The sequence below is a fragment of the Molothrus aeneus genome, chromosome 1, assembly GCF_037042795.1.
Source record: "Molothrus aeneus isolate 106 chromosome 1, BPBGC_Maene_1.0, whole genome shotgun sequence".
Classification (NCBI taxonomy): Eukaryota; Metazoa; Chordata; class Aves; order Passeriformes; family Icteridae; genus Molothrus; species Molothrus aeneus.
Window position 1 is genome coordinate 89,917,010 of NC_089646.1, and position 72,089 is coordinate 89,989,098.

Here is a 72,089-nt window from a genome sequence, read left to right on the forward strand (position 1 = left end):
GAAAACTGTCATTGTATTGAACAAGGGTGATTTTTGTTCAGTAAATATTGAGTCTTAGAAGAAATGTTTCACTGTTTGTTGCTGGATTAGTGTTGATACCTTTTCATGGGAGAGGAGTTTTGTCATGAACCACTTTTATACTATGCAGTAAACTTTTTCTGGGAGTGGTTTCACAGGATTTGAGCAGAAAAGACTGCTGAGGTGACCACCTTTCTTTAAAGACCAGTGAGCTGCCATGTAAGTAACACCCTGCTGTTGGGAAGAAGGTCGCAGAGATGTGTGAGGCAGAGATTAAGTCAAGGTAATATGTCTGTGTAAATGACTGCCCCGACCCATCTGCCTTCCACTTCAAAATTTGTAATGTTTCTGTACACATTTGTTGCTGCTGTCAACACATCTTGCTTTGTTTGCCATCCTGACAAAGCAAACACCATTTTTATTCACCGAGAACTATGTCTATTCTCTCTTTGGCATCTCCACCTGTTTGAAACAAAAAAATCTAAGGAGGGAGCCAATGGATTGAACTCAGTCAGGAATTTTCTTTTGGGTGGCCACAGCAGGTTTACCTGAGTAAGTGTAAAAGCAATGGAAAAACTGTTCCTCTGCTCACAACCCCATTTATCCTAGAGCTACTTGAGGATTTATCCAGTCTTTTCTGAGCTGAGTGTGGCCCAACAAAGATGATTTTAATTACAAGAGTCACTCTATGTTATCATTACTCCAAATTGTGCAACATCCTTGTATATTTTCAGGTTGTCATAGTGCTTCCCTTGAAATTCTGTATGAAGAAGTTTCTGGTGGGATTTTCCATTGATCATGCATATGCCCACTGTAGTAATTTCCAACATCATGTGGATAAAGCCTTTGCATGGGCTAAATTTTGCAAATAATATCATCCCATGATGGATTCACACTTGCTCCTTAAGCTCATAAATTCCATGCTCTTCTCCTGCTTTCCCATCGGTGCAAAATTTGATCAGTAAAAACAATGACACAGTAAAAATGTCTGAAATACTGGAAGGGTATTTTTTTGGTTAGGATATCTAATGGATGTACATGTTTATGTATTATTGTATATAAACCAAATTATACTAAGAAAATACCCTCACCTTTAATTCTTCTATTGAAAAATTGGATCCACAGAGCCCTTTATTTCTGAAATAAAGCCCTTCTGATGCTATATATTTAGCACAATTTAATTAGGGTTTATTTGAAGAGCTAAACCTTCCTGATCTTTTTTTTTTTTTCAAATTTATGTTGCAGCATTGAAGTTTTTTAGTAAAGACACTTACAAGTAATAATTCTTTAGACTGTGTACTACTGGCATTCAGTAATAATAATGTTTAATCTTAAAGATCAAATGCTGTCTGAAGATACTATTATTCAAGTGTTTTCAGAATTTTTATTCCTAGTGCTAAGTGTTTGTAAATTTAACAACTTTTGCTTTATTTGTTAGATTGCTTAATGCCAAATTGTGATAACTATTGTGAAGCAGCAGCAAAGCAATAGTTAACCAAACAACAGCAAATCCATTGGCATGGACTAGGGAGCACTGCTTGTTTTATTATACTTATATCCCGTGAAAGCTTTCCTTCACACAGTCAGAATCTTCTTCTTGGCTTATTCTATTGTCTTCTCTAGCATTTATAATGCTTAATGGAACTCGTGTTTTATCTCCCTAGCAGTGACTCACCTGTGGAACATGGATGCTCTTACTCATATGTGTGTATCTGGGGAGGTACCAATACCCAGCTATATCTGGGTTGCCAAAACCACCTCATGATACTGTGCCAGATAAACTACCATAAGCCAAGAAAATTGGTTAAGGACCTGTTTAAATCTTATTCTTTGCCATTTTTTGGTGTCTCTAGCCATTTTTTTTTTAATTTTATTTTCTCATCTCTGCGGGTACTTATTTTTGCATTCTTTTGCCTAACTAACCCTTGCTGTAACTATGTGTTATATTTTTCCTGGCATGATTTTCTTCTGTAATCCTCTCGCTTGCAGTTTTTTACCACTGCAAATATTTCTTGCTTCCATCACTTGCAAATATAATCCCGAATATTTTTGAACTGTACTTAAACATTTTATTTATTTATTTATTTATTTATCACTGGTTGGAAGAAATGAGAAAATACACCAAGAAAAGAGCATAGATGCAGAACAGTCATCTTTTTGCCAAGACATATTATTGTGTGCTCTAACCAACCACAGATTTACAATTAATAGTAAAATATACTGTAATTTCCCTTGACCATCCCTAGCAGGATAACAGTAGGGAGTTATTTAAATTAAATCAGAATAATTATTTTAAAATAGGCTTCATTAGATATATAAATATAAATCACACCACCACAGATTGTTTTAAAGTGGCTGTCCCAGGGGCTTCTGAAAGACTGGATGATGAAAAAGGGAAAAGAAAAAGGGCTTGGAATGAGTCCCAAGAGAGCACTTTTGAGTCATTTCAGTTTTACATTATCACATTATATTAAACATATTGAAAAAAGTTTAAAGACTCGTGAACTGGTGACAACAGTGAGGTGACATCTTCTCACATTATTTCTCAATTTTTTTCAGTATTTGACTTTGACTTTGTGCAGTTTTTAATGTTTTTACAACATTTTACATTGTAAATTTTATACAATAAGGCATACTGACTATAAGTTATAGAATCTTAGATACTTATCTACAGGTACTAATTACAGAAAATAGCAAGAATTGCTTACTTCCATTATGAATTCAAATGAAGGCAATATTTAATAAAATGTTGTTTATCCTCATTTAAAGGAATTGCAACTTTTGCTACTGTCATCCTTATTTCTTTGTTTACTGATTTTCCTATAAAATTTTCTATGGCATATTTTGGAAGAATGTGCTAGTTAGCACAGCATATGCAGAGTTTGCTCTCATAAAGTAGAGGACTGAAACCTAATGTACAGATTTTGGCTGGCTCAAATGAAAATATAAAGATTGTGGCTATAAGGAGGGATAAATAAAAATATATAAAGAAATTTTAATATAGTGAAAGGTTAATATTTTTTACTTACAAAAACAAATAATAAAATATAACTCCTTCACTAAGTTCCCATTTTTAGACTTAGATAGTATTAACCAAAAATGATCATTCTGTCCTTACAAAAACATCGTCGAAACAAGAATAACGTGAACTTGATAGCAATAAGAGGTCATTTTTTCAGAATTAAAACCTAAATGAATGGCATAGTCATATCTGCCTTACAATGATCTTTTAAAAGCTCAAAGAAATATTTTTTTTTTTCTTTTGTATGCAGGGCTGATTTTTCATGCTAGGAATTTAGAAAGAATAGCTCATAGTAGTTTCTTGGTATGTAATATTTAAGAACTTCATTATTATTGTACTATAAATCTCTACTAAGAATGTATAACAGTATCATAGGCAGGAATGAACAGGAAATATGAATGAAGCTTCCAGATCAGAAGCTGTGGTGTGTTCCAGCACTGCCCTCTTTGCAAAGGACGTAGTTACAGCTGTCACCAAATCAGGCCAGTCTTGCACAAAACTTTGTTAATCTGCCTGGAAAGCTAACCAAATGAGTTGTGATATACATGTGACATACAGCATTTATAAAAGAGGAGGAAAGGGATTTCCTTCTTGCTTTCTGAAATTGACGTTCTGGTAGTGGAATAGTTCATCAGCATATTTTCCTGAAGTATTGCTGAAGCAAAAATGTGAAAACGTCAAAAAAATATGACCTCTTCAAAAAAAATTCTTACTGAGCAACAGGGAGCAAGAAAAGTTAGTGATACAGGTGCTGAGCTAGAAAGCAAGGAAAAATGAAAAAGATTTTAATCTTTCAAATAAATCTAACTCCCAAAATTGTCCACATTTCAAACTACTCCTGTATCCCTCCTAAATCTGACAGCCTGGGCTATCTTTCATAAAATGTCATGCCATGTGTCATGGTTTGACACTGGCACAATGCCAGTGCCCCCATGAAGATACCTTCTCCCTGGTTTCTGCTGTGAGATGTGACCAGGAATAAGCAAAGCAGGCTCCTACTTAGGAAAGAAAAGAACCAGAACTTTATTTACTACTCTACAACTACAGATAAAAAGGAACACACACACAGGGAAAATGAAAACTTCACAAGTGCATTTCCTCCTCCCCCCCACCAAATTTCCAACACAATACATCTATTCCTCAAATCACCAACTCTCGGTCCAGCAGCACCTTTTAGACAATCAATCCTCAGTTCATCAAGAGGAGAGGAGTCCTTCTTGTGCCATGGGCTTCCCCTGGAAACACAGTCGAAGCCTCGTGTGTTTCTGTGTCACTCGTGGCACTGCCCGGAGTACATCTGCCGTCGTGACCTCTTCCTTTCATGTCCAGTGCTCTCACCACTGAACACGGACCAGAACTGCTTCTAGGGTTGTCTTTTAAGGATGCTCTGTCCCGATCCAAAAAAGGCACAGTCTCTCCTTTGGGACACCTGTCCCCACAATCTCTCCTTTGGGACACCTGTCCCCCCCATATTTTTTCACCCCCTGGGGCCGAGGGGCATCAACACTGAACCCTCTTGGTTCTGAGGCCATTGCCTCCCTCTAGAATGCAGTCTCTGTATCACAAGGAACATGGTTCTGTCCATGGCTATACAAAAAGAGTCCAGCAAAAGCTACTCCATCATCTCTTCCCACTAGGATTCTTCTCTATTCTTCTACTATCTCTCACTCGCCCAGACCTCTCTCACACTTGCACATTCCTTCCTCATCTTCCACTCTATCTTCTAGGAAAGGTCAATGTTCTGTAAAGTTCTCATTCTCCAAAAAGGGGTTAAAAGCTCCTACAAGCGGCCGGCTGAACCCCCCCCCTCTTCTCCGTCCCAGCCGTGCTGCCGGCGCAGGCCCATGTTTATCCAGTTTCAAGGTTACAGTCTCAGGCAGCGGCTCTTTCTCTCTCTCTCTCTGTGTCTCTCAGGGGGGGCTGCCCAATGGCTCCCGGTGTCTCTCTCTCTCTTCCACCCTTCCACCCCCGGGCTCAGGCCTACCTCTCCCGGCCACATGGCTTTCCCCTCCCCCTGCCCAGCCAGCAGCTGGGCCGGGGGAGAGACCCGAACTCTTTCCCGCCGGAAACCCAAGAGGGCCCTCCCAGGGGAGAGCTCTGCTTTTAACCCCGTGTTCTCAGAGGCGTGTCCATGTCCCAATGGCCAGGTTAAATGCCAATATTAAAGTCTGAATATCCATTGGCCCAAAACACAGCATCCCAAAAAACACATTTCCTGTCAAACCACCACACCATGATAGTAGAACAAAATTATAGAAATCAGTACACAAAAAGCATCTTGCACTTAACAGTCAGGAAATTTTTAAGTACTCTGTTATTCTTTCTATATTAATTTATTTTTCAAAGACGTTCCATAAAAACATTGACATAGCATTTAATATTCTGCATTTTGTTTATTTTCATTTCAAGGATATCTGAAAGAAATAAGTATTTAAACTTCATGTAACTATGAACCTGGTAAGGCAATACTGACACAGTGCCTCTATTGTTTTTTCATAATAAGAAACAAGCATAAAATATGTTTTATTCAACTGAAACAATTTTATCCCACGTGTCAACTAGTGATGATATGCCATTATCATATAATAAAACTTTTTTTGCCTTCTGTCTGGAGCTAATTTCATCACTCCACTATTAAGGAGCATCATTTACAGCATTTCCTGATTATAATTATTTGCTTTTGCAACAATATTTTTTTCATATCATTTTGGTCTGAATTTTATCCTTTTTAATGTTTGTCAGCAAGAAATATTTGGTCATGATACCTTTCTGTATAGAGATGTAAGCAGCATCATTTAGCATTATATAGATATAATTGGAAATGTTTGGAAAGAAAAAAAATCAACCAAGTTCTTTAATGATACAACATAGGGGTCTGTGGGAGCAAAGAAATATCCATACTATTCAACACTACAGTATTATTCTCTATTGTCTATGATGTATTTTTCACAAGGGTATTTGTGAAACTGACCATGAGAATGCATAACTTTTATGTAGCCCTCTCATTTCCTACTTAGATGAGAGCAAAGATGATCACTCTAAAATTGTACATAGCCTGATTCTTGCTCCTAGGAGATGTAATATTGGTGAAGACCAAGTGCTCGTCCTCACAAACAGCCCTGCCTTGAGCAAGCCCAGACTACTGATGACATAGTCATGTAGTTTTCAGAGGTAGAAGTGTGATTCCCCAAGCAAGAAGGCAGCCCAAACATTTCTGAATTTCAGGAATAAGTAAAAGAGGCTTCAGAAAAATCATTCTAAATATCTGTATGGCCTATGTTCCTCACGGTATGACTTTTCCTGCAAAACAACACACATTGGAAAGAGAAAGATAGAGGAAAGGAGGGAACTTGTTCTGTTATTGTTGGAGTTGCTCACTGTTCCATGAATTTCCCCTCTATTTTCCATCTTCCTTTATCTTCCCACAAGATTTCTAGCCACCTGTGAGTGTGGAAAGGATCTCACCAAGCCTTGATGCCTTGAACTCCAGAGACAGTGTTAGAATTCGGAAACATATAACCACGAAAATGATCATATGTCAGTGCTTTTATTAAGAGCTCTGGGTGTCAGGAGTATTCAGCTCAAATCTGACTCCGACCGTACATCCGAGATGAACATGCTTTTATATTCTATCATTATATAACTTTCATGTTAATTATTAAACTTATCTTGTTCTATTGTATACATAGATTTCAGTCAAGCATGGCTTCTCATGGCTCCCCCTTAAATTTCTAACATAGTTTCTCATGATTCTTCTTATGATTATACAATAATTATGTTTAGTTTCTAAACAATCATCACATCTAACAATCATATCATTTATCATACTGCTTATGCAGGTGCAACAGAAAGCCTAACATTTCAGAGTCTATTTTAACATTTTCCCAGGTCCCCACTATCAACAGGATTGTTCTTACAAGGGGTGCTGTGAGCTTGGGACACACAGGGTTGTTTTCCCCCGTTGGCCAAGAAGGTGATTGTACTGCTCTCAGCATCATTTGGTTTTCTCACAGAAGAACTGAGAGGCAAAGAACAAGCAGAAAGCCAGCCTTTGCATGGAAACATTTAATCAGTTATCACCATCACTATGTAGGATTTAGACCTATTTTTATTAGGACCATTTTTGCTACTAGAGACTACTAAGGAAATAATTTAGGGAGAATCTTCTCATAAAAATCTGCAAAAAAACTGGGCACAAAAAGACTTGCTCAGTGTGTGCAAAGGGGAGAAAGCAAAGAGAAACAATCAAACCAAGGAGAAAAGGTTGTTGCTTTGGTTGTTTACATTTTTTTCCTTATACAGGAAATTTCAAAATCCTCTCCTCTATAATTCAGCTGTTATGTAAACTATCCAGACTATTATTTTCAGCTCTTGAGTAGGGTAGGCATAGATAGACAAATTGCAGAAATATTCTCACAGTATTTCCACCTCAAAATCTGTTCTAGGCAATGTCCCTTAAAATTTCTATTCTTGCCAGAATAACAGCTCAGATAACAGGCTGAGATCAAAGCCTCCTAAATCAAATCCAGTGCTTTCCTAAAATACAAACAACAAACAAAACTCTCCTGATCTGTTTGCTCTGATTTCTGATTTAAAAAGCCTGTGAGTGTCTATACTCCTCATTCATTTGCAACTGGTTTATAGTCAGAATCAATTGTCAGTTAGGAAATGTCCTCTTCACATTAAGATGTACAGGCCCTTAAAAAACCTCCAAAAATCCCTTACTAGATTAGATGTAATCTAGATTTTTGGCAACAGAATATGAAAAGAATATACCCAAAAGATAGCAAATGTATCCTAAAAAAATCAAAGTTTTATTAAAGATGCTATTCCCTCAAGGCTGCCCCAACTTTTTCCTTTATCAATCTCGCAGTTCCTTATTAATTTATTAAACCTTATTCGCAAGAAGCTAAGAACTCCTAAGATTGTTTTCTGAAGACTGAAGAAGGTACCTTGAGCATCCTTTAGTTTGAACAAGGTTTGTCCAACAGTATTCTTCATTCTGAAGGCCCATGTTCAGCTTCCTTTTAAATGACCTAAGCTGATCTAAAGGTCTATTTTAGGCTTTACGTGTAATACACTGTCAACAATCAGAACTGTAAGTTTCCCAGGAAGCTGAAATGGGAGCTCGCATCTAGTAACAGTTCTTGTATCTATATATTTTTTTAAAATTAAATACATAGTTTTATGCAAAAATTCTGGCTTAATAAGATTTGCATTTGTGTATAGTTACATTTTAAAAGGAAATGGGACAAGCATTTTTCTCTTTCAATTTTCCCTACTTTTATTTGCCTTTTACTCCATCCCTGAAACCTTAAGAAGGAGCTGAAACCAAATAATGGGCAACTTTTTTCCTCATGTATGATATACATATATACATATTGTATATGCCATGTGTGTTATGTGAATTTCTATCTACCCATCTGTATATACCCATATACCTCTACCTGTATATATGATGTATATTTACCCAATCCAAAACCTCACAGCTGTCTTTCATATAGCCACATCTTAGGGGCATGGAGGGGGCTGAAAACCTCACACATTGTGAAGCTGCTCTAACATCTAAACAGGAGAATCTAACTGGAGAATGTAAACCAAAAATATACTTGAACACCTAGAGTAAAACTGCTCTGCCCCTCTTTTGGGAACAAGGCTAATGTATGAAAATATGAGATTTATAGGGATTTTCTTTGTGTAGCTTCATTTCACAAGTGAATGTGTGGAGGAAAGGTATCAAGCAACAAGATTAAGCTGGATGGGGTGGAGGGTAAGTAAAGGAAGTAATTTCTGTCTGCTCATGTAGCAGGGTACAGCAAGCCTCTATTAGTATCTCATTAGTCATGACTAATCAGCACCCAGAAATGAGTGCTGGCTTTTGTTTGTTTTGTTGTGGGTTTGGTTTATTTTTCTATTTCCACTGGCTGAAATCTCATAGATGAGAGCAACTGTATGATCTTTACCACAGACAAAAGCCTGTCAGCCCCCAGTGTTTTAATCAAAGCAGTAGGGACCTTTAGCAATGAGTCCCATTTTGCTACATTTTCTACCCTAACTGCTGAGTTTCTCCTGGGGGAAAGAGCAGCTCTGTTGCTTCCCAGAACTGCCTATCACAGAGGAAGTGCTAAAGCACGACAGTCTCTGTGATTTAGAGATGTAGAGTTGTATCTGATCATTTCTCTGGGCTTTTCTTCTTCTTCTGACAAAGAGACATTTTGTGCCCTTCTAAATGCTTCAATATTTGTTTTCTTTTGAGACAGTGGAGAGCAAGGATATTGAAAGTGTCAGAACTGTTCAGTCTAGAAAAAGGAAACCAAGGTGAGATGTGATAGGTGTTCAGCTATGTTGAAGTATAGAGATGAAACGAATAAACTGTTCTTCTTGTGCCTCATAGATAAGACACGCAGCAATGAAAATACTTAATGGCAAGGCAGGTTTAGGTTAGGCACCAGGAAAACACTCAGTATTACTAAGGCACCGGAATATATCTCTGAAGGTTCTCATTATTGGTATGCAAACACCTGCAAGGAGTAACGCAGATATAATTTCCTCTGCTTTCATATAAAGGTGTGAACACTCAGAGTCTCCCCAGTCCTGTTTTCATATATCTATGGCAATGAATACTGTGCCTTGTGACCTAGAACAGAGGCAAGACAGAGTTAAAGAATAAAGTAGGTATTTATTAAAAGGCCTCAATGGATACACCTTGGGTCTTGGGATACACCTAGAGTCTGGCCAGGGCTACACCTAAGATGAACCCAAAATGGAGGACCAGTCACGGGCTCTCACACTTTTATAAGTTCTGGTCCATTTGCATATTGGAATTAATTGTCCAGTTATAGCTTCAGGTTATGGAGTCCCATCCTTGTTTTTCTGTCTTCATTCTGCCATTGATTATGCTCTTGGGCCTGAGATTTGGATCATTTGTCCTTGGTCCCCAGCTAGAGAAGGAACTGTTTTGTCTACCTATTCTGTGAGGAAAGTTTACTATCCCCTAATATTAAGATCAGAACTACACACTAAAGCAGTAGAGAATCTGAAAAATAAAAAATCTAAAACCTGAAGCATCAATAGGAACCTGCCCTCAAATTCATACACAGCATATTATATTCTGTAGTTGATGCATTATGTTCTATATTCTGGATTTATAGTCTATATTCTGTTCTACAGTTTTGATTTTATTGTGAAAAAAAGGATCTATTTCCTATGCTAACTTAAAATGTGATATTTAGTTGGATAAGTCACTCAGTACCTTGGCATAATAGTCTTATTATTTAACTTCCTGCTTACATACAACAGAAATTTAAATTCTAAAGTATTAGGCTCATACAAATATAAATACTTTTACGAACCTAGTAAACAAATTTGAAGTTCATAGTTTTGATGCAGTTGTCCTTGCTGCTCTAATTAAGTCATTCTGCAGTAATTTGTGATATGTTTTATTCTATGCCATGACCATGGATGTTTTTTTTCATGTTTTCCTTAAAGAGTGTACAGTGGCACATACTTAAAGATCAGAAGGTATAAGACAAATAGATTCAATTTGCCTGGCATGCCTTCCAAGCTAGAAAAATTGCTCAAGTGTTAGTTTTTTAGAGTGGGGTTCTCTATGTAGACTGTAAGGCTTTGCATTTGAGATGACCCTGTCCCTTAGCAGTGTGCTGAGCCTTTCAGAAATCGTTTATACATTTGGCCTTCTGTGGCAAGACATTACACTGCATCATTTCATGTGGTTCAAAAAATCTTCCTTCACTTAGTTGTCTGCTAATTTTACTGGCAACTCTACCATGGCCAATTCTCGTACTTATCAGAGCTAGGGAATGACTGACTCATTATCGTCACATCTTTCAGGATTATAACATTCTTACACCTCAACTTAGCCATCTGAACCCTACTTTATTCTATTTTGTTTCTCATGTTATAGGAATTTTGGTACTTCTGCCTGCTCTTTAACTTCTCTAGTTTTCTTATGGCTGTTTTGAAACCGGATGACCGGAGCCGTGTAAAGTACTCAAGACACGGTTTCAGAATGCATTTGCTTGGTGCTGTGTTTATGTCTTTACTTTCACTTTCCTAAAATTTAGATTTATCTTCTTAACTGCCGCTGAATGTTTAGACTGAAGTTCTAGAGATTGATATGTATGTCCCTTTCTAGAGTGGCAATACTTGTTTTAGAGACTGGAAGAATGCAGGTATAAATGAAATAAAATTTTCATTTAGCCACATCACTTAACATTTATTGACCAATTTATTTATTTATAAACTGATACTTTACATTTATTTATTTATTACTCAATATTGTAAGAGCCTACTGCTCTGAGTAATTATGTAGCACAAGAAGAATGGGTACAGAAATCCAAATGTTGCAGTCCTTGTCTAGTGGACTGGACACTAGGAAGTCAGACCTACCTAGGTACAGTCAAACACTTGTTTGTGAGACTTGATTCATATTTCAGTCAACTCTGCCCTATGAACAGAAGAAAAATGGTTTAGATATACCTCTTTATCCATTTCCATGTTCAATGGCATGGCTTGGACAGAGACTTTAGACACATAACATAAGCTCATTTTTTAGGGATAAATATTTAAGATTTTATGGATTTATTCCTGCTGCTTGAGTATTATTGCCCTTGTAATGGAACAATAAGATGATCACATATTATGAAGCTATTAACCATTACGTAGCTATATTATATTAATTTAAAAAATAGAAGACTGCATGGAATACTCATTCCATGTGTCTTTGCAATTAGTTTGACTACAGTAAAGACTGTTATTCTCAGACTTATGCCAGACTGTTAATATTTTATTTATATTATGGAAATGTAAGTATTTTAACTACAGAGCAGAAATAACAAAAATATCATAGTTGAAGTGGCAGAGATAATGTTTCGCTTTATTTGCATTTTACCATTTCCTGATATCTGACCTTATCTTGGCTGCTTTGATATTCCTTCAGTAAAAGTAGTGGTGTTCGTTTCTCTGACCATGGATTTACAAACACATATAACATATTTAAAGTAATATTTTTATAGCCAAGCAGACACAAACATCACTATTGGTTTTCTATGAAACTCTTTTTAGAGTCCAGGAGGACATAGACATGAATACAATAACTATCAGTAAAGCAGAAAACAAGAAAAAATCTGTATATGTTGATGAGAATATACTTACTCCTGAGGAGTACTTGCAGGGGAATTTGAATCACACTTAATGGGGAGTTGGGAAGGTCGTTTAAACAGGTTGTAGGAAAAGTAAACTGGTAAAAACTGGAGTGTGACACATCTGTTCTGAGGGTGTCAGTTCAGACAGCAATTTCAAATTAAAAAAAAAAGGAAGAAAAAGTTCCACCAGTGGTTCCAAAATTTCCAGCAGCCAAAGAAAGACCAGGTCTGTGTGCCATGTTGAGACAGTGCATTCACACTGTATACCATGAAAGAACCTTAATGGCATCCAGTAGTTCCCTGGGGCATTCTAAAAACAAAGTACAAGGGGCAAATAACTTCATGAAGACTAAGCCTTATTTACACTTTTACGCTAAATCTTTCTAAGGAAGTGTTGAGGCATATCCCATAAGCAATCCAGCTATTAACTAAGCTGTACTTGGTCCAGTGACAGCAGTAGTAAAGAGGAAAGAAAGACAGCACCTCAGATTAAGGAAACATTTTTAGGACTTGCTCTGCTTTGCTTGTTTGCTTTAAAGTTGCACAAGCGAGTATAAGTCTAATTTCTGTCTGAGGGAGTTAGGGGATAGAGGTTGCTTGGGAAGCACTGAAATGCATTGGTACCCAATGTGTTGCAGATTTACCAGCTGAGATAGGAGGACAAGGAAGGCATGGGTTATTATTTTCTGGTATTTTCATTTTCATTTCATGCAGTTATCAAAAAGAACCAAAGTATGGACTTCTCAATGTCACAACTTTGAATCTTTCAAAGGCGTGTTTTTCCCTTTTCCCTGGAAAGCAAACTGAATTCCTCAAACATCTGTCAAATGTTCATGTTGAATTGTTCACTTTTATACTCAAGAATGTGTGTCATGAATGGAAGCTCAAGATACTGCTCAGCCTTTCTGAGGGTTTTAGTTTCAGTCGTATTGTAAACATAGTAAGAGGCATTTTAACAATCTTTCTGAAAATATTTTATTTGATATCTATTTATCAGTTTGGATAAATATCAGTTGACCTTGAGCATTATATTGATTCTGTAACTGAGTATATTTAGCAGATATTAAAATAACTAGTGTTCATCCACACAAAATCTGCAGCCAAAATAGTGTTACTTTATAATTGAATAAAGATTTAAACCTACAATAATTCTTTATTGATGTGTAAATACACATGACTAACTTTTCCATATACTATTTTGAATTTGAAAAGTACTCCCTTGTTCCAAGATTAGCCTGAAAGCTAAATATCATGTATTTACATGGTACCCATTAAGCAACTCTTTTTTAGCTCTTGCAAAGTGCTTATTCTGAATCTCTTCACCTTTAAAGGATGTTACAAATTTTTCTTAGCTAACAATTTTAATGTCTACATACTGCTTTGAGAGGCAGATAAAGGTATAAATACAGAATTATACTTGTCTTAATTTGTTAAGTCTTAGGTCAGCAAAGAAACATTTTGTGTCGGTAAAAGTTTTGTTCTTGTTTCTACTGCCTTTTGCAGCTAGTAGCCTTATTCAACATACACAAGAGCAAACTCAGATTACTGAATCATTCAGACAGAGCTTACACAGATGGATAATTCTAGCATGTTGTCTGGGTCTGCCTTCAGGAAATTGCTTTGTCCCATGTGTTGCGGGTCTCAAAGCCACAGTGGAATGGCTGGGTGTGGAACAGATAATGATTATCATAGAATAGGAAAGAAAATTATGAAGAGTTACATGGCATTCAAAAACGAGTTTTCTCTAATCTTTCTTAACCTTCGCTCTTTCTGTAAGTAGTGTCCTCAGAGGAGTGTTCCTCAATTCAGAAGCAAAAAAGGATACTGCAGTATAATGGTTCTCATTTTTCAGTAAAATCTGGGTTATTACAATTCATTTGGAGTTTGATCCTATGATATTTAATCTCAACATTATATGACATCATTAAAGACATCTTATATTGTTTTTGCCTATGGTTAGAAATGATGTCTGCTTAATCAATTCCATTATGCATTCAACCATCCATGACACATCAAAGGCTAATAAGATTTTTTTAAAACTTTGCTTGCTTAAAATGATTTCCCTCCAGATCAAGATGCAGAGCACAAAATATTAATCAGTTTAAATAAATATCAAGACTACCCAAATAATATGAATAATTGGCACAGTGCAGTGCCTACTGCCCAGTTCCCAACAGCTGGTCACACTGGCACATGGCACCATCTCAACAGTCTTTGAGATAATGACTTTGGCATCTGCCGATGAGCGTTTGCTACTGCCCACAGAATTTACAACTCACAAGTGGGAAACAGAGGCTCCAACAGAACTTTTTTATGCAAGGTCTTTGAAATTTATTAATGTAATGCAAACACAAGCCTTCCAACCCATTAAATTGTTGATGTTATGCGAATCCACTCTGGAATTGCAGATCCTCATTAACATTATTTGCATGTTAATCTGCATCTTTTTAATTAGTGATATTATTTATGCACATAATTTTCGCCTACTGGTGCCAAGGCTGAAGCGCATTAATTAATCTACTGAGATGCCAAACTGTTTATTTTCTCCCGTACTTTTATTTGTTTACATGGTGTTTTGGATTCAGGGAAAATAAAAAAGAGCCTCAAGAATAAAAGCAGAAAGACAAGATTAACTAAAAGCTCTTTTTGTTTTCATAATTTAAATTGTAATATTAGCCAAATGTTGTGTTTCTTCCCTCAGAGATCGGTTATTCAGTTACATTACCTTGATGTATTATTAAAATTTATAATGGACTCTGGAGGCTTCTTTTAGTTCTCTCCTTCATTTACAGAATATACTCAATGTTATTTTAATCTTCCTACAACGCTTCCATGCATAGGCAATGATCAGTTCTCCCTTGCGAATCTCCATTGCTGCTCCACTTTGCACAACTGATAAACATTTAAATAAGCCTTTTCAAAAAAGAATAGCATACTAAAATTATTAACCCGTTAATGGAGTTAGGAATTGCCTGACAATTTGTCTTTCCTCTAACTAGGTCAATTGTAACATTTATCTGATCAACAGCAGTGAACTAGTCTCTGAATACTGCATGCCTTACATAGACAAGCTTAGAAAACATTGACTTCAGCATAACCTTTACATTTCTTACATGGTTGTCTATTATATTTACTGGTATTTCTTTTTCTTTCTTTCTTTCTTTCTTTCTTTCTTTCTTTCTTTCTTTCTTTCTTTCTTTCTTTCTTTCTTTCTTTCTTTCTTTCTTTCTTTCTTTCTTTCTTTCTTTCTTTCTTTCTTTCTTTCTTTCTTTCTTTCTTTCTCTCTCTCTCTCTCTCTCTCTCTCACAGACATCCAAAGATGCACTTCCAAAACCAGTTTTCTCTACTGGAAAGCAGCATTACAATATTATCTCTTTCACTCTCCCCTCTCAGGGGAAGAAGTGAGTTCCAGTTGCATGTAGGATGGTAGAAGTATTCCCTCCTCACCTGTAAAAAGCTCTTGTTTGTAACCCCAGAAGAGCAGTGTGGCATTCAGATTTTAAAACTGTGCTGTGTACATGCACAGGAAAACTTTTACTGGGTCATGGCTGAAATCTTTCCCAGGATGGACTTCAGACCAGTATGATACTGGAAGAAAATGTCAGACTTAAAGACATGGAAGAGTTATTCATGCAACAGGTTGAAAGTGAAAGATGTTAGCTGTTAGAATCTCCATGTAGGCTTCAAATGTAGAAATAAATCCTTAGAGATGGTGATTAGCAGAGGAAGACAAAAGCACTCAGATATGGAGAAGGTTTCAATGCATGAATGCTGCATGTAACTTCATGTATGCATGCAGCATTTCTCTGACTAAAATGTATCTTCTGCATATTTTTTTCTGTCTTTTTTATTTTCAACTGATTTTTTTCTTTTTTGTGATGGTTCATGCACGTTTCTCTTCTAGGAAGGCAGACCTGGATGTCACCATGTGACTGGCTGAATATGGTTTGTTAGTTGAACTTCCATCATAATTCAAACATCCTCAACCTTTCCCCCATGCCATGGCTGTGAAGAGTAAGTTAGTTCAATACACAACTGGGTATGCTGATTCTACTTGCTCATGGATGTCACAGAGCAGTTTTTAAATTTTACAATCTCAGTAGTGTACAAAACACCTAAGGTAGAATCAGAACAGCCAAAATTTATTAACTCTATTTTCTCAACATGTCCGCTAATACTTTAGACTAATGCTACATAACTTTTGATAACAACCAATATTGAGTTCCTTAGACTAAGGTGGGGAGAAGACTTGTATCTAATTGCAGAAATCAATAAATTAGACCAGCAAAAATATTTCTGCAACTTTGTATTTAATCTGTGGCATATTTTGAAACTACAATTTAAATATGTGCTTGTATTAAGTACTACATGGTTCTCAATATTTGCCTTGGCAGAAAAAACAGATATGATTTTATATTTTATTCTTGAGAAAGGCAAGATGACCTTGAAATTTAAGTCCCTCATAATTCACAGAGAAAATGGGGCAAAATTAAGACTGCATAGGCAACTTTTTCTTTTCCCAGTATCAGTTAAATATTTATGTTTCCTCAACATATTTTTCTTAACGAAATCTCAATATATTTATTAACATATCTTTGTATGGATATGGATATGCATATGTATTGCATAGAGCAAAAGACAAGATGGTGAAAGAGGGGATAAAGAAATACACAACTTGCAGAGGGAGCATTGTTTATGATGTCTTCTCAAGCAAGATGTGATGAACTGCAAGTGAAATGTGCAACATATCCCACTAACATAACAAGAAAACATTTACTTTATTTTTTTGGCATAAGTTACAGAAGCCTGTTTTATTAATATTTTAGATCTGCTGTAATACTTTAATGTTATACAGTTTGGGTTTTGTTGCATGTTTTTAATTTTCAAATTCATGTTTTTAAAAAAAATCAACTGCAAAAGTCAAAATCATTTACAAACACTCTTTAAGGAAACTAAATAGTAACCCTGTGAAAATACAAAAGAGTATTATCACTAATAAATTAAAGAAATGATACAACAGAGATATTTGTACTCAATCCTTACAAATCTAAACTCACCCAGGTCACACAAAAAACCTATGTAGAGCTGAAAATAGAATTCACATCTCTAGACTTGCACTTTTGTCCCTTAATGACGTTTATGTCTGTTTGGCATTAGGTATGGCCATAAAGTGATCAAATTCATTGGCTATTTAACATTATCCAAATGAGAAAAATTAACTGGATTGTAGTGTTTTTCAAATAAAAGGAACATAATATTGAAACTTGTCATTATTCATTATTGGTTAAAGAACTATAAATACTTCATAGAGCTTATTATTCACCATGTATTCATGGTGGCCAAATTTTCAGCCCATGGGATTTGCCAATGTATTCAAGGCCAAATTTTCAGCCCATGGGATTTGCCTATTTGTCTGCACACCAGGATTGGCACAAAGAAGTGGGGTGATTGTGTATTGTAAACTGGTAACTGGACATACAGTAATCTGACCCACACATATTCAGGAACATCGTTTTGCATTTTCTACAGAAGAATATTAGTGAAATACACGTATATTCAGACAACTTACTAGATGCCTATTGGAAATAAAATACAGCACAAAGGAAAAAGTCTAGTAGGTTCCTGGAGTGTCCAGAAGATAACTTCCTCACAGAGCTGGTGAGAGAGTCAACTAGGAAAGAGCCCAGCTGGAACTGTTTGTGAGCAGAGAAGGACTTGTGGGGGACAAAATAGTTGGAGCCTGTCTTGGGCACAGTGATCATGAAATGATCGAAGTTTTGATTCTTGCAAAAGTAAGGAGGAGTCCAAGCAGGACTGCCACTTTGGGCTTCCAGACTGCAGACATTGGTCTATTTGGAGCACTGGTTTGGAAAGTCGCTTGGGAAGCAGTCCTGAAGAGCAAGAGTCCTGGAAGTTTGTGCATTCCTCTAAAAGGAACTCTTAAAGGTACAGGAGCAAGCTGTCCCCGCATGCTGAAAGATGAGCCATGGGGAAAGAAGAAGAGCCTAGCTGAACAGAGAGCTATGACTAGAACTGAGGGAGGAAAAAAAAGTGTTTATCACATTTGGAAGAAGGGGCAAGCAGCTCTGGAGGATTACAGGGATGTTTTGATGTTACACAGGAAGAAAATTAGAAGGGCCAAATCCCACCTAGAGCTTATCCTGCACACTGCTGTAAAAGACGAAAAAGATATTTCTATGAATAAATCAGCATGAAAAGAAAAGCTAAGGAGAATCTCCCTCCTTATTGAATGTGTTGAGCCAGGGAAGGGTGGGTTAGATTGCATATTAGGAAAAATTTCTTCACCAAAGGTGTTGTCAAGGACTGGAAGAGGTTACCCAGGAAAATGGTTGAGTCACCATCCCTGGAGGTATTTAAAAGACGTGTAGAGTTGGCACCAAAGGGCATGGTTTAGTGGTGGACTTAATGTTTGAACTGATGATCCAAAAGGTCTTTTCCAACCTAAATGATTCTATGAAAAATTCTGAAATTTTAATCCAGCTTTTCTTGGTGATACAATGGAAATTAAGCTTTTAGAATGAATATAAATATTTATTGAAATCACCTGTAAGTGCAGAGGGACAAGTGTAGATTCTGAATAAACTTCTTGTCATCTCATCTGTAAGTGCATTCTACGATTATTAAGTGTTGCCTATGTAATGAGACAAACCAAGATTTTAACAATATCATTAATATTATTTTAACAATAATTTTACTTTTCAAAGTATTAGATAGTCCGCATTTTTTAATTGCAACACTTTTTGTTGTAATAAACTCTTCCTCTAACAAACAACTGCATTATTTGTCATCACCTAAGTGAGCGTTTTATATTTCATGTATGGACCTAAGCCTTTATTTTCTCTTGTAGACAAGTATCACAGAATTTTTGGTTTTTTTCAACTGGTTGAACCTGTTAACCATCTTCAGATATTCATAGTTACAGCTGTGGAAGATAATTTTCTTAACATTTCTACCAATTTGTAGAATATTTTGTGTCCAGGCTTTGCTAGTATAGTGTGAGAGCACAACATGCTGAATCTGATTTCTTTTTCTTACCATAATACAGAAGAACAAAAGAACCTTGATTTTAATTCAGTTGTGAAAATGTAAATTTATGATATTTTATGATAAAATACATTTTTAAGAGAGATAATGAATGAGCTCTTTTTGAAGAAAATACATCCAAAATTTAATAGAAAAAAAAAATAAACTGGAATATACCTTGAACCAACTTTTTTTCTCACAATAATTATTTTGGTTTTCCTGGGAAATACACTAGAATTTATGTGTTTTGTTAGTATTAAAATAAATTGTTAAAACAGTAAGTACTTTCAATTAGACATGCAGTTTTAATGATACCAGGAGACTTCAGCAGAAAAGAGTTAAGCCTTCTCTTTCTGATTTACCTACATATCAAACAGAAAAGCAGGTATTTGCCTTTGATGTAACCCAGTGATAAACATCCTCATAGTTTAGTTCAAGTAGCCTTTCCCTGAAAATTTGTGCAAATTAACTCCGAAATTTAAATTTTATACTTTGTTTTTCTGCTAGGATCCCCCATCCTTAACTCTGTCCCTCCTGGCAATCTGCTTTCTCCACTGGCTATCCCATCTCCTCTTAGGAACAGATTCATATCTCAGCTGTACAAGATGCTGGATAAAGCAGCAATGATGTATGACTATCATTCCTTTTCTTTTTAAACACATTCTTACTCATTAGGGCACATAAAAAAGTCAGGCCCGAGAGCTTTAAAGAAAGAGGTTAAAATTTGCTTTCTCATCTTTCTCAGCCTCATCACCTTTAATCTATTGAACTTGTTTATTCTCATCCAATGAGCAATGTTAAGCGCATTTTGGGAAGCATTTCATGCACAGTTATTTTGTGAGAAATGTCATAGACATCACTTTCTATTACTTAAAACTGCAAAGATGTTTATTAGAGGTTTTGGGTGTATTCTGTATCAAGCTGTCATATTTTACTGAGTCATTCTTGTTAAATTTCTTCCAATTATGTAAGTAAGGAAGATTGAGTATGCAGTGACATTTGCACTCTGTGTGTTGGTTTACAACCTCTTTAATTATAACCAGTCTCTAAAGCACTTTCACATGCCCTTAAATACAGCTGATCCTTTCTATATAATTTCATTTGGCTGTTAGAGTTTGGAGAATATCCAGTAAAGCACTTCAGCAAATTCAATAAAGTACATACTATAATTAATATAAAATCCAATAATGATGGTAAACTGGTCTTCCTAGAGAACAGCCAGTAAGACATCATAATTTGGCTATTGGCATAAATATTTTTAGAGAATTGTTTAACAACTATGGCTTAGAATTCACCCTGACTGAAAATATGAGGTTTAAATACTGGCTTATGTATGCAAATAATATCAAGGATACTATACCTTAAATGTATGAGTAAGCATATTGCAAATTTATATTACTGCTTGTCCTCTGCTGCAGCTGGAGAGGATGAATTAACATGTAGTTTCACTTCAAGATTTAGCTTTACATTTACTTCAATAGCAAAAATGCCAGAGAGATGCACTGAGCTGCATTGTTATTCAAATATTTGTTCCAGTATTTATATTCATATGTGACAGTGCACAGAGGAAAAAGAAATGGTATCTTTCATCAACAGCCATTAAGTAAAATCAAGCAGTTAAGGCAATTTCACTTTCTGACATATATACCCACTTAAAATATCTATTCTATATGTCAAACCAGATATTGTAAAAGTGGATTTTAATGGGAATAATGTATCTGACTTTATTTTAAGTGTACCTATCATTCTATATTTGACAGGCAGCATCACAAGGCTTCCTAACATGCAATAATTTTGGCATTCTTCTCTGTAATGACCTGTCCACCCAGAAGTATCTCTAAACTAGAAGAATGAATTTCAGTCTGAAGAGAAAAATAAACTCCTCAAAATCAGCTTCTTTTCAAGATGCTTCCAATGTTATTATTCCATTAATAATGCATTTTTAGTTGTCAAAACTGATCAACATCATAGTTTTTTCCTAGATACTGTTTATTATAAATCCCTTCGTAACAATACATTATTTTGAGGTGAATAAGAAACAAAACCATTCACTGTCAAAGGGAATTAACAGTCAGGAAGCTATAGCCTTTCAGATGGGGAAATAAGAAAATTAGCATACAGAGATCTGTTTTAAAATATCAGTATGTATTTGTTGGCATAAAAAATCAACAATGTGTAGCCAGGCAGAGAGATTAAAGTTACCTGAAGCATTTCCTAATTGTTCTTGTTGACTAATTAGAAAGTAATATTTGAGCAATAACAACTTTTTTCTACAGTCTCTGTCAGGGTTTGTATCACACAAGATTATTATATCAAGAGCCCTCTCAGGAAATCAGAATTGTTTAAATCAAACTTTGCTATTATAACAACATTTTAATCTTATCCTCAGAGCTTTATAAAATATTATTGTTTACCAGTTACAATAAGAATCCAGACTCCACATGATGTTTAAGTATGTTGAATAAGGGGAGACATTCCATTAGAGAGATCCCCATTGCTAGAACAGATGGGCATTGTCTCAGTACTGTTAAACAGGGCGATGTGGAACATTTTATTTCACACATAAAGCAGACCCAGTAAAATTAGCTCTTTTCAGTGCTTTTGACACTTTGGTGGAGACAATCTCCTCTCACCTGGGGAGATGAGTATAAGACATCTGAATCAGTTTTGACTTGGGGAATTCGGTATGTAAAAACTGACATTTTATTTTTTTTCAGCTTCCCACCCAATGCCCCAGGTTCCTAGAAAAACCTGTTAAATGCTAGTGAAAAAAATGATGACGTTACACCCTCCTGTGTCTCACATTAAAAAAAAAAATCAATATTTTCATACTATTATATATTTATTATTTCAATTAGTGAAATTATGGTTAACTACTGCTCCTTAGTAATGACAGCATTTACCATTTAAATCCTAGATTTCAAAATATCTTCAGGAAGTTGGTCAAATATAATTACTAAAGATGGGACTCTGATTTACAAGGAGACTGTGTTACACATAATGCAACAGGCACAAGTCATCACCAAAAACCAAATTCCAGACATTATTATGAGCCAGTCTTGATCCCAAATAATAAAAGCTGAGGTACTTTGAGAGAAAATAGCACAGAAGTCATAAACCAAAGTTCTTACTGATATGTTATGAACTGGCAGGATACTTGATTGCTAATTACCTTCACAGTTTCTAAACCAAAATTCAGAAAATCTCAAAGCATTTTTCTTGGACTCTGAAAAGTGGAATTGGCAACTCACTATCCATAGTTATGGTAAAAAAATTTCAAGCATTACGTTCTCATGTGTGTCCATACCAATGAATGAGTTCCGGTTTTTTTGCATGTCTCAAACCAAATTTGTACTAACTGGAAAAAAACCCTAAAAACAAAAAACTAAAACCAAAACACAACCCACAAAAAAAACCCCAAAACAACCCAAACCAAAACCACCACAAAAAACAACAACAAACAATAAACAGCCACAACAACAACAACAAAATCTAAGAAAAAACCCCTAAATTTCATTGCAACCTTTCTTATAAGGAATGCAAATAATCCAAGTGATAATTTCCTGCCAGTTATATCAGGTTAATTGAACCTTTTTAAACTACCAATAAAGAAGATACAAAACCAAGATTTGTTTAGCCAATCCTTTAAGTAACTCCAACCCCCCCATTTGATATAATCAGGTTATTTGCTACGGTACTTCATACAGCTGTTTTGCACTCCTTGTTCCATGCTTATTGTCAGAATTAGGAAGAAAGGCCTGACCTGTTCCACCTGTATCCAAATGGGCATGTGGTTACTTAATTCAGATGGGCAAATTTATCCCCATATCCCACTAAATTTCTTCCTCTTGTAGCCAGATACAGAAGAGACACCAGCTAAGGGAATATTTCATCTCTGTCAGCAAGTTAATTTCAGAGCTAATCCTAAAGCTTTATTCAAATATAGCGGTCATAATTCATACCACCACCAATACACTCCATTTCAGTTTCTCACCAAACTCCAAACTGGAGTGCTGCAACTAGAGTCCAAATAAATAGAAAGAAACTCCTGCACTAAAAGACCACTGCAACATCCGTAAAGAAAAATGTTTCAGTATTGTCAGCTATCATCCCAGATTCGTGCCAGGATGATTAAAATGTTCACTTCCCCATTGAATTACTTTTACTTGGGTATCATTTACCACAGACAGAGTCTCTGCAAGCAGGATTGCATGTAGCTTATGAGAGCACAACTTTTCCTTTTTTTTTTTTCTCTCCATCAATAATGCTATTTCTGTCAGATTTAACTTTTCTTGTCTTCCATAGAGTTAGCTAATGTACTCTCTCACAACTCAACAACATCCATCTGCTATAAAGCAGGGTAAAACTCCTATATTGGTGCTTCTAAAGGCTGGACCCTGGGACAGATCCCTCACAAGCCCTGGCCTGCAGGCTACAAGGCTTCTTTGGGGAGGTACTGGACAAGTAGCAGCAGCTGAAGCCAAGTGTGATTAGTGCATTTTGTGACATCGTTTTCACAAACCACAAACTATGTGTCTGTACATTTTGACATGCTCTCTTGATCAAAATAACACAGTAGCAGAGAACTAAAAGCCATGCTTCTTATTATTTAGCAAATAAAAATAGAGAATCTATATAGTACGTTTATCAGTGTACTCCAACATATTAGATTGATTAAGATAAGTTAGTTGAAAATAATTCAGTAGTTATTGAAAATTCTCTTATGGATGGCAGGAAATACTAGGTTATTTTTCCCCAACATTTAAAAAAAAGTTGACTAAATCTCTTTTCTTAACTAAAAAAATATTTTCCATTCTGCACCCTGGGAAAAGGTAACCATTTTCATATCAAAATTATTCATGATTTTAAAAATTTTGCCTGTCATTTGACTAAATGTGATATTGCAGGAGAGAAAGTCTTCAAATTTTTAGTCCTTTCAAAGTTGTCAAAGAAATATCTGAGAAACTGCTTATGTTACTAACAATGTATTGCCAAACACACAAGACCCATTTTCCTTCTTGCTATCTCCTTAAAGATATTCAGGCCAACTTTGTCAGCTTAAGACTCTTGTACAGTGCATCCTAACCTGAATATTTAACAGTCATCTGTGCTACTTAAACTTTAACAATCATTTTTTCCATATACTTTTCCCAACTCAGAAAAGAGGGTTCAAGTTTGAAAGAGTGCTTTGATTTGTACAAGAACACAGTAGCCTGTTGCACGTCATTCCGATCTGAGGGCTGTCACTTCTTCCAGCCATCAAGAGACTTCTGAAGAACCAGAAACCTGTCAAGTACTACTCTCTGTCAAAAAGCAAAAAGAAAATACGCATTTTGATCTGGAATTTCATCTCAGACCAGGTACATCGGCTTGCTGATGACAATTGCCTCTCCACAAGTCTATAATGTTTTTCTTGTATGGTTACATGAACCTTGTATCTGTATCAATCAAAGTGTACTTGAGTATATGACAAGATGTTGAACTTAAGAACGAGCCTAAAGTCCCAGCTGGTTTTAAAGTTAAATAGAATGTGAAGGAGGAGGTAAGAGTTTCTGACCAGAAAATAATTGTCTTGTAGTAGAAACTGTGCTACCACGGGAGGCAGAAATAAAGCAAGAAAAAAAATCCAATCAGAACCTATTTTTCACGTACTTAACAATTAAGACATTTAGAATTAAACAGCCTCCCAAATAATTACAGAAATTATAACCATGATAAGGTAATGACAACCATTTAAAGTACAAGTATAGGGTTACCCCACAGCTAGCACTGGAAGTGAACTATGACAGGACAAAATGAGTTGATGCCTTTAGAATATGACAGGCTAAGCAGCTGGCCTAAGAACATTTGACCAAAGAAGATCTCATCTACTCAGTATAAAGTTTTTGTGACAACTGTTACTATCAAGAAATAAACTGAACCATTTGAAGACAGCATTCAGACATCACAGTGCAAAAGCAAATATCTAGTCACAGATTTGTCCATGTCCCAGCTTTAGTCAGTTGCACATGATCTTTGAGAGGACTCTGCAGAGTTGTTGTCTTCTTCAACTGGTAAAAGCGCAATTTTCCAGTACACATTAGCAGTATTTATCTTAACCCAACAACCTGCAAACATCTTACCAAGCAATTAGAATAACTAAGATATGAATGAATTTTTCTCTGATTTCTAATTACATCACAAATGATTGCCTAGTATTTATTGAATGTATCAATGTATTTATTTTAAAATGGCTCTGTTTCAACATGCAATTTTTAATTGCAGAAAATATTTTTGAAAATTGTTCTATATTACTTTTTTTTTCTCATGTGGTAGATGCTGTATTTTCAGAGCCATTTCAAAGACATAATTTTAGACTTTATAAGACTTTTAGACTTATAATTAACAAATAGTTACTAATCAATGTGTACAAACCACTTATCTACTAGGATATGCAATACAAATATTATTAATAGGAATAGATATTCCATATGCATATTTTTGATTCAATGGAGAGAAACTTCAGTAGATTTTTAAGTGATAAAAAATAATTGTCTTAGATATGTATGTGCAGAAAAATATTGCTGTGTAGACATTTAGATTTGATATATGGGAAAAGGGGCTTCATCCAGACTTGTAAATCTAGAAAAATTGAATTTCCTCAGTTGGGACCTACCCCAGCTGGTCCTTGACCAGTGCAGCTGGTTAAGCAGGTTTCTCCAGTGGTGTTCATTTATTCTTTGTCTGGATTTTGACCTCACAGGAAGGCAGAGAGCAGCATGGCTTCACATCTATCGGTTCATGGGACTGTTACTTAAGTATTCTAGTGCCTTTTCCTCAGATCTCTTAATTGCTAAAAAAGAACTACCAGATAAGTATTGATAGCATTAAAATTGCATGTAGGCCATGTCCTTGTATCAGTCCTGTTGTCTTTCTTTACCCAGTGCATTTCTATAGGTGCTGCTGCTGTTTGTTGCCACCCTTCTTCCCTCTTTTGCAGCAATATTTTTCCTGTTGGCTCAAGCAGAACTCTTGTCCACTCCCAAAAAAGTAAAAAATATGTGGTATAACTCAACAGGCTGCTTTACAAAAATTATTTCAAAGTCACTTTTCATTGAAAAGTGAAACTGAAACATATTTCTGAACAGCCAATTTGCTGAATAACTCCTAAAAGTTTTGGTTCAATGGCTCACTGTTGGTATTTTTATCTGTGCCCACTTCTCTTCTGACCTTAATCTCTTTTGAAATTATCATTTTCCGCTTTCTCTATTGTTTCAAAATATTTTTTTCTTCTCTTTCTTTCTGTCACCTCTGTCATACAGATTTTACAGCATCAAGACGAAAGGCACAATGCAACACAACAGTGTCTTGGCACTGGTGTTTGCCTAAGGTCAGCAATAGAAGTCTCACATGCAGAAGCAGTTAGCATGAGGATATCAAGTACCAGCAGAGAAAATGTGCTGTTTTGGAGGTGGGCTTTGGGTAAATTAAAAATTGCTTGACTGCTGTATCACCTCAGCTCCACAGAAAGCAGTGCTAATTGTGTCTAGTACTAAAAAGATCTAGCAAATGCAGAAATAAGGACAAGTTAAGATCATACTTTACAGTGAGCTAAAATCCAGAATGACAATTGTAAATGCTGTGGTTGTCTGCTCATGTACATTGGTCTGAGCATGGTGCTAAATAACACCAAAGTCGTGGGTTTGATCCTGGTAGAGGCCATTCATTTAAGAGTTGGACTTCAAGATCCTTGTCAGAATATTCTGTGGTTCTGATAACGTCTGATATATTCATACTATGTTCATTAAAATATTCATTTTACACAACTTGATCTTTGCCTTCTTTATCAGATATATTTCTCTGCTTTCAATCAGTGGTCATATATTATTTTTCAAATAACATAGATACCCACACCCACACCATTATTACATCTGAGCTTACCATAACTTCTGACTGTTCAGCTGCCAAAAAGATCCATATTTATATTATACAAGGCAAGGATGTCTTTGGACAGCCAGAAAGGGCTGCTCAATCCCACCTACATCTAGGTGAGATACAGGCACCATTAAAACTAGATGTTTAGATGTAAAGTCAAGAGAGTAAAAGGGTGTGGCAATCCTTTCAGTTATATTACTTCCATTTTTTCTTCCCTATGTCTCCACTCTAATTCTGAATTCAAAATACTCAGTTCTCATTTTCCTTGTTTTGTCCCTGTCAGCTGTAGACTTCTGCATTTCAGAGTAGGCCCACACATGGTGCCTGTGGAGGCCACATAGCCATTAAGTTGTTCACTAAAATTTCCCTTTTACACTTTCAAATATTTTACTTACATTTTTCTGATGACAACGTGATATCAGGATTGTCTTTTCTTGCCCAAGATTTTGCCATGCGATGTGAGAGGACACCAAAGAGATCCAGTGTAGGTTCAAATGAATACTTGCAAATAGAGACTTGCAATACTCCTTTGAAACAGAGATTCCAGAGACAAGGAACACCCTCAGAAACCCTCCAAGATGTAAACAGAGGCAAACAGGTCTTGACAGTTCCTCCAAGCAAAAAGCTTCACAAACTTACCAATATTTCAAGCTATGGGTTAGAGTATTACATAGAATAGAAAATGCCTAATTCTGGTCACCTTCTGCAGCCACCTGCTTTGCTGTACCAATCCATCAGCCTGGCCTCACAAGTAATTTTTAAAAGATAACATAGTTAAATCTTAAAATAAACAAAAATTCTAGATGTTTTTTCCATTTCTGGAGATGTACTCATTAATGAAACAATATCTTTATGACTGACAGACCTGGGATTTTCCCAGAACAATAAAACTGTAACCAGGATTCCATAAATCTCAAATGTGAATGATTGCAGGGCATTTCAAGTAGGGAGAACTGGCACATCACTCTTCAGCCGTAGCAGTTCCAAAAATGCAGTGTCTTCATTAGAAACACTATGTCATACAGGGATAAGGTAAAATAGACACATTTGTCTGCTGCTCAGTAAAGGTTGCAGGCAGATTAATTCATCTGCTCTCCTCTAAAGCCTTTTCTCTCCCACTGTCTGACTCCAGCTATTAAAGTGACATACTGCTAATGCAAAAAGCTTACCTTAAATGCTCCCTGCCCTTTCCCTACTTGGTACCACAATCATACTATGCCTGGGGAAATGGTCTGAAGAGAGATCTCCCGTAACCACTGGTCTCAAGATCAACTAGAGATTCCAGTCAGCATGTAAAAATAGATAAAAGCTGCCAACCATGGCCATGCAGGGCATAAGAGTTTGAGGCACCTAGCAGAGCTACCTGAATTGTGGGGAGTTTAAATGAATGACAAAATTGCTCTTTGTTGTGTCTCAAAGGCTGAAGAAATCCCACCGATATCCCTTTGTTCCACCCAGTAAAGGCTCTGATAGGCAACTCAACAGTATGCTTAGAAAAGCTGACCAATAGATGATCCTGAGGAGGGTGCCCAGATGGTGGAGCTTGCACAGTTTCTGTCATGAAGAGGAGAATATGCCAAAATGGGCTGTAGAGAAGTAGGGTTCCTTTATGGAAGAACTGTCTGCACTTTTAAAAAGTATGACAAGCTCCTTCATGTTTGTTTCCCATTTGGATTCTCAAAGTGATGACCAGGTTCCCCATCAAGGCTTCCTTTACTAAGGGCTGCTGAGGGAACTCATGCTATTATGGCCAGAGTCAGACACATCAGGGGTGGCTGAATGCACTCCATGTTCATCACCACCTGCCAAAGTCCTCAGTGCTTGTATCTGGGATGAATAGGAAAGAAGAGAGGGAAAAAAACTTTGGGATCCGGAGTTGAAGATGTAAAGGAACAATAATGATTACAATCATATTTGAAAATGGAGCTTGTGGTGCTTAACACAAATGATCAGCTTTTGAGGTAATTTTTCCCTTTTTTTGCCAATATCTGTGCTAGGAATAATTTCTTAATTATATATGCCTCTGGTTTTCCAATCTGTGACAGTGCTTCAAGCCTACAATAATAATAGATTTCCATTTAAAATATTTTTATGCAGACTTCTTAGTTTTGAGCCTCACTTCAGGGCCAAGCCTCCAAAGATTGAATGAATTCATTGCAGTGAAGTAGTAAGAGATAAGATACTAAACATGGACTGCTCCAGCCCAAGTCTAGCCTCTGGTGATAAAGCCTTTGAAAATCAAGTAGACTAAGGAAATTTCCTAACATTAAAGAAATGTTCAAAGAGAATAGGTAGATAGTGTAATCAGACAGAGATCTGGTTTTTGATTTCAGGATCTCACTTTCCTTCAGGTATCCTGCCTTTCGGAGCAAATGAAATACTAAAACAGAGAGTTTGAGTCCTTGCATTATCCATCTGACTGTCTGAGGATGTCCATCCTGCATATTTCCATCAATATGATTTTAATTTCAGATTTGTGTGTTTCAAAGTGATTTACTGCTAAGGGAAACCACCGATTTCTGTCATAACATTAATTCCAGAGTCTGATGCCAATGTTTTGTGGATGAGCTGGAGATACCACAGACAACTCTGATACCTCAAGAGAGAAAAGAAATTTCTCATACACACTCAGGTGGTCCCAGATTTGCAAGATGTTCAGCTACATGTTGGTGCTAGACACAGTGTGCCAGAAGCACAGCCTGGTAATTATTATGTTCTATAACAACTACCTCCTCCAAACTCTCCAGAGGAGCTACCTCGGAGAAGCTCACACTGTCCTGGGTTTCACATAGTCCAAGGTGTCAAAGGTTCCTTGTTGATTAGCAAGGCTCACCTCTGCCTACACATTAATCTGGCCAAAACCCACTTCTGAAGTCCCCTCACTCTTTCCTCCATCCATAGCTGAAGGTGCCAAAATTATGAAAAGACACCAAACAGGCAACTTGGATGTTAGCTGCAGAAAAAACGATAAGATTTATCTTGTGCTTGATCTCAACCTGCTGTCATTGGTGTATATTCTAGTGCCTGAGAAAAAGTTATGCTACAAGGGTGATGAGACTGTGAGCAACACGTGTTAAGAACATTTGCTAAGCTTTATATTAGACACAGCATCAGTAACTTGGTCTTGTGTATTTTCTAACTTCCCTTTTTTTTTCTTGTCTCCTGAAAGCCTCAAATAATTTCATTCTGTAATATCCCAATGTTATCAATTAGTGTTTTCAGAAATAACAGCTCAAACCCATGACATACAGGATCTTGTTAGAAACGGAGATACTTGATGATCATATCCCATTCATTAGTACATCTTGAGGTTGGTTAGATTGAGAGTTTGGCACACTTGATGGCACACTTGATGTGTACCATGTTGATTTTGTATCCCTCTTAACCAGTTCGGCTGGTTTCGGCCGGGATAGAGATAATTTTCTTCACAATAACTAGCATGGGACTAGATTTTGGATTTGTGCTGCAAGCAGTGTTGATCATGACACGTTTTAGTTACTCTGAGAAGTGCTTTCACAGAGTAAAGGTCTCTCCTGCTTCTCATACCACACCACCAGTGAGAAGGCTGGAGTGTAACAAGGTGGGAGGGGACGTGGCTGGGACAGTTGACCCCAACTGTCCATAGAGATATCCTGTGGCATACAATTCTATAAAGCTGGGGAAAGAAGAAGGAAGGAGGTATGATGACCTTTGTCTCCCCAAGTCACCATGATTTTTGATGGAGCTCTGCTTTCCTGGAGATGGATGAACAACTTCCTGCCCATGGGAAGGGGTAAATGGATCCTTGTTTTGCTTTGATTGCATGCATGGCTTGCACTTTATCTTTTAAATTTTCTTTATTTCAGCCCATGAGCTTACTCACTTTTCCAATTCTTCCCCCATCACACTGTGGGGGGAGTGAGTGAGCAGCTGTGGGGTGCTGATTTGCTGGCTGGGATAAAACCATGACACCAATGCATTCTGTAGCATGAAATCAAACGTTCTGTAGAAGTCTAAGTATATTGTATCAACATTATTACCTTATCAACCCAACTTGTAATCTCACAAAAATATCAAATTAGTTTGACAAGATCTATTTTCCATAAAACCACATTGATTGGCATTAATTATATTTCCCTCCTTTCATTATTAATCGAGTCTCATACCAGTCATCCCATTGTTTTCCTCAGGACTGATGTCAGGTTAACATGATTGCATTTACCCCATTTTTCTTGTTTACCCTTTTTCTGCTTTTGTTCATTTTCCTATAGACTCCTAGGATTTCCCTATTGTTCAAATAATTATTAAAAGATTCTTTTTGTAATAGATCTGAAAGATATCTTCACAGATAAATATATTTTTTCTCCTGGTATGCTTTCAATTCCTTTACCAGTGTTCTGTTTTTCCTTGCTTCTGTATTTATGCAATTAAATTCTCCTTTCTTTCAACAGTTATACATGTTTTTATTATTTTTCTAGCTGCTTTTATCCTCACTTTACTGTTGTTTGCATAACCTCTGGTTCCTTCTTTCCTCAGTTCGAACACTAGCATTTTAGAGTCTAGTGAAATGTTATCAGAAGGTTTCATATGATTATTTATTTTTTGTGATCCAGTCCTTTCAAAAGATGTCCTTCCTAATTATTTTCAGCTTTAACAACTTGATCATTTGGCTAATATTCCAATTCAATAAAATACTACTTTAATAGGGAAGCCTAACTTTTTGTAGTCTGATGTCCACAGCAGATTCTGAATCCAAAATTAGGGCTGCATTTTTCCACTAGTGTGTCTGTGGAAACAGAGTTTGTCAAAGATAGAAGCCCATGTTAAGTAGAGAGCTAGCTGAAACTAAATGATAATCAATCAGTGAGTGGAAATCTGATAGAAGCTCTAGCATTTTCAAAGCTTGCTCATACAAATTATGTTCTCAAGCATTACCTTTCTTTTATACCCTTCCTCCTAAAGACTGAAATGGATTTACATTTGCTCTCCCCAAGTATTAGGTAACCTTTCCTCTATTTTTTTTTCAAAAGATGATCAGTATTTGCAATTTTTACATAACTTCTTATCAGCAAAAGATCTTGTTCAGAGAAAAGGTAAAAATCAGTATAGATGACTTTAACCTTAAATGTTTCAGTCAGCACCCAAATCTCAGTATTAGATACAGTTTTTAGTTACATTGTCTTACATCAAACAGTTATCAGAATAAAATTAACACACAAAATAAATGTAGTTCCAAGAGGAGAGACCAAAATGTGGAGTTATGGCTGCCTGTGCTCTTATCATACTGTTGGAGTGATGCCTTGTCTAACTTGAAGGCTTCTGATTCCATAGATCCAGCATTTATTTCTATGTTTTCTACAGGAAAGGTGAATTCTCTTGTTTGAACCACCCTATAATCAATATATGAGGGTTTTTTTCAGAGAGTGAAAGAGTAAGCCCTTTCTAAACCATGTAAAACACAGTAAAAGTCTCACACTGCCTTCCTGACCGGTACTGCCAGTAGGGGTTCAATGGCGTACAAAAGAAAAACTGCTTTTGAAACTGCTTTTTTCTTTTGTCAGTACCCTAATGTTGTTAGTTTATTTTTAATTTCCATATTTTCCTCTATAATTTCAATTATGCTTGAGGTGATTAAGGTGTTGTCTGTTTAATTTCTGAAGTAAGTTCCTTAGGGTAAATATAAACCTATTACACAACACAGAAGTGGAGGCTCAGGGAAGATTTTGCTTTGGAATGAAAAGCAGTGAATATCTTATTGAGCTAGGCAGTCAGCTACCTTATGTAAGATTTTTGGGCTGCAATTTTTGGATTTTGACACTCAAAGCCTTCCCATATCCCTGACTTTTTGTCTTTATTTTGAGAGCCGGCATGAGGTATGAAAAAAAACGCTGCTTCCAACAGCAGATACTTTTTGATACTGGTAAGAGTGATGGATTTTTTTACAAAGTCCCTCTGGTTATCATCCGACTCTTGCAACAGCTCGCCCATAACTAGGATTTGAGAAGTGATCTAGCTGAAGCTCACTACCTCTAAGTCTGGTTGTTTGATATAAGGAAGCAGTTTGAGGAAGGATTATAACTAATATTTGCTTTTTCATGAAAGACAGTTTACTGCTTCATTGTAAAAGGCAGGGAATCTGAGAGTCATGTTTCTGATATCAAATTAACAGCAGAGGTTGTGAATCATTTTATTTAGATTTCATGAGATCACAATATTGTCAATTGTGTTTTTGGGGGTAGCTTTTCTCAGTCAGTCATGTAAACATGGCAATTTCACTCCAAAATACCTCAGGTACAGCCAAGTACTCCTTTGAAATGTCTGTTAAATCAGATTATGGTAGGGCATTTAATCAGCTATATATCACATGTGGAACACATTACATCTAAACTTCTAAAATATACTTTACATTTCAGATGAAATTTGACAGTTTTGTTTTGATTTATAAAATCCTATTTAACTTGTGACTTATACTCTTCATAAAGTCCTATTTAATATGTGATTGACTCAGCAAATGAACTCAGCCTGGGTGTTTAACAGACAGTCCCTAAGGACCAGACCTTGGGGGCTCAAGGTGGAAAATTTTTAGACCTTTAGCTTCTGGTGGATATGCAGTGGATAGACTAAAAATTTGGATCTTCTAGATATATTGAAAAGCCTGTGCATTTACTGAGGCTTCCTCAGAGGTAAAGTACATGAAGTGTTGTGAGTGAAGCATAAAATTGACATTGTTTACATGATGTCACTGTAAATTTTTAGTTTGTTTGTATGTACATATTAATTTCATTTAATTACATCCATGCTTCATGATAGATATACACTATCACACAAAGTGAATATGCTCTTTTGCTAAATTTACATTGATAAAAACATTTTTAAAAGATGATATACAAGCTTACCCAAATGAACTGGTGGCTACATAGACTGAGACCAGACTATTTAAGTCTTACCTGAGAGATGACCTGCACATTTTAGCTTTCTTCATCTAATGTCTTTAATAGTATTTCCTGTCTTTCTACCCACTGAAGAGTTTTCAATCACTGAGTTTTTGCAAGCAGACATCCAGGACTTTTGACTCACGAATTTCTTATCCAGCTTAATCAGGGTTTATGCAAAGATCCCTTGTTGCACCCACAGAAAGCCTTTGACCACTTGAACAGCCGTTTAGGAATCATTTGTGAAATTCTACTGTCTGTAAGGATGTAATTTTCAAATAAAATTTCTAAGGATGCAATTCTCCTACAGAAATTAAAAAGTCATGCCTACTTACAATTCTAAATTCCAAGGGGAAAAAGCCAACTTTACAAAAATTTCCAAAATTTAAATAAATAAATAAATAAATAATCACAAACAGAGAAAATATAATCAGTAACAGTGCAAAAAAAACCTATTGTATGTGTGATTTGACTTCTTTTTCACAAGAAGCAATGCAGCCAATTGAGAGATGAGATTTTATAATAATTGGAAACATGGTTTTAACTTGGTAGAAACTGATGTACTGTATTTTCAGGGTTTTTGAGGAGAAAAAGACACTCTTTTTAAAGTTAGACATAAAAAACATTATTTGATCAAGCTTAAAATGATTTATTTTCTGCTTTTTAAGTTAAAGTTACTATATACGTGCTATTTGGCTTTAATTTTACAGAAGGAATTTTCTCTATATATGTATGTACGTATATATACATACATGTATATGTCTCCTCTGCTAGCATAACAAAGTAAAAAGGTGGGGGGGAGACTTCACAGTAGAGCAATGTGTAACAGCTGCCTTCCTTTCTCTCAGAAAAGATATAAAGGATTGTTTTTCCTTTTACAGTGATCCCTTAAGTCATGGCAACCTTCTCCAGTTGCCATTAATTCGACACCCTGACAACTTAAAGACAACGGCAGCACATCAGATCTAAAAGGAATTGTGTCTAATTTTCTCTGCTAATGCATTGTATCTGCAGAACTGATACTAAAGGTAATTCTGCACATCATGTCTTGAAACCAGATACCAGGAGGGAATGATGAACAAATTGAAACCTCTTGTGGGAAAGAATTTGACCAAATCCTAGCATTCCATAGACCATTCAAATGAAATTGATAAGACTATTGTAAATCACTCCGGTGACTTCGAAGAGATGAAAGATATAGTCCTGCAATAGTAAATAGGCAATAGGAAAGGAGACATTTTATGGGAAAAAGTGAAGTTAATATTTGTGTTGTTGAGGGAAGATTGCAAATTACAAAACTGTGTTTTAAAATAAATATAGGCTAATAGTTTTCACAGCTGTTTCTTCCTCTTTAGCTTTATTTTAAGAACTGCAATTTTTGAAAACATGAATTATAAAGAAGGCTAAAAGTCATACTTTGTGTTCAGCATTGTCTTTTTTATCCAATTATGCCTCTCTCTACATTCCCATATGAGAAGAAAAATGTTTTTTTCTTTTTTAATATAGAACACAGAAAAGTATTTGTAGCCTCAGTCTTGTCTCAGAAGTGAAGCATCCTGAAATAAATAAATAAATAAATAAATAAATGATGAAACATCCTGAAATAAATAAATAAATAAATGATGAAACCTCCTGAAATAAATACCACTGTGATGGCCTTTTCTCCTCTGCCTACTTTTAATCTCTTCATAGCTTTTCAGCATAATTAAGAAGAGTAGCTGTTAATTGCCTCACAGGCTGGATCCAGAAGCCAAGAGAGTGCAGAATGATTTGAGGCACACCCTACACCAGGAGCAAGGTAGTCTACAAATCATTTCATCATTAATCTAGGGGAAAGTGGGGAAGGGGATAAAATGGTGGTACTGCTGTTCATCCTACACCCTAGACCATCATGTTACAAGTCTTCAGAGATAGATTTTGTTGGCTCTAAGTTCAGAATTTAACACTGATACAAAGAAGGACTTTATATCATCAAGAATCTCAGTTTATGTGTTTGGAGTGGCTTGGTTTGTTTTCATTCTGGGTGGAGAAGAAAAGAAAAAAAAGATATAAGGAATGTAATATTGGCATTCTGCATATTTAAAATACTTTCAATGCTCTCAAGAAAAGATTTCCCAGAAATTTACATTAAGTATTATAAAGCTTTAACTTAAAACATGTAGCTTCTTAAAGTGCAAATTAATTTAGAGATTTTCTGGGCTTAAAGTAAACCAGTGGTATGCAAGATTCTAGTATAGTTCAAATGGCGTACACATAAGACTGTTTATTAAACAGCCAGAAAAGAAACAAGTGGCAAGTACAGCCAGGTACCTCTAACAATCACTTTCCTCCTCTGAAAACAATGAACTAAGTTTTCATTTGGTAAAAGATGTTTTTTGTTTTAAATAAGAATCACTTATTTTTAGTATCATAATTCTCCTTTACTACATACAAGTGAAGACACATTCTGTAATTTAGCACCATACACCATACTCTGTGTAGCACACTACTGAAAAAACCTACAAAATTACTTGTAGCCCAATGATAACTTTTACCTGGGTCATGCTTACAGTAATACATAATTTCTCTTAAGTGGTTATGTTTTTCTTTAGGGGGAAAAAAGTTATTTCTAATTGAAACTAGTAAAATATACCTCTCAACTAATTTCTGGAATTCAGAAACACATATTTACATTGCAAAAGGTAAAGGTCAGTTTACTTAGATGAGTCCATGGGTTTCTTAGATATCTTTGTTGCATGTTTTCATAGTCAATCACATTTCACAGTGGTTTTCAGTAATATTTCTCAAAATTCCTCATGTGATTTCCCATGAAAAGGGAGGATCTAATTGGATTTTTAATGCTTAGCTAATCAAGCAACACATTGCATATACTGTTTTAGGTAGAAACTGAGAAGTTCTTTCCACTGCCCTATTATAACAAGGCAAGTTTGGATGTAACTTGAAGCAGGAGAAAAATAACAAGGTAAAGTCCCAATACTGTATAGATGTTACATGAAAACAATACTCTCCTTTCTTTAAACTGCAGCCCCTGCATAGCCTTTGATGAAGCTCTGGAATAATGGAGTGCCATGGGCTATTTTCTTCTGGTTTTTATAGCTCAATACAGGGCTTGTCTCTTCTGTTTGTTTTCAGCTAATTGCCTCAAGATCTAATAAGTTAGTGATGATGTATGCTGAGCACCAGTGACCCCTTGCCAAAAGAAATATTATGTCGCACCAAAGTTTAAGGAGCTAGGTTTTTATCAGCCAAATATCTTTTCCCTGAAAGGCTCTAATTTCCACTGTGTAGGTTGTAAGTGGCGTCCCTGATTGCATTGGGTTTTTTTTAGATGGCTAAGACAGAAATAATACTTGAAGGGAAAAGCCACTGTGGAGGCCAAATGCTAACCTACATGTGTGCTCTTTCTCATTGCTGCATGACTTGGGTATTTGTTATTGAATATTGTAATTCAGCATACCTCAAGGGAAAAAAAAAACACTTAAGAAGTGATCAGTGTAAAAGAACATTCAACTTAAGTTAGATATTTACTCAGGGTTTTCTCTTTGCACATAATTTTAATGACCTTATTCAAAATGTTACTTATTTTCCTATTCTTAGAGCAAAGATGTCCAGGAAAAGCAAAGACATTAGCAGCTACTACTAATTATATTGAAAGTTAACTTCTAGAGATAATTAATAAAATATTGTTTAGGTACATTTTGATATAGATAACTGCATTGAATAATATTACTCAGATTTCAAGTTAAAATTAACTTTCCTTTTTGAAAATCAAGACATTGTTTTTGCAAAATTGAGGTATATCAGGAGCAAAAACTTTCAAGGAACATTCCTGCTACTCTTCAACTTTTATTTTAATGGAAGCAACACCCTGCTGGCAAGTAACTCCTTCCCCTTGTCAACAGGAGACACTGAAAGCAGGTTGTGCCTTGACCTCAGGGTGAAGCTAAGGAATACTTGCTGGGTTGATCCAACAGTTATTTCACCATTTTTTCTCCACTGCTTGCTTGTACACACTCTGCTGCCCCATCCTTTGGACTCTGATGTTTGTGCAACTATGGAGCTCACTGATTTCACTTCCTGGCAGAGAACTAACTCCCCAAGGAAAGGAAAAAGACATGTATTTTCTATGATGTAAGACAGCTGACTCTGCAACTCACCAGAAGGAAAGACATTGAAGATGGAAGGAGGAGTAGGCATATTTTTTAAGTTTCAAAATGCTGTGGAGCTGCACCCATACAAACCTTCATTGCTTTGGTTCTACCACCTCCACTCCCCAATGCACCGTACCTGGAACATTTAGTGCACTAGCATTGGCCTTGCTTTGGTCCAGTGGTGCCCTGTCTTAGAGAACTGATCTCTGTAAAATCTCAGGAAAAAGAAGATTTCTCATTAATGTTTGTTTCACACAACACAACAAATAGGATGTGATCCCAGTTCTTTCCTGGAAATGAAAAGATATGATCTTCTATTTTTCAATACTCAGGTGAATGCACAGACAGGCTGCTAAGCATGACAACATGAGCAGGTCACACCCCGTGATCCAATCACATTTCGCAGGAATGGTGAAATGTGCACTGCATCAGAGGTTGGAAGCCAAATCTGAAATTATTTTGCCTCAGAATTGTGATTTCACTATTTCTGATTACTGAAATTATCTGTTACCCCGCAGCACATGGTACGCAGCACAGAGAATCAAAACCACAGCTTCTGCACATAAATCATAGGCTTTGGTGCAGACAACCCACAAGAGGAGGAATAAATGAAACACAGGTGCCCTACATCCTGTGTATATGCTCTGATCACAGAGCTGTTGGATAACAGACGCCGATTGCTATTTGTTGCATTTGTGCCCCTTTGCAGTGGGTGAAACCATTACCTGTTCCAGAAAAATGTCTACCACTCTGGATGCAGTAGGGGGAGGAAATATGAGCCTGAAAGCTCTCCAATATTACCTGAGTGCCTAAACTTCCAGGGAATCCATCGAGAAGGGGCAGTTCTTGCAGGGCCCAGGGACAGGCAGTTCAATGTGAAGGCAGCTGAACTCATAAGAAAAAGCAAACCTATGGATTTTGGATGGCTCTGGGGTCAGGTGGCAAATGAGAAGGAATGTTGTGACTTGATATGTTGGATTTAAGCAAGAAGCTTTTTAACTCTTATGCATTTAGAGCATAGTCAGATGCTGTAGTGTCAGGAGAGAGGTCCAAGAAAAATAATAAACCAAAACATTTAAATTCTAGGTGAGCTGCCAGCAAAACAAAAGCAAAAGAAAGGCAATATTTTATTTAAATTTGTGACTATATCAGATAGTATCAAGAGTTCTTATCTAATTTTAAATGGGAAGTAGGGAAACTTCTGGGATTTATGAATTAATATCAGGAAATTGGTTGAAACTAATGAAAAGTAATGAATAATGTATAATGAAACAACTGAGTGGCCATGACATGATAGTAACAAAGGCGAATTTGCGCACATCACAATTCTCTGCTTTACAAGGAAATAACAGAAATATATTAACTTGCACTTTCAAAATACCTAACATTGCTTTTGTATGATATTTAAGGTGTCATGAGGTGAGAGGTCACGGTCTGCTTTTGGTTTGAAAATAGGTAAAAGTCAGAATCTAGGTATAATGGCATTTTTTGATAGAGAGTAGTACATAAATAGCTAGGTATCTCACACTTCCTTAACCAACAGCATTTAATATCAGTGGGAAAAGCAAGCACAATAACTTGAGGGGGCTTTCATTTGCCACAAGATTTTTAATCTCTTTACATGCTGTGATCACTCCCACTATATATATATATATATATATATATATATATATGTACAAACACAATTTTCAGTAGAAAAGGTTAAGAAATGACATGCCAACATTTTCAAATGCCAGTGCTCTTTATATTGGTCAAAATTAGAGAAGACTTTGAGGAGCTTCACAGGGACTTATTGAAGCAAGTTAAGTCGGCAGTTTGATGGTAGTTAAGAGCCAGTGTCTTCCTAATGAAAAGAAATATACTCTGGAGAGAATAATGTAAAGTCAATGAGATTGATGCATGTGCTTAACTTAAGTGCATATTTGACTGCCTTGCTGAATAAGGATGGCATTACATTCTTATAGTTAATTCGCAGCTGTACTCACTGAATCCTGAAATCTTAATGACTCTTAACTATTAAAACTGTTCTCCATTTAGAATAACACTATTTTTCCCCCTTTTTAGGATATTATGACAGGAAAAAATTAATCTAATTAACAATTTATTGTGTAATCACAGAAATGTTTTTAAATAAGAAATTACTATTTTAAAAAATTACATTTTACAATTTTATTAGCTATTAGCTGCACTGGAAGGCCTGGAGGAATGTCCCCAAAACAGTAGAACTGATTCCAGGGTAAAAAATAAAATCCACCAAAAGGTCCAATTTTCTGGAGAGCATAGTATATGCATTTATTTTTTCTGATATATTATTCCCTCTTGTTTTGGATTAAATGCCCAATATCACATTTATTTATTCCATTATTTTATGATAGTGCTAAATATGTATTGTTCCATACTTGAGAACAAGTTGGCAATACAATATACTAGCATGAAAGAAATAAAAAATATGTTGCATGCATGAGTCTTGATTATTTGAAACATTGTTTTGTGTAATGTGATTTAACCCCTTTTCTGATTGAGATCATGTTTGCTATTCCCTTTGTTTAAAATATGTCTATGAATTCTATTTCTACTGCAAAAATAAATGATGAATTATTTATATATACCAATTATTTATTATCATTTATGCAAAGCTTGTCATATTATGCATGCATAAGGGGATTAAATCACTGTTAACCCATAATGCCTTTAGGGGCATTATATGATAGGCAAAAGGTTGCTTATGTTTACTATTGTAGATAAACATATACATTAAGAACATATATATTGTTTATACAAATTGCCAAGTTGAATATCAGTTCTGTTAGGAAAATGAAGTGTTTCTTGAGCTATTTGGTTCCTAAATAATGATCAACTAATCTATTTAATGCACTGTACTTTCTCTAGCTTGAAAATATGAGCTTTTTTCAACTAATGATACTCAAGTTGAAATTAGTTCAAACCTGTTTAATGGAAGTAGTGTAAGAATGCACTCAAATCTTTTCTTTCACTGTTCCTCCTAGGGCAGTTCCTTCATCAGCTAATGATGCATTATTACACTTTACTATTAAAATAAGTCAGTACAGTCTACAAAATGTTAAAAGAATATGTTTTTCTATTATTCCCTATAATCACTATGAAATATAAGGAAAATCCTTAAACAGATGGAAAGACTGGATGATGTTGCTTTAAGCAAGTACAAAATGGAAGCACATTTTTGCAGTGTATGGGCCAAACTTTTGTTTAGTAGTACATCAATAAAAGCTTCTTATGCTTTGACATCACACTGTAAAAAAAACCATTTATTTTTTCATTTGCATAGAAATATTTTTTTCAACTTTAATAACCAAACAGATGCAAGTCTCTGATCAAGGTATTCTTGTTCTCATCTTTTCTTCTCCCCGTTTAGCAAGCAACATGTTGGTTCCTTTACCAATCCCAGTTTAACTCCCACAGCAACTTAACTTGTTTCTGTTCGGTCCGGAGCTTACAAGTCCTGAGGATCTGTTGTTTTAGCTGCTGTGGCTCTTTAAAGCCTCTCCTAAGTAGCCAGCACAAACACACAGCAGCATATCTTGGAATTGTGAAAATAACGAGTCCTGTGGCAAGAGAGCTGAGGCCAGGTGGTTAACTGATCTCAACCAACTCATCTGAGAGAAAACCTGTAACTGTTATCGTATGTAGATTAGGAAAAGGTCAGGTCAGATAAGCAGCATCTTTTCCTAATTTAGACAGACAGTGACAAAATCAAAGGTTGCCATTGTCTTCAGCAGAGTTTCTAACTGAACACTGCAGGCTTGATTCATGAAAAACTTTGTATATCCTTAGATCAAACTGGGAAGAAGTCCTCCAGAAAGTAAATTCTTAAGGGTTAGCCATGCCCGCCTGCTACTGTTAACCTGTCCTGAAGCCTCATGTAAGCCCTGGAGGTGATTTACATGCTATATGCACTTTCAGGGATTCAGAGGCTTCAGCCCTGAATCCAAACCAAGCACTTTATGAAACTTAGCCCTACAAGCAGTCTCTTTTTCACATGGCAGATTAGTGCTATTAAATCCTAACTTTCACTAAATGCAAGTGCAGCCTTGTTTTAGCCAGCTGCACTGAAGCAACATACTTTAAGGGTCTCCCCTTGTTTAGGCTGATTTGATATCAGAACAATGTGCTGGTTTATACTGACTTATTCTGATTTAAACCAATACAAGTGAGCTCAAAATCAAGTCCACTAACTGTAAAAAGCCAAAGAATGTATTAAAAGAAAATGTAGTTTGAGGGCAAGTAAAATCTCTAGCTTGTTTTTTTAATTAATATTTTCTTTTGTGACATAGCCCCAGGCATCCAAATATATATTCTTCTAATCCCACTTGACCTCAACACAAATGTTTATGCCAAGGGTGTTCTCATGTTCCCAAGACTGGGGTTTAGGATAATGGATTCTACCAAAGGGCATTCTACATTTTCCTTCTTTCATTTTCAACCACCTTTCCATCCCCATTTTAATCCTGATTCTCCTCTCTTCCACAGATATGGTCATGCATAATATTCCTACAGATGCCAAACTAAGGGCCATGCCTACTACAATCAGTACCAATAAATGCCTTTTACCTCCTAGCTACTGGGCTGAAGTAAAAGAGGTTCTGTTTCTCTGTATACATCTGGGTTCTGTGTATATGTTGCTGCTGTTTTATTTCTGTTGAATTTCGGGTCCATGAAGTCAAATTCATTACTTAATTCAGAAATAGTAAGAAAGAAAAATTTTAGAAGTTCATTTGCTGACTGAAATAACAGATTTTGAAAGAGGGAATCTTCTCAATTCTTTTTCTTTCAGCTTACAGCACAAATTTTGTAAAAGACAAATCTGAAGTAACACTGATGTCAGAAGTGAGCAGACTAGAATTTCATTCTATGTCAATGGAGTCAGAAAGGACCATATGAGATTTTTTGTGGGCAATTCTGAGTAATTCTTTGTCTGTAAGAAATGCAGATACATACTGAAATTACATTTATAAAATTAGTCAAATAGCATACAAAAATATTGTCACTCGTATTTATTAACCTAAATAAGCTTTCTTTGAAAATTTGACTTATGAAAATTAGTAAAAACAAATGAAGCTCAAACTTCTGCACCGGCAAGAACTTTGAAATGTTCTCACTGTTATACAATAAAAAAGCAATGCCATATTTTAGTAATATTCCTACTAATTGCTTAACTTTAGTTTGAGATGTAAAACCCTTTCTGGTACACTATTTTTTACTGTTCAAAGAAGCCAAATAAGACCACAGTAAAGTGTATTGCTACAAAGCAAAATGCTTAAAAGGATTTAATTTAAAATAAAATTATTTTAATATTAGTGGCAAATTTAACAAATAACTGCAATAACTACAAAATGACTACAATAACTACAAATAAAAAATAATAAATTCAACACCTGAAAAGAAGGTAAGGAATCAACAAACAAAAGTCAAAGTACAATTCATTGAGTCAGCAATTGCTTCTGTAATTTCTTTAAGTTAGCCTTACTTGGAATTTCTGGTACTGGAGTCTACAGAGAAAGCTACTGAACTTCACATTATTTGAACTTGGGGCTATTGCTGTTTCTAACCTGCTTTTCCAAAATGGATTGCTAATAGACACTTATTGGAAGTAGCTTCTGGACGTTTTGCCCTGAACAAGGTAAAACATCTAAATATCATATTTTGATTCATCATTATCCTGTAATTCTTAAGAATAAACACTTTAAGGTTTTGACAGCGGATTATGGGTGAGAAATAACTTTAAAACTGTTGCAAAATACAAACAGGTTGTAGTATGTAAAACACAATTCCCCATGTAGTCATATACACGTACACTGATATTCATTCCCTGAATCCTAAAGTCATTTAAAAGGATAATTAGTGTGTAGTGCCTGAATTGGCTCCTCAGAGGGTTAGTGTCCACCCTGTTTGTCACTGTTTCTTGCCTAATCCTGCCTAATGAGGGTTTATGTTAACATGGCTAAGCACTTGCAGATATGCACTACCAAGCTAGCTAAGCTTAGAGAAGACATGCTGTTCAAATGTCACTGCCTTTGGCTATCATGCTATAAGATACTGATTATTGCTTATTATGTTTTTTATTCAAAAAGCTGCCATTTGTACTTGTTTGTAGGCCCTTGTTGTTCTTACTCAGGTAACAAGTAATGTCTGTGTTTTTTCTAGAGTTACACTTTTAAATTTCCTTATTCTTTCTTTTGTTAAGAACTCTCTCAGTGGGATGAAATACTTTTGATTTATTGCTTTAAAGCATTTAGAGCAACTTAAGTGGAACTACACTAAAAATCACACTGATGGCAAATGTGTCTATATTACACATGTGTTGGGGAGCTGAGTTGTGTTTGAGTTTTTCTTTTTGGTTTGCTTTCTTTTTAATCAGCTTGCTGTCACCTCATGAGAGTATTTCAATATAAAATATTAGTTCTGGTTTTTCAGGTCTGGGTTGGTGGTTTTCATTTCAAAGAAAAAAAAAAAATACTTCTTTTTTACTGTTTTTTTTCCTGTTTTAGAGGCTACCAGACCCTGTAGAGCATTAAACATCACAGTCAGATCTTTTCTCTCTGGCTAGTTGTGATTATCCTTTGCAGGTAGGAAGGCATCCTACTAGAGTCTGAAACGAGAGGTCAGTCTTCAGATCTGAGATTTGCTTCGAGTCTTTTTTTTTTTCATTTCAGAAAGGTGAAGATTCACTCCTGTTATAATTGCCTACATTAGCTGCTTCTACCCTGCTGCTAGAAAGCAGTCTCAGGAGTGCACCCGAGCAGCTGACTCGCATGTACTCTCCCTTGCACACCACTGCCTGTCAGGTTGCCTAGGGCCAGCCTGCAGGCAGCCCATGAGCAGCCTGTTTGGGCATGTCTGGAGCAGTGCTTGGCTACCAGGCACACTGAGGATGGAAGGTCCTGACCACTGCCTCCCCTCAAAATGCAGCACAGACATATCAGGGAGGTCCCTGTCACCAGTTCAACACCAGGCAGGTGTCCTGGCCGTGGCTGCTGGGTAACCCTTGCCTTCCAAAGGGAGAATCCTACTGCGTGCTGAATTGCCCTGCCCAGGAATGAGCACAGCTTGTGCACAGGGCATCCACCTGGAGTGCCATCACTGAGGGCAAAGAAAAGGAGGGCAATGAGGCAACAGCAACAGAACCCCCAGACCTTTTCCCTGCCTGGGACTGGGGCTGGCTTCCTCTTGCACAGTTTCTCCTGTTCCTTGTCTTAACATCCTGAACAGTTCTGTTTACTGTCAGTGACACAGATATAATTGTGATTCACCGAATTTGCAGTGCATGGTTTGTACATATGTGCTTAAGTCAAGCCCATAATCCCAAAATAAATTTGCCTGAGTGCTTACATTTTCAACAAGCTAAGTCTTTGGGTATAGCATTGCTTTACAGTGTAATATAGATAAAATATATCTGTACCTCAGATTTTAATAGGGAACCTTGAGAAACTCTACAGTTTCTCGCTTCTCTGCAGAGTAGCATTGTTGTGGCTGAGGTAAACAGTTGTACATGCCACATTTTGCTTGGTTTCATCATGTCTTATAAATTGGTGTGGCATCAGGATCCAACTAAAATTCAGCCAAGGCATGCTGCAAATCTTTCTGAATCTTCCTGTTCCTTCCCAAAAATGTGTTAAAAACAAAATGAAAAATTAAATAACAAAGAGAGATCATGGATGTATTCTCTATTCTAAAACATACTAGTTATATAAGACTCAACTAAAAAGTGGGAAATATCAGTATAACTCACCAGATAACGACAATTTCCATTTCTCTATTACAATATTTTTCCTTGGCTACACTACATTCATTAAACTTGATGTTGTTTTGAGACCCACTTATAAAGAATTCCAGACAAAACTCCTTAAGTAATTTTTGTGGGTTGTTTTTTTGTTTGTTTGGTTGGTTTGTTTTCATTTGTTTTTATTTGTTTGTTTGTTTTCCTAGAGGAAGAAATATTCTTAGACAATTAGTCTAAAAAGAAACTCATGTTAGTATGATCCTACAGAATAAGTAATAACTATCTCATAGAAAAGCTGACATCCCTATAATTGTTACAGTAAAGAATTTCACCTTTGTAACTTTTAACAAGACAATAATAATGAGCCTGGTGCCAGCAGAACTTTCATGTTGCGTCTGATAGAATGGTGACCATGGCAGCATCTTTTTTCTGATAATGGCATGGGGATGCTCAGAAAAAGAAATGAGCCAGCTCTGAGATAACTTCTATCTATGGTACCACTCATCCTCGGGCAACCAGTGGTTTGCTGAGGTAGACCTGTTAATGCAACATGTTTACAAGTCCTTCAGTCGTCTTATTTGGAATAAATGTGTCCTTTCTGAATCTGTTAATACTTTTGGTTTCCTTAGGATTAGTATTGTGGCAAAAAAAAATATTTGCAGTCAGAATAAGAGTGCTGCCAGAAAATTTCACCCCAAATATTTCAGTGCTAGCTATAGTATCTTTTAGTATTTAATAGCTATTTATTAGCTATAGTATTTTGTAGTATTTTATAGTATTTAGCATTTTAAGATGCTAGTATTGTATTTGAAAAATAGAGTTGCTTGCCTACCAGATGGGTGTGTGGGGGAGGAGGAGTCAGCACGTTGAAACACTTCTGGTACTTTCAGCTTCCATCTCTTCAAACTGAAAGATTATTTTTAAGGAGAGAGACTATTCTTCTTTTGGCTACTGTCTGGAAACAGATGCCTTCAGCAATGATTTCTACAGCTGTTTCTTTAATCATGCATCTCAATGTAAGGGAAGAAATAACTGGCTATACGTAAGGATGGAAATCTATTGAGAAAACTTCCCAAGAATACACCTCTACATCCTTTACATGTTATCCACTGAACATTTGTTGTTTTTTTTTTTTTCAGAAGATAACTACCATGTCCCCAGTTCCTAGAGTGTTACACCTACTAGATGGCATATAGCTTCCTCAGCTGCCAGAGCACATCCCTGCTAGACAAAAGTAAGAGTCCCATTGAGCTTGCCTGGGCTAGAAGCCACAAAAGCTATTTTCTGCTGTATCAGTCCTTCAGTGACTTGTAATTACTGAAAGCTGAATCCAGTCCATTTTTAATTTATTTAAATCACTTAATTTCATTATATCATAGACAAATTACAGGAACTGTTACTGTTTTGGCCACACAAAACTGTCTGTGGCCAAGATGTACAATGCTTTTCCAATTTGTCTCCAAGGGAATTTAATTAATTGTGAAGTGGGCAATATGGCAAACACTGGAATTTGTATTAATCATTAGCTCAGTAAAAAGTTCAAATCCTGCTCCACTCATCCTGACCAGAAAGGACCAGAAGGCTGTTGCAGAACAAAGGTACAAGCTCTTTTGCAGCTCCTCCTTCTGCGTTAGTGAAATTTACAGTTCTGATTTCTAGTACATAAGGTCATTTATCAGTAAAATGTGCACTAGGATTGATCCACTGGTCCAGTTACACTTCCAAGCACCCTAAATATAAAAGCAGTTGATTTTTGCTGTCCCACAGTGTCCTCAGCAAATCAATTTATTCCTTCATCTTGCCACACAAAGAAGTCCCATTGGGACTTCAGAGGATAAGGAGCAGAAAAAAAGAGAAAGGGCAAAAGAGGGACATACCATAATCACAAGAAGTAACCTTGGACTGTTAGAGATTATTTTAAAGCCATGATTTTTGAGTGAAAATCTATCTTTACAATGAACACTTCACACAGTAATTGACAAATTCAGCAGCAATTTCACACAGTTCTAGTCATCAGTCATTTGAAATGTACAACTACAGTATTCTACTGCTAATGAGTTTTAAGTGCATAATAAGTCAATTTGATTGACAGGCCTTGACCAATAATAAACTCAATTTTTACAGTTGAAATAAATGTTTCTACCACTGTATACATTCATTAATTTCAACTGTTGAAAAAAATCATGGTTTTGTACAATGATAGTCATAAAACAAATATGCTATCATTTTGAGGCACATGCTCTTAAAATAAGCTTTTAAATGGTTCTCTTTAGTAAATGGACATATGAATTTAAATCTGTCAAGACAAAGAGGTTTATGCAACCAGCTAAAAACTCAGGCATCTACCTACCAGGTTTGCATGCGCTGCATACATAGATTGTGTTCGCAAATGAGTTTAGCAACTTACCTAAGAGTACAGATGAAGATTGAAGGCTGGATTGAGATCTCTTTAAAACCTCACCCTGAATGTGATACATTTAATAAAGTTAAATTTCCTGGGGAAGATGAAGTATGGCAACTATATCAAGCATTCCAGTTACTTCCATGGTAGGATTCTCAATAGCACACAGTAAGGACTGAAAACCAGATTGCTTTAGCTAGTAATTTGATCTTACATCTGAAATTTTAAGCAAATAATATTGCTACTCCAGACGTTCTCTTGAGTGCCAGATAGAGAATAGTTAGTGAGAGCAAAACAGAGAAAGCTAGAGGAAAAGAAAATCTAGCAGTGTTATCAACTTTAAAGTGATTAAATAATTTCTCAAAGCCTGAGCCTGGATTTCTTCTTCACTAGTTTTCACCAAAAAACAAAACAAAACAAAATAAAAAACAAACAAACAAAGAAAAAAACCCAACCAACCAACCAACCAAACAACACCAAAAAACCCTGAAAAAAAAGCCACCCAAAAACCCACCCAAAAAAACCCCAGGAAACTCATTTTCAAGGTATGTTAAACACATAATAAAAGAAAGACAGATTAAATTATGATGTCTGACCAAGAAAGTTGATGACATTCTAAAGATCTATAAGTACATGGAAACTCTTGCTTTAGTTATCTTTTTTGGAAGTAATTGGAAAATTTACAATAAAACACATTTTGGTGGAACACTAAGGCACTTTAGCCCCAACACTGTTTCCAATTTTCCTTTAAGGAATACACAAACAGCTTACTTTGGTTCAACTTCAGTGGAGCAGAATTAAAATATAGTTTAACACCAGTATTTTATTTTGAATCTTTCTCCTTGAGGACTGTATACTTGATCCAGTAAACAGATTTCAGACAGGAAGATTCACAAAACTCTGACCTCACATAAAGGACATGGACACATGAATAATACAAAGATAAATTTCAGTGTTATGCAGAAATAAATTTCTCTCAGCAAAAATTGTGTGAATACTTAGGAGTTACTATTTGGGTGCTGTTTGCCAAATATTCTTCCAGATTCTAAGTTTTCATGGTAAGACATTCTCTTCAACAATTTGCCACTTGTGATGGGCCATTCTTTTCCATACCAAATAATTATATGTGGTTCATCACAGAGTTTTTACAGATTAAAAATCATGTGAAGAGGATGGAACTAAGAGGGCACGAAAATATTGCAAAGCAGGAGAAAACATTTTGTACTTTGTGGTTAAGTCAAAGCATCATGTCCTAAAATACAGTGGAGAGGGTCCTGAATCATTGGTATAGAAGATCAGAATATTTTCTTCACAGTACTTTTATGAGAAATCCATAGTAAGGGGAAAAAAATGTTTCAGCATCTTGTATTTGTGATCACAGATTCTATGTTCAGACTGAGGTTTTCCAAAGCAGAAAGTAGAGTCATATTCCTCCCTCTTACCAGGAGGAGGTTTGGCAGTCCAATAAGCATGCTCAAAATCATCATTATAAACTGATGGGTGCTGTGACCATAAAAAGCACACAGAAATTCAGGACAGAAATGTATGTGCCTACATTTGCATGGTTCCTAAATAAAAGAAACAAACTAAAATAAAGTATTTCTAATTTTCAAGTATATTAACTGGAGGCAATAATGCCAGCTTTTAAGTGGGAAAATCTAATAAAATATACACTCAGGATGTATTATAGCTACTCAGTGTGTATTTAAAAATGCATGGGTTAGGCATTAAGTTACATACTTCAGCACACACAATGAAGTATACAAATTTTAGGTATTATTGAGAATATATAGGTTTCTACTGATATTATATTACGATATTTTGCACTGAAAGACCTCATTGTCAGAGAAAGCATAAGTGTAATCTTTCTGCACCTCATCAACATTGTCTTTTAGTCATTCTCCAGAGTAAAAATTGATTGGGCAAGAGGTCAATTCACTTTCAGTTCCCATTCGATGCTGGGGCACTTAGCTAACTGTGACCAATTAAGTTATATTTTCTGTGAGAAAATTTTTTTTACAAGAACCCTTTCCAGCTTCTGATTTCATGTTAAGTTCTGAAAATCCATCAGATAGCAGAATTCTGTTAATTTTAATCTGATAGCCCAAAGACTTTGTTTCACAGAATAAATAATATAAAATAAAAACAGGCTTAGCTGTTATTTCTTACTATGATATTCCCACCTCCTGACTACATAAAATAAATCTGGAAATCTAAGAAGAAGTCACAATCTAAACCACTTAATCTCAGCTGACCATGTTGAAATCAGTGTGGGATGGAATCACAGGCCTTGAAATAAGGCCTGTGCAGTGAAATACTTACAGATCAGAATCTGTTTAAGTAGACCAGACTTAAGAACACAAAGAACACAACTAATCCTTGGCTGCAAGCATCAGTACAAGGAGAAGATATCTGATATTAGAGGTTCTTTGGTTAAACGGTGCCCTCAAGAATATAATGTAAGGAAAAAAACAAAAAACAACAAACAAAAAAAAACTAAACCAAAACCAAACCAAAAAAGGAAATAGGCAAATTTATAAAAATGTGAGCAACTGCAACAAGAAAAACTTGCCAGGATGTGAAGATGTTTCTATGTTTCTCCACCTCCTAAAGAGGAGTGGCTATAATCCTCAGCAAGTCATAAGTCTCCTGGCAGAGCCTGGGCAGATGTGGCACAGATCCAAACCTCAGCCTCAGCAATCCCTATTCACCTTCCAGTCATCAGTGATGTTAACTGGCTGTCTCTGTGCCTGACTGGAAAGTTCCCTGGGAGAACCACCCAGAAATTGCCCCATCGGAGAAGGAGGTGTGAGTGTGCAGCCAAGGTGTGATGGAGACCCAGAGAGCAGCAGCTGCCCTGTGCCACCACACAAGTGTGCAGGGACTTTGCTGGGTCCCTCTCCATGAGACCACATGCCCTCCTTCTAAAGAAGGGCAATGCCTGTACCATCACCTCCCTTTCCATATATTCCTTAGAGGCTGAAGTGTTTGAGACTCAGTCAGTATCCTCCATCTGAAAAGATAAAGAGGCACAGCTCTCCTCTCCCAGGAGACTGAATAAACCACAAGCCACACAGCTGGGAAAGCAGGGGGCTGCTCCTGTTGAAACCCTATGTCAGCAGAGGAAAGAATGCAATATATCCAAGGAAGATGTAAGAGGGAGTGCAAGAGGGAACATGACTCTGTGGCCTAGTGCCTACAGCACTCATCTGGGAGTGGGCAGACCCAGATTCCACTTCTCGCTTCAAGAACAGCTTCTGTATTTTTATATTAAAGAGTTATTGGTTTTGGATACCCTGAGGCTGTGCTGATGAGGTTATTGAACCCAAATCTAATACATTCCAGGTGAGTACCAATGAGCAAAACAACAAAGTGTTATAGAAGTGATAACTGCCATCTCAGATAGACTTAAAAAAAAAAAAAAAAGATGTGTGACTCTGAAGGAGCAGACTTTGGCACTGACTGTTGTGAGGGAGTCCAGTTCCAGAGCCTGTGGCTGCCTCCTCAGGTCCTGAGATCAGGAGGCACAGCCAGCTTTCCTCCACAGAGCTGTACACACCACCTCCCTCCCTCCCTCAGACAGGGTGGTTGCATCCCAGATTCTTATTGGAAAATGCTGCCCCAGAATTGTGCCTTGGGGACTATCTGGAAAAGTATCAGCTGACCTGGTAGAACTCATGCCAGGGCAAACTCAAAGGTAAACACTGCAGATGACCACATGCCAGTGCTCAACCTCATGGTCTGATTTAGTTTGTCAGAGGAACTTTACTGACAAAACAGTAGCTAGGGGTAGCAGTGGACCCAGAAAACCTAATCCAAATTCCCTGTTATCATTCAGGTGTGAGATACGTGCCTTTACAACTACTTTTACCAGATGCACTGGCGAGCCAGTGGTTAGCCATACTGAGTTAGTTTTATTTCCAGTGGCTTTCATGCTCAATAAAATTTTCTTTTACACAAGAATGCTCTCTTTTTTTTTGTTATTCCCATTCAAAATCATAAAACCAGCTATTTTTATAAGAGTAGTGAAAACACTCCAAGTGTATGCACAGTAACCCACAATTCTCAGGTGGCAAAACTCAGTCAAGTTTCCACCTCACACAAATGGCTTTTGCAAGTGTCTCTTGATAATGGAGTCCTTGTGAGCTCTTACTGAACCTTTTTCTTATGATATAGAGTTGTTTTTCTAAGGGCTCTGTTATTATTCAGAAAAGAAAAGATGGAATCAAATGTTCAAGCTTACTTTAAAAATATGAGCAAATATTATGATAAATAAAGAAGGAATATTAAAGTTAAAATTATTCACAGCACTGAGGGGGCAATTTTCCTGTTAGCACTGAACACGTATTGGGAGTTTCATGTTGGCAGCCCACTGAGGGAAACTTAGCCAGCAATTACTTTATTTCCGTCTGGAAAGGGGAGGATTATGAGGCAGCAGTTAACTGGCAAAATATCTGTGAAAATCAAGGCTGGAACAGCTGATGTGAAATTAATAATTCTCAGCAATGCCTGAGAAAGCCAGCACATAGAGTATACAGTACTTATGAACAAATTTCATCTGGAAACAAAATCTTGTCATTCACTCTTAAAATGTCCTGAAATATCTTTCAGTCTGTTTCTTTGGTGTTTTAGAATTTGCTTTCAAGTTAATTAACTAACTACCATGAAAAAGGCTAGCTAGGTGTTTGACTGGTGTCTCCTAGAGCCTGCTGAACAGATGTACTGGAACAAGAAAAAAAAAAAAGTAGACACACACTGAGTCAAAGAATTTTAGACATAACAGAAAGCACCAAAAGTGGTTTCCAAGGAAAAAGGAAAAAAAATCCACTTTTTATTTTTATACATTGTGACACAAATTATAGTGACACAGTGACATGCTTACATACTAGTTTTAGTTGTAGGACTCCATTCTACTTCTTTCTGATTATAAATAATTTTCTCCCATTTTTGACCTTTCTTCACATAATTCTAAAGCAATTTACTTCTCCAAGCAGGTATTCCATTTTAACTGTGTAATGTCTACAGATCATTCTAAACAAAAACATTACCTTGAAGAATTCCAGGAATTTAAAGGAACTCTTTGTGAATTATTTCTTTTTGAAAAGGCAATAGAAATGATAACTACTAAAATTAGATTAACCTTTTATTTTTTCAGTACCTGTATTACTGCTGTATTACTTATAAGAAGTATACAACTTTTTTTTTATCTCTTTACCAGATTTTCAGCCCTTAATTTACAAAGCACCATCGTTATAAAATTAAAGTTGTTTTATTTATTCCAAGCATTTAAAAATGACCTCTTCTTCTTTTCTCCTAGGGTCATCTTTGTATTTTAAGATCTTATTCACTATTGTCTGCTCATTATAATAAATATGTTTCATGTAATAAAATCTACAGTGGGTTATAGGAAGTGTTCCTCCTTAAGCCATTTGGAATCTGATTGCAGACTCCAAATGGCTTAGGGAGAAACACTTCGGGGTGAAAAAAAGTGTAAGAAATAAAACAGAAGAAGCAATATTTTTCTCACTCACTCTTCTGATGTTTTTTGGATTTTTTGGGTTCTTTTTTGGGGGGTATTTCTTTTGGTTGGTTGCTTGGTTAATTTTCTTTGTTGTTTATTTTTTCCTCTGGATTTTTCCTTTTTGAACCTATTAATTCTTTTTAGCATTCCTGGCATCCCATAACAATACGGGAGAGGAGTCTTGAGAGGAGAAGACCTGGCATGATCCTTGTCAACTGCTATTTATTATCGGCCTCAATATTCAAAAGAATGGGGGAGGAAGATCCTATGGGCTGAGTCAGCACATGGAAATCAAAGAATGAGGAAGGACTAGCTGGAAACAGTTATGACTCTCCTGGTAGCACTTTCACTCAGTGAAAGGGCTCAGTGGGGTTCATGGGACCCAATCTGCCTTCCCAGCTGCAGTCTGGACAGTTTTCCTGACAGCCCAGCAGGCTTTTTCTCTACTCAGTCAGGAACATTTTCTAGGGAGACCCATCACACTTGATTCCCTCTAGCATTTAAGGGGATCATTGAATCCTTGCTTGAGCTGGATAACCAGCACTATTCTTTGTCTCTGCTTCCTTCTGATGAATCTGTTTTCCAGTCTCATAAATCTCCTACAGGTCTATTGTTGCCCTCCATAACAGTCCAACAGTAAATATCCTTTGCTTCATGCACATCTTGCTCCCTGCTTGCCAGGAGTCCAGGCAATCCTCTCTCCCCATTAAGAAAGACTAGAAAGCAGCATGGCTCATGGACATCCTGCCTACTCTTGAAGCTAATGACACCAGAACATTAAAAGAAGGAATGAAAGGAAGCCCTGACAAGAACACATCTACGGCTTAGGAAAGGGAGTTCCTGCCTGTCTGTCTAATTGCTTTTCATATGCTCATGATTCCTTCACTGTGAGATGGAAAGCTAAATGAGGGAAGTAGATCAGTTCCATGAGTAATAGTAGACATCATTATGGCAGAGATTTATCTGCAAAATTTTTCCATCAATGCTAGGCAAACTTTCACTGTTATAGGCCATGTCCAAACTGATGACATATCATAATTTGGGACTGTTAGCAAAAGTAAAATTGTAAGGATGATCATGATATGAAGCAGCTTGTAAAATCTGACAGATTGACTACTATGATGCTTCACACTCATTTAAGACTGCAAAATAGATAAGAAGGACAATCTTTCAATGCAGAACCCACAGAACATCTGAAAAAAATTATCCCACAGTTAGTGAAGAATGCCAGAATTGATTTTGCACACTCAGTGTAGGTAAACTGTTAACACATCTCAAATCTTGAAGTGAAAATGAGTTCAAGGATGAAAATTCATAGATGATAGATTCTCTGTGGCAGTTGAGGTCTGGGACAGACTTCTAATTCAGAAAGTTTTTGCCCATCTGATTACAAGGTCATATAGTAAGAGAAGGATGTCCAGTTCCTTCCCACCACTCCACCATTTGCAGTAATATCTGTACCTGTGGTGCTGCCAGTCTCATGTTCTCACACTCTTAAAAGCCCATTCACCTACTTCCAGCAAAAAGCCTTCTCACCTGGGTAAAGGAAGCTATGTTCTGATATCCAGAAGTATCTTCTAGTCTCATTTGGGTATTTAAATCTAAGATAGATTCAGACAATTCACTGGGAATTTGCAGCCTGGATTCAAACACCAAGGACTTGTTATAAATCAGAAGGTCATTGTCATTGTAGTGGCAATAAGAACTATCCAGCAAACTTCTGAGCTCTAACAGCTTAAAGACAAATTTTCAATTAACAGTTGAAGAATTATGTCCACAGAGATTCAGAGGAATAACAAAAGAGTCAGAAAGAAAAAAGTCTCTAGCTCTTATTCTCATTTTAAAGAGGAGCTTTACACACATGGTTAGACCTTTCATGTGAACACCTGAGCAATCTACCTTGTCTCTGCCTTGGAGCAGGAGGTTGGACTTGATGGCGTCCAGAGATCTCTTCCAATAAATTCCTCAATTCTGTGATTCTGTTTTCACAAAGTTCTCTGAAATCTGTACTCCAAACATCCTGCAACCCGCTCCCTTCACTGGCACCAGGTTCTGCAAAGCATTCTTTCATTACCAATCACTCACTTCAGTCCTTTGTGTTTGTCAGACAACTCCATTCCTAGAGCAGCACAGACATTCTAAAGCAAATTTTCACTACTGCCATGTTGTCCATATTTTTCCACCTGCAAGGAGGCAATTACTTCAATAAGCAATAGACAACTAAGCCAAATCCATGACCTAAAGGAAAAATAACATCCAGGAGCCACGAGTTTCAAACTGAGTAAAAATTTCCTAGAGATGATTTTTAGAGAAGAGGTTAGAGAACCTGCATTTTTGGACATCTCTGTCTCACCCCGTTACTTGGAGAATTATACCATTTGGGGTTAATCTGAAGGAAGCTGGTAAGAAAATGAGGGTCATATATGACCACCACATCATTTCAGAGAGACAAAATTAACCTCATCTGGTTTCCTGAAAAATTCTATTTGCCATGACAACTGGAGGGTCATTCTACCTGTGTGTGAGAGCAGGAAATCAGGGGAAGAAAAAAGTAGGAAAGAAAATTTGAAGTAGTAAAAATGTACTTTCAAGGTGCAGAAATCTCTATCTTGCAAAAATTCAATGAAGGCTTATAGTTGTAACAAACTTACATTGAAGGAGAATAATAACATGAAATTCTGTAACCACAAGAATGTTGTGATCATGCTGCCTGTATGAAGCTCTCCTCTCTCAACATCCTTTTGTTGAACAAGCAGAAGTTCTGACAGGGATAGTCACACATACACATCCTCTTATACTGGCAGATGATTTGATTTTATGAACTACCTCCACACAAAATATCTCACAAATAGCTTCATTGTCTTGTATCTGAGTCAAGCGAGATGACCAAATGGTAAGAGAGGTCTTTGCCTGCTATGCTTAAGTTCTCAGGAGAGGGAAGTGATTAGCTTAGTCCTGTAACAACCATTTGAGTGCAGCCTCTAATCCCTGCCAAGACCAATAGTTCATGTTCTTTGTAAAAGGACATTCTGTAGTGACCCAAAGACCTGAAATGACGAGGAGTTTGTCTGGCTTCCATGTCAGGCCATTGATTTTTGTTATGCCTTTCACCACCAGATTAAAGAGCTCATTTGTACCCATTCCTTGTTTCTCTTCATGAATGAAACATCGTAATCAAGTCACTTCTCAACCTTCTCTTTCGTTAGCAATAAAATTATTTTTGCAAGTCTTTTCTGAATCATCTCCAATTTCAATACTCTTCTAAAAATTGCCACTTTTGTGCAGTATGCAGGATTTTAATAGGAGGTTTAAGTGTCAGATGCAAACAATTTCTTAGGCTACTTGCTCTTCACCTGTTTACATGGCCTATAACCACAGTAACCCTTTTTTTCCCAGCAATACATTGGAGTCCACATTGAGTGACATCTATACTACAAGTCCTTGCTGTAGGTCAGGACTGTTGCTTTCCAGGGCAGAGTACCTATTTTCCTATGGAAGATCAATAGATGCACAGCAGTGAATGGAGATGCATTGGAACCCTTTCTGATGAGGATAACTCTGCTTTTTTCTTTCCCAATCACTGCATTATTTTGTTTACTAAATTACTTTAAAAAAAAAGAAGTTGCATTTCTCTTATAAAATTGCTGAAAAGCTGATAATTTGGTCCTAGCAATTCAAAGTTTTGAGCTGCTCTCACTATAACACAGTCAAAAAGAGGGTACATTTGAGGGGTACATTTCAAGTGCCACAAGGGTGTGGGAACTCCAGAGATCCAAAAAATGCTCATTCTTCCCCTTGCTAAATTGTCTAGATCAAGGAAGGCTAGGTTTCAAGAAACCCAAAGTGAATGCCCCACCTATTTCTTTTTGGTGCAGAGAATGTAAAGCAGCTTTCACAGCCCAGTCCTCCTCACAGCCAGCTGTGCAGCAGCAGGACTCAGAACAGCTGAGAAGTGAGATCATTGACTCATGCTGTGTGTGGCACTGCTTGAAGGTGTACGGTGGCCTTGAAGCCATCAGTGAGGGTGAGGACTTGCACTGGGATGTGCTTCACAAAATGCTGTCTGCTTATAGGAAATCTGTTGTATTGTAGATTGATTTGCTTTTCAGCAATTTTTTTAATATTAAACATGAAATTTAGAGTTGGATTTAGGCATAAAGAGAGAGCTAAAGAATAAACTGCTATTTATGTTATATTTTTACTTCTTAAACAAATGTAGTGGATTTATTATTGATTTTGAAGAATTCTTGGCTATTTTTATCAATTAGTTACTCTTATCTCACGTAAGTTAATTGCCTGTAAGTGCACTGCTGTGCCCATTAGAAGCTTCACATGTGCAATCCATGGGCAACAAATAATGACAATGGCAACAAGCTTTCCTGCTCAGCTATTCTCTAACTGGAGCAGGGAACTAAAAGACTATAAACATAAGAGACCTTCTGTGGCATTGCCAAAGATTTTGATTTTATTTTGGAGTCAGTAATAAAAGCAGGTTTTCCATTTACTTTGATTTGGACTGATCACACATGATTTCAGAAAAAGAGTTAGTAATGTGCATGCAAAGGAAGTTGCCACTGTTCTGGTCCCTTTTACTGGATGCACAAGCAAAACAAACTGTTATAAAGAAGCTGCTTCAATTTTATTAACAGTAAACAAAAAACACTTAAACCAGAACAATGCTGAAAAAGTTTGTGTCGGATGTCAGGTAGACGACCCACTGCTGCTTATTACTTGTTTCAATGTAACAGGGGAAAAAATGGAAGAAAGATAGAGTGGGTCAGATCGGATTTTTTACTTTGTCTTTTTTCACACTTGCATAATCCAGTTGCTATATGTAACAGCATGCAATGGATCAGGATGTGATTAACAAGGCTCACAGTATGTTCACATCAGGAAATATTTGTTAGCTTCCTAAAAGGAACTGTATATTTCTATTTTTATTAAGTTTGTGATTATGTAGTATTAGGCATAGGAGATTGACTATTATTGCAGTTTCCAAATTCCAAACCCCACTCTTTTTCTAATTTTTTTCCCCTGATAATGAGTAGCATTCTTATGCCTAATACTTTGTATTTGCACAGTTTAACAAGCTCTCACAACTGTCTCTTTGTGCTATCATCTCTATTAAAAAGATACAAAATCTGAAGAACAATGCTTAAAGAATGAAGTTTTAATCTTTAATGTCTGCAACTATATGTTTCAATCACTCTTTGGCTCTTAAATATGTGATCTGCCTTTTTTCAAAGCTCTGACTTGTCTGTATTGATTGGGAAGTCAGTGGGATATAAGAATACCAGAACTTTGGAAATTATGGCAGTCAGGCAGGTAAGTGATAGATTTGGATATGTAACTTGCAGAACTTGTTTTTACTTTTTTTGGTTTTCCAAATGTCTTGCCTCAGGGAGAGATAAATCAGTGATTTAGGGGCCATGAATCACACTCTTCATGCCCCTTCCTTTGAATATCAACTTCACAAATACTTGCCTGTTTATCTTGACACTCATGTCCAAGTGCTGTGGCATTTTTCTTTTTTTTTTTCTTACTGCATTTATTTGAATTGTTGTCATGGGTTTGGAGGGCCAATGGACTGTGTTTTTCTGCAGCTGAAGAATTTATCTTTCTATTTTAAAGGTAAACCAGCCTTTAAGTAAGAAACTGGCATTAAGCTGATGCTTACAGAACTCCTGTTGTCATGCTGTCCAACAAATGAGTAGATGTAAATTAGAAGGAATAGGTTTGATATTGCTGTCATTAATGAGAAATTATGGCATCAAACCAAAACTTACTGGAATTTATCTAAACTCTTATTTAACCCTCTGTCAAATTAAGTTCAACAAACTAAAATTAATTTTATAATTATATTTTTGTGGATGTGGCTTTAACCTGACTGGGAAAAAAAATCCCCAGCAAAGTGCAAGTAAAGGTTTTCAAACTGCAACTCCAGGCAGTGATGGAACCCTTTTTCCCAGGGAAGTGACTGGAGGCTGGGGCAGGGTCTGCTTCAGTGCTCCCTCTGCTGCTCTGCTCCTGGCTGAGGCAGTGGGATGAGCTCTGCCCTGATGGACCTGGGAAAGCTCCCAGCAGTCCTGGCTCTGGGCTCACAGGGAGCCCACTGGGAATCCTTACTTGTATTTTTAAAGGAATAAATGAGTACTTAGCTAACAGCATTGCTGTTTGCTGTATTAAGGGATGAATGAGTTAAAATGTTCACAGATTTCTTCTTAAATAAGAACAGGGAAGCAGGGATAGGAAATATTGCTTCTTCTTGAAATGGTTAGTCTTTCCATAGGCTGAGAACAGAATATGCAAATGGTCAACCTTTTATACTCTTCCAGCATAGGGAGACCTCTAAGCAGATCTCTTGGCTGTCCATGCAGAATTGCTGAGGGTGATTCTCTAAGTTAACAGATCATTATATGGAAGGTATATTCCTAAAATGTCTGAATAAACTTTTCAGAGGTGTATCATGTAGCTCAATATTTTGTACTTACAAGTGCAAAACCACAAAGTATTTAAAAAATTAAATTGTTTTTTTGGCTTATGCAGACTGGATAAGTATTTGAATCTTGACTCACTAATTCTCTGAAGAACATAATTTTGTACCCTGTGTGTAATAACAAAAAATCTCTTGATTTTTTAAAAGTTTTTGTCCTCAGTTTGCCTCTGCCTTTGGGTAAAATCAAGGAATCAAAAGATATTAAAAAAAAAAAGAAATACTTTGCAATTAATCTTTATTTTAAATATCTAAACTTTATAATAAGTTTACTCATGAGCAAGAGAAAAGGTTCAGGATGATGGCTCAAATGTGTGTGTACATATATACACACACTCTATTTTAGCCAATTACATGGAAGTATATACACATACATATATGCATGTATATGTAGATACATTTTATAGATACAGGTATACATTTAATAGTCATATTTTTAAAGATTCACATAATTTGGATTTCTTTTCTTCATTGCTATTTGCTGTGATGGTGAACCTGCACGACTGCTATAGACACTGCAGTGGATAACACAGAGCACAACTCTGCTCTTACACATCAACACTGGTTTTTTTCTTTTTTTTTTTCATTCCTCTTTTTTAATTCCACAAAGAATGCTGCCTTCAGTCAAAACCTTTAATCCTCGTGTCCTATAGCGTTTATGGCAAGAAGTGAGGTCTATTTAGAGAGGCATTTCAATTCCCCCTCAGGCCAAAAGAAAAACATGTTATTTCTAATGCCAGCACTGTGGCCTCATATGCTAGGAAACTAGTGACATTTTGACATAGTCAGGGACAGTTCTGAATTACGTGGTGCTGCTGTTCATAACATAAACTGGAGCTTAAGCACTTAGAGAGCCTTCTCTATATCTGTAACCTTGTTTCTTTGCCAGACAAGTGACTGTCTGCAGGGAACGCAGCAACACTGATGTAGTATTGGAGCTAGGCTGCACAGTGTGTTTTCTGGGTTACCCCTTTGCTGTGCACCAGCCCTGGCCAGCTTCATCACCTGAGCAATTCAAATGCAGCTGCCGTGCTGGGAGTGCATCACGTGCTGGCTGGAGGGCTCAGCCACCAACCCTAAGGCATTCCAGCCAAAAGTGGTCAGTGGGTGCTGCACTGTCGTGGGCACCTTGCAACCCAAAAAATGCCTGGCCTGGCCTGGCCCCAGGCTCACGGGGAAAGACTGTGTGAGGAAACACTGCCATGTTCTGGTTGTCAGACTCTTATTTCTAATCTCTTCTAGAGATTTTGTCTTACAGCAAATAAGAAGATTTTGGGTGCAAGCTCAGGGGATCAAAATATTGTTGAAGACCTTGTGGGTTCATCACTTTTCTGTAAATAACATACAAAAGCATCTTAGTATGGACACAGCAACATATTCACAGATTGCATTCCCCTCTTCCATTGACAATATCTACTGCTACCAATGTGCTGCTCCCTCTTTACACATGCCTCAGGTGTAGAGTGTTCTTTTAAAATTTTCCTTTATATTCTGACCTTGAGGTAATTTGGTGAATGAAAAAATACCTTCCTTTCTTTTCACAGCTTTTACTGTTTGAAAATCTATGTAGAACACTGGATCCCTAAACCTGTTAGGACAGTTTGTTTAGAAAGTATAAATATCTCTCAGTAAGTTTCACGTACATTGAATTTATACAAATATTGCATCTGGATACCTGAAGCACTCATTGCATCTCCTGGAATACTTTACTAGGATTTAATTTCCTAGGCAACCCAAAGTCTCTGCATGATCTCCATTATATTCTAAATCAAGAATGGACTACACAGTCTGTTGGACTGCAGCATCTTGAAATTTCCTAAATCATAATCTTAATATTTTTATTTTAGTGAAAAAATATGAAATAGCACAGAATCATATACATTTTATCCTAAGCATACAGCAGATCCAGCAGACTTCACAGTTCATTGGACACCTTTAAGGACCTTGGAGCAATTGTCTAAGTAGTCACCAGCAGGTATACTGCTTTGATATTGTAAATGAAACCTCATCTTTGAACAGGATAAATTTCTTCAAAACATATTATGGCAAAAACCAGTTCTTCTACTAACATGGTGCTGCAGCCAAGGCAGCCAAGACCAGTTCCTCACTGCAAACACACTACAAATAAACGTAGGCAGAGAGAAATGAGGTAAGGAAGTTTTTATTTATGGACAAGGCTCTTGGGTTACTTATATGACATGATATTTCTGGGGAGTAAACTCCACTTTGTGGCAGGGCTAAAAATTAGTTTTGTTTGGGAGTTGTGGGGCAGGGAGGGGGGGTAGGCTGTGTTTATTTGTTTCTTTGTCCACTTTGCTCTGATTTTGATGAAAAGTAATAAAACTGAGTAGTAATGGAGGATAATAACCTATATTCTGCAGGAAATGGGTGCACAAAAAAAAATTGCAAGGCAGGGAAATCTGAAATGACCATCCTATTATATAGGTTTAAACGGTGCAATTCTATAGGTATATATGATTTATACAGGTATTTATGTTTTTTTCCCTCCTCCAGACATATCTAATTAGATATACTAATTATCAAAATTAGTATATCTATTCCTCTAGATATACTAATTTTGATAACTTCAGATATTTTTAAAGTGTTTCTGAAATACAACTATTTCATATGATATTTTGATGAGATTAGATTAAATTACCGTATTTCAAATGTACCAAAGTATCTCCAAATATTTGCTGCTGTTTTAGTCAAAATGTATAATTGACTGAAAGAAATTCCTTGATATTACTGCCCTCTTCTTGACTTAGTATCTCAGTAGAAAATGTTATTTGATTTTTGATATGCGATGAAATTTTTGCTCTTTTTTACATACAATGTCTTGTTATCAAAAAGCCTGGACATAATCATTTGATAGTTGTTTTTTTTTCTCTACATGAATGGGAGAGAGATCTTACACCAAGTTTTCCTCCCCATACATTAAAAAATGAATTTTTTAAAGTTTAATCGCTTTAATTTTTAATATAGCAGTACCATTATTCAGCTCAGAGTTTTATAAAAATTCCTATGTTAAGTATTGTAATATTTATTCTTTTTTTGGATAATTTTAAATATGTTCTTCAAACCTCACTTTCTGTTTTTTTCAGATTTAGCACGTGCAATGCTTAATAAGAAGGGAAAATAAAAGCCATTTTATGCTTTAACAAAATTTTGTCAACTTTTAAAGATGTGTAAAGATGTAGAGTGGCAAAAGCAGAGAATTTCATTGAGGTGGTTTCCAGTCACTGAACTTTTCTTTAAAAAGTGCATCTGTATTCTGAAAGAGGCACATGAACTGGCTGGTAAATGTCATAATTGTAAAATCTCTTCATACAACAACCAATTACAAGTTCTTTAATTACTCGTTTGTGCTCCAGAAAGGGTGGATTTATGCTTCCTTAAAACCATAATTATCTTGTCTTCATTCCTGACAGTAAGTATATTGCGTAATATGAACTCACACTGTGGGAATATGAACATGCAACTTTTTGTCTTATGACTTATGTACTAAATGAAATATGTTTTCCTTATTAAAATAACAAGAACTTTAATCACATGCATTACTATCTAGGCTGCTTAGACTGGAAAAGGAATTATGCTAGCTGGGATTTGTATTGCAAAGAAGACTCATAGATGACCCTATGGTTGAAAAAGACTTTGTTGGATAGGCTTGACTACTTTATGCCTGTTTGCTAAACCACAGTCAGAGATTTTTTTTTCTCCTTCTAGGGCATAATTATGAGGTTTATCCAGTGGCAGTAGAAAACAAATCATAAGGGGTTTCTTGATTTCATATGGAAGCAAGCATAAAGTGATTATTCTCATAAATTTATAGTTAAAGTGAATGGTTCCTCACAAGGAATCATTATCAAGATAAATACCTTAATTTCGTTGGTTATTTACTCATTAGAATCAGAGTTTTAACCAGTATCTACTGTCATTAGTAGACATGGCATTTCCAGAGGTGTTTGCCGGGGAAATCATAAGCAGCTACCATGAAGTTTTATATTCTAAAAAGGGATGAAGTACACAGTTGAGATTAGTATGAAAATTCTGGCTTTAATGAAGGTAACATTAGTATTTAGAAAACTGACTTATAAAGAGGGGGAAATGAGAGTAGGTTGTTTCTTTTTTATTTGCTGTAAAACCCTATTTCAGGATAATGATGACAGGATAATTCTTGACAGTACTTGAGTGTGTTTATATCTTAAATCCTGATCTTTTCCTTACTTTTGTAGCCAGCCAAGGAATTTAAGCATAAATTTATTAAAGACCATAAAATTCAGAATTATTACCATTTCAGAGGACTCAAAACAAACCCATCCTCTCTCTTCCTTAAATTCCTACTTTAAAAAAATCATTTAAATAAAAGTCAGAAGAAATTATGCTTTAAAATGCAAAGAGAGGAACTCTTCACTGCTATTGTTTTTTTCATCACGTTTCACTTTTGAACAAAGGCCCTTGAGAAGGAGAGGGTAGGGAGTGCAGGGTTATGGATGTCTGTGGCCTGTGAAGTAAGGAAGAGGCTGGAGGGACTAGAAGAAGCATTGGTGTCAAGACAGAAAGGAAAACTAACTGGGAAAGACTGAGAAATGTACAATGAAGCTTTGTTGCTTTCAAGTCAATGAAGTAATCTAACAGCTTTCAACAGTTACAGATCTTGCATAAAACAATAGCTCAGCACATCCGGCCTTCTCATAGTCCTAAACTTCAACTGTACTGGCAGGGAAAGCTGTCTCAGCTGCAGGATCTCTTCTGCTGGAAGAGCTTGCAAAACAGTTGCACAATTGTAAAACAAGGAATCAGCAAAGGTGTTGTTTATGACTGGAGACAAGTTACTAAATAGTAACATTTTCTTTTGTGTATATTGGGTTTCGAAGTGAGAATGCCACAGTTTAGGTGTCATCAAAGTTGGGAAGCTTAACAAATCAGCTTGGTAGTTAAGCAAAGAGGCAACTGAAGGAGATGAGTGCATGCAAACAGCTGAGTGATAAGGACTACAATGAAAGAAGCTCAATACAGTATCTACCAGACTTCAGTGAGGATGCTGCAGAAGAGAATTTATGACAGTGAGCCATTTCTATTGGAGCCACTGTTGGTATAATTGCAACAGTTTTGATAATGGTCAAGACGGTTTGGGAATGAGAAAATAGTTAAGAGGAACATGCATTTTGATGATATTAACACAGAAATTTATGTCAATGCTAATAAAGGGGTCTGACCACCATCAGTCTGGTATATCACTCCTTAAACTGGGAGACTTGGAAATAGCTTGACTGCTGGGAATTACTACAACATGTAGCAGAAGAATATTCTATGTTTCAAAGATTTTTTTTTTATGAATTCTCATGGAAACATGCTTTATACTACATTTTCATTCAAAGTTGTAATGACTTCTAGTGAAAAAATATACAAAATGTATTTTTAAATCTTGGAAATGTAGCATGTAGAATATTTAGTGCTATAAATCATGCCAACAGAGTGTGTGTGAGTTTCACTTTCACCAAGTAGCCATAAGTTTTCCATTGGAGACCACTCAGTTGAATGAAGTGAAATCTACAAAAACGGCTCAAATTTGGTAACATACAAGCCAATTCCTCTACAGTCCTTTGGTGTTCATGGTGTGTTTGGGTATTTGAAAAGCAAAAATCTTTGGAAGAGGTACATGCCAGGTACAGCAGCACTCAAATTCAAAACATGAGTGCAAAGGCAGGATCAATTCAGCTACTTAAGTAAGAACTTGACATACAGTTAATATGACTTCAGAGGGAAAATGTAAATAGGATTAAGAGATGAAAAGCAGTAAGGAATGGAAATTGGAGGCCTGTGCTGGTTACAGTAGGACTCAATAAGGAAAGATGTTTCCATGTGAACAGTAGGAAATGGTTAATCTGCTGCAAAGTTATGACACTTCCAAAACTCTATACTTTGCACTCCTATCTCATCATGTAATATATCCTCTGAGGTGTGTCATACCAACACAAGTATTTCAATGTGCCAAAAATGAGCTTGGTGTGGACTAATTCCCTCACCTACATCCCTGTGAAGCTTTAGAAAGAAGCACTTATGGAACTGGTATGTGAACTGCCCTGATGAAGTATTTAAGATAATTTTACAAAGCAGTTGGAAGCATGCTCTGTCCTGAGGGCATCAGATCTTATGTGGCAGTGCTCACATAATTATACTAAGATGGATTGCCATATCACTCCCTGGGCCTCTGCCTGGAATAAATCCCACATCCAGCTAGAGAAAGAGAAATGCGACTTGCAGGACTGGCATGAATCTTATTACATCCCAGTAGTCTAAAGAGAGACCCAAGCCTTTTCAATCACTGATTTCTTTTAAGTGTCACTCAATTCTAGCCTCATCAGAAGATACTAGTGATACCCACATTAAAAAAAAAAACGTAGCTGAGAAATTACTTTTGAGTTGACCTGTCCCCTGAAACTATCTGTCCTACATCTCTGGTATTCCTTAAATTGACTGGTTAGACTGAAATTAATGACATCACATCTATAATTTTGACTTTTTCTCAATATGAGGTACTGGTGCATTTTCTGAGACTGAGGTTGCTGTATTTACACCCTAGTCCACAAATATGTTATGAAAAATTATCACCAGAGCTTTGGTGACAACAGCAAAAATGTGTTGCATAGTTCCTGAACAAGTATGGATTCAAAGCCAGATACAGATATGAGATCCTTGCAAAAAAAGGTATCTCTCACAGTCTTAAGAGACAAAAAGCCTTTGCAGTTTACAGATGAAAAGCTGTACTAATTAAAACTGTAATTCTGTACAGCCACAGATTTCAAATTAAAAATCACCATCTCTGAAAATGCATTGAGATAGAATGTACAGGACAACATTCAGGTTGTAACTTGAGTTTTACTCTTCAGCACATAGGAATTGTCAGAATCTGGGTCCTGGATGGTGTTCCAAGAAAAGAGGCCAAAGACTAAATAGGACTGAGAACAGATTCTTTCTTCCCTGTAAATAGACAGGGTGCAGGCTGCTGAAGCAGTTTAAGATTGCTGATGATAATCAGCAATATCATGCTCAAAGAATGAAAGAGTCACTTAATTCTCCAGGTATGCCAAGAACCTTCGATAGTTCCACTGAAGCTGGAGTGTTGTGAAGAACAACTGCAACAAATGCCAAGCACATTACTGGATGGATCTGTTCATTCAGCTGGGAAAAATTTTATGAGAAAGACCAAGACATTAATAAATCTGTATTTCCTTCCATACTTTAAATTGTGAAAAATTACATTTTACATAATTCAAAACTTCCTCCTTTCTAAAACTCTTTGTTTCCTGTTATGACAGAAGTTATTTAGATAATCTCTAGTGGATTTGCCTTCAGTTCTACTTTTCTAACAGTAGCAAAATAGACTATTTGTGTTGTGCAGAATTTTTCCTGTTCCTTTATTATAATTTGAAAAGTCTTCTTCTAAAAGACTAAAGCTCAAAGAGGTCTTCTTGAAAACAGTAACACTATCTATGGAACATATTTAAGATAAAGAGATCATATTAAATATTTAAGATAAAGAGATCATATTTTCTACAGTGAAATAATGCTGTCAAGAAGAAAGAAAGAAGAATATTGTTTTCTAAAAATAGAAGCCTTACAAAAATATTACTTCTGTCCTCATCTTACTTTCTCTCCTCAGCACAAAATATATCCCATTTACAACCAATATTCTAAGCCCATCTTTCAAACATAACTTTTACATCTAAACGGCCATCATAATTGACTAGGAAAGTACATATTTCTAAGTTGTAGTGCATCAATTTGTTCCTATTTTGATACTGATGAAAGCACTGTCAGTCCTGTCTGTACATGCTTGTTTGTTCCAGTAATCCTCTCCTAAGGAGGGTGTTTCTGCCTCCCGCCTCTGTGGTACAGATCCTGCGGTGTGGCACTGTCTGATGGGGCCGGCTTGGAGAGCCTGGCAAAGTCATCTCTCCACTGGGCAGAGCTGTTACATTTTTGCTGAACAGTGCAGCTCTAGGGAAGAATATTCATTCATGTCCTTTTTAGGCAGTACTAATTGGTCCATGAGGAGTGCAGCACTCACCTGTCTCTGCTGCCTGTACCGCCTGCAGATCTTCAGGGCAGTCAGAGCATTGCATTGCATTGCACTGCACTGAATCATGCTGCGCAGCTTTCCTGCTTCAGCAAGGGCTGCTTTCAAATAGTGGAACAGGACCTGAGGACCTGTGCTAGACTGGCAAATATCAGATGTAAAATCAAATTAGCTGATGACCTGCTGTCAGGGTACCTTCCTCTCACGTGTTGTGGATACTACCATTGACAAAACCAGGCTAACTTATTGCTCTTGCAAGTGTCCCATGAAGAAAAATTGCTTGTACAATTCCATATGTATTGCATAGCTGTAGTAGCCACAGAGCAAACATTGTGATCCAATTACAATTTAACTTGTTCTAACACTTACCAGTTGAGAAAGTGTCAAGATGTCTCAATACATCTGAATCAATACTTTCCTTTTTTTTGGTTGATCAAATATAGTTCAAAATGCAATTTGACACAGGCCAGATTCTGGTCTATGTATACATGACAGCCAAAGGTTCATGGTAGTGAAAAATTTTACTTTCCTCAGTTTTCTTGCTTGACAGTTTCCTCAGAGATATTTCATCCACCTTTCCACTTCACCAATGGGTTTCACATTTCTCAGGAAAAAAACCCAAACAGATCCACACTTTTTTTACAAATTTCCAAACTACAATATTAGCATTAATACACAATATTAACCTCAGGGAGATCTTATGCCTTTCCTTCCTTGAACCAGTTTAAACATGGTGAAAGCATTCCTGTTGTGGACTTTTTCTGTCCTACTGATATGCTCTCAAACCTTTCTGGATATTTTGTCATGGGAGATTGCAGTATTCACTTTGAAAAGTAAAGAATTCAGAAGACACACAGAGAAAATATCAGCTGCAAAGGTACTAAGTTCCAACAGTAATATGATGAAGCATATCAGAAAAATCTTTTACCAAATTAAAAATAATAAGCAAAATGAAGTAAAATCAATAAAAATAAGAACTTACTTGGAAAGTGATTGTTAAGCGACTTTCAGTGTAAAAATTTTGTTTACAAATATTGAATATTTAATCAGGAAATGTTATTCTGCTGATATGAAAGAATTTAATATGAATTAGTACAATATGAATTTTTTATCATTTCAATGTATTGAGCAAACTGAACCAATTTTGTTTTCGCATTAGCATTGTATCTGGCTGTGATAGAATATCTGCATCTCAAAGTTATGTCGACCACTCAGGTTCCAGAAGCTTTTCTCCCTCAGAGGCAAAGCTTCTTGGTGGGCCCCTGTCTGGCATGTTGCAAATGACATTTGGGGTGGGAAGTGAAAGAGTCTGATGAGCAGAGAGCAGTGGGAACCCGGAGCACAGCCCAGAGCGTGCCTTACAGTACTGTGAAGTGCAGGAGGGATGTTTTCTGTCCAACAAACTGAAACAAAAACACTTTGACTCTCTGGTGTTTCAATGTTCTCTGTTTATTTTAAAAAATAAACAAATTACATAATTTATTATTTCTTCAATGAAACTAGGCATGGTTACTCACTCTGTACTTCTTGGTGTTTTAAGGTAAAGGTTGAAATTCCTTAGCAGAAATTCTGAAATTTTGACTCTTGTTTGACTTCATTTGTGATCAAAAAAGAAAAAAGGAGACTTTTTTTTTCATGTCTATGTTAAAAATGGATCTCTTCCCTCATAATATTCCTTTGTTATGTAATTCTTGAAGTAAAAACTTTCTCCGGAAAACTTCAGGACTGATTTAGATTAAATGTCTTCCTCTACAGCTGACTAACAAAATCCACTAGACATTTCTTAAGGACATGAACTTCAGCTGAAGTTACATACATAAATCTGAAGTAGGATACAGCTCAGTTCACAGCATATGTGGAATATTTTCATAAATGCACTAGGTAAGTGATAAATGAAAAGCAAGGTCAATACAAAGGTGCAATAATAACAGAAATTGAAAAAAAAAAGTAGAATTTTTCTTCATACAGCACATTATTTCTTGCCATCCACACCCTTGAAAATTAGTTTCAAGAAATTCTTAAAATTCTATTTTCGCAAGAAACTATTATTTCTCTTTTCTTTTCAAAAGCAGCTATTGTTTCTCTACTGTCTTATCCCTTTTTAATTAATGTTTTTCTTCTGTTCACAATGTGGGACCAAGTAGTAATGAAATAATAAAAGCTTTCCTTTTTGCATCATTAATGTTGTTACCTTTCTAAGCTGTGAGCCGTGTTTTGTTACAAAATAACAGAGTGAGATGTTTAGCAGCAATTGATAGTTACACCCTTGCTTATTTACAAAAGAACCTGTTATACTTTTAGTTCACATTAAGGTATTCTTTATAGCAGTGGTGTGACCTTTGTCAAGAAAAAAAAATGCTGAGTTCTATACAACTAGTAACTGATGAGAAAGTGGAATCTTTCATTCTGCCAATTACAGACAGTAATTGCCATGTAATGAAGTTAATGTTTTGTAGAATTTACAACCTTATATTAATGGTGTTTCTTTGCCACCTTCTCTTATCCAACTTAATTTTTGCCCAGCTTTTTCACTACAAAAGACACAGGACAATGTGTGAAGGCTCATTAATTCTATTTAGTTTTGATTTTTTTTCCCTCCCTTCTTTTCTCCCCGCCTCCTGGAGGTGAAAAAAGAGCCATGCCATCAGGCCTTTAGGTAAACTCTGGTTCATGTAAGGGTGAAAGTTACAGCCTCCACACAGCAGCTTGCACCATATAAATGCTCCCCTTTCAATTTCAGCTCAGGCCGTTTAATGGCCATGCGGTTTTATTGCCTTCTTGATCACCAATTACACCACCAAGAACAATGAGCCCAACACTTAAATGAGGAGGCCTCAAATTTGCCTTCATTTGCCAACGTGTTCCATAGCAACACTTTCTTTGAAAGCGCAGATCGCCTAATTACGAGGATGAAGATGGATCAGAGTTTGAAAAAGGCTCTCAGCACCAGAACAATATGCTAACCTAACTGTACTCCCTGTACTCCTACTGTATTATTGTGACCCCAAGCTGCCCTTCTAGCACTCTGCCTGACCTCCTGCCTCCGAGAGGAAGCCGTGCCTGCCCTCCCTATCTCCAGAGTGTCACTGCAGAATTTGGGAGGGTGCCGCTGAGGCTGGTGACAATGGAATCTAGGAAAAATAAATCATAAGGCAGAAACTAGACAAATTGAGGAACCACAGGATACCAAAAGCATTTCCACGTTATTTTGTTTTGCCGCTAATGGCTGAAACGAATAAATCACGATGTGTTAACTCCAGCATGCTTCCCAGAGCAAATGCTAAATGCTTTACTTTCTTTGTTAGGAACTAATAGCAGGGCTGAGGTATTGTGGATGCTCACTATTCTACCAGGAATTTAAAGGGACTGTTAATACACTAAAAGTAAACACAACTGCAATATATGACAAAGTTAAAAAACTAAATGGAAAAACGTTACAAGTTCAAAGACTAGAGTTATGGAAATTGCAGATGTTTTCCTTGTTTAAAAATATATCCTAATAAGAATTTATTGTTCCATATGTCTTTTTACATAAATCAGTCATCTAACTATTTTGCAGGTTGTTTGCTGCACAGTGACACTGGAAAAAAATTCTACTACCCCAGAATTAA